General features: G+C 40.1%; 2 protein-coding genes across 7 annotated transcripts; both read right to left on the bottom strand.

The window, feature by feature from the left end:
* Positions 1-874: 874 nt before the first annotated feature.
* LOC134414266 (transient receptor potential cation channel subfamily V member 6-like) lies at positions 875-26,153 on the bottom strand. Its single transcript, XM_063148583.1, has 15 exons — positions 25,525-26,153; positions 16,042-16,139; positions 15,509-15,631; positions 14,478-14,618; positions 13,846-13,944; positions 13,463-13,638; positions 12,449-12,595; positions 9,958-10,170; positions 9,553-9,639; positions 8,405-8,481; positions 8,053-8,218; positions 7,695-7,761; positions 6,841-7,109; positions 5,994-6,100; positions 875-4,465 (listed from the first exon to the last, which is right to left on the bottom strand). Exons 1-15 carry the CDS (start codon positions 25,653-25,655, stop codon positions 4,192-4,194), a joined length of 2,175 nt encoding a protein of 724 aa, XP_063004653.1. The 5' UTR covers positions 25,656-26,153; the 3' UTR covers positions 875-4,191.
* A 23,359-nt stretch (positions 26,154-49,512) lies between these two features.
* On the bottom strand, positions 49,513-71,864 carry KEL (Kell metallo-endopeptidase (Kell blood group)). Of its 6 annotated transcripts, none has more exons than XM_063148576.1 (19): positions 71,665-71,864; positions 71,351-71,504; positions 66,188-66,329; positions 64,631-64,834; positions 63,940-64,064; positions 62,852-62,998; positions 62,566-62,628; positions 61,372-61,560; positions 60,836-60,981; positions 59,465-59,609; positions 58,856-58,966; positions 57,912-58,010; positions 57,307-57,384; positions 56,748-56,851; positions 55,791-55,901; positions 53,698-53,765; positions 53,305-53,462; positions 52,395-52,487; positions 49,517-51,175 (listed from the first exon to the last, which is right to left on the bottom strand). In XM_063148576.1, the coding sequence occupies exons 2-19, from the start codon at positions 71,366-71,368 to the stop codon at positions 50,999-51,001; spliced, it is 2,178 nt and encodes a 725-aa protein (XP_063004646.1). In that variant the 5' UTR covers positions 71,369-71,504; positions 71,665-71,864; the 3' UTR covers positions 49,517-50,998. The 6 variants fall into 6 exon arrangements, with proteins under 6 accessions (XP_063004649.1, XP_063004650.1, XP_063004652.1 ...); XM_063148577.1 differs by having other exon boundaries at positions 49,519-51,175; positions 59,465-59,588; XM_063148580.1 differs by lacking the exon at positions 64,631-64,834 and having other exon boundaries at positions 49,515-51,175.
* Between the last annotated feature and the right edge of the window lie 225 nt (positions 71,865-72,089).

Below are 72,089 nucleotides of genomic sequence, written 5' to 3'. Positions count from 1 at the left end.
TTTCCATGTGTGCAGAGGGTTGACAGTAGAGTGTGCTTCTTTTGGAGCAGCAGAGAGGAAAAAATTTGCAATTATCAACTGAGCATAAAATAGTAGCAAGACCAGAGGGTTTTCATATGGCCCATCTCAGAGATGCTTGCTTACATCTTCACTAGTTTCTTGTCTTGGATTGTGGATTTCTCAGGTCAGGACACAACTCTTGTCAGAGAATTCTCAGTGCACAGTGGAGACCTTGATTTAAATTCTGCCATTTCAGAGATAAAGTTAACCTTATTATTAAAATCAATAGTTAATTGCTCTAAGTACTACCCTAATCCTTTATGAACCAAGTATTTGTGAATTGGTTCATTCCCATTTAGGAAGCTTTCAAAAAATTAACTTGAATCACAGTAATAATTTAAGGAGTGGTGTAAACATCAAATTCAGTGAAACATGATTATACACTGGCACATTATAAAACTGAGTAATCTGCATCTGTTTTGCATGTGCATTCCTGAGAAAACTCTGTATAAATGTGTATTTCACTGGAGTTGTTGTCTCACTGCCCAACACACATCATCCCATGAACATGAAAGGACAACTTCTTCCCTGAAGAAAACTGCCCTGCAGTTTTCACTAAACTCTCATTGACTTTAAAAAACAGGGCTTTGACAGTTAATAGTTTGAACCAGAAATCAGTATTTGGAGCATATACAAACTTTGTATAAAGAAATACCTGAAGTGGATTGTTGTGGAACAACAGATTTAATAAAAAAATTAGTGTAGACCCATATGTGACAATACAAACAATTGGTCAGCTAATGCCTATTATTGCTGCTAGAGAAGCAAGCACAAAAATTGGCTCCTGATAGTTATTTTAGACACAAAGAAGCAATCAAGGCACTCCATATTTTTATTGTCAGCAAAATATATCTCATTTAACTACAAGCAAGTGGATCAAAACATTCATTCATCACATTATCATAAACTTTAGTAACATAGAAGACAGTTTGAGGTTAGCACTTCCAGAGAGGGGAGGAATGTCTGCTTTGAAATCATTGCAATATTGTTAGGAGGGAGAGGAAAGACACCTTGCAACAGCAAGGAGCAGCAATACTGTTTCAGAATTTTAGGATATAGGTACACCAAAAAGCACAAAACTTGAAGCAAATCTTGAAGCAGCACATTCATGCAGAATATTACAGTGAAAGTGCTTTGCCTCTGTGTGACTGCAGTCTCTGCTGTTGCTGAGTCAGACCCAGATTGCATTGAAACAGCTCAAAGGTTATTCCATTGCCTCCTATTACTTCATCACCTGAGATTCACACGGGTGCATTTCATGTATCTATGTCCAAATGCAAGAGGGTAGGTAGTCCACATTTATGTATTAAATTTAATATTCCAAACAACTGGTGTGCCCATTACATCTGCCAATTTTCCCCACCTCTAGTTTTCTTCTGTAGCCATTTATCCTACAGATAAATAAAATCATTCTAAAAATTGTCTGCATCATTGATCATCAACAAAAGACTGGGGAATCAATTTACTATTGGTAAAATATTCTGCCCCCTTTTGCACAAGGGCATCTTTCTCCAGGGTTTTGGTTTTTAAAAATATGTAAGACATTTTAGCAAACTGGAAGTCAAATTCCAATAGGAACCGGTAAGAAATGTTTTTACAATGAAGGTGGTGAAATACTGGAAACGGTTTTCCAGAGAAGTGATGGATGCACCATCTCTGGAAACAGTCAAGGTCTGGTTGGACAGGGCTTTGAGCAACCTGATCCAGTTGAAGATGTGCCTGCTCAGTTTCTGGGCTACATGACCTTTAAAGATCCCTTCCTTCTATGATTCTCTATCCTATTTACATTAGGCAATTCCAAAGTCAGAAAATCAATCACACAGTTCTGATGCTGCTGTTTGCAGAGGTTCTATGCAGGAATTTTGAAATCTAAGGATGACAGGATGCAATTTTATGAAAGAAGGCACTTGGAGAGCAGACCAAAATTTAAAAAAGGCTTACCACTGATAACTATGTTCTGCCTCCTGCCATGTCAAAGTGTTGTTTTAATATCTAAGATCAAATTACTCAATGTTTATAACAATGAAGAAGAATGCAAAATCAGAATCAGGGCTTACACAACTGGTACTTCAAACTACCATTATTATTATCATTATCATTATTATTATCATTATCATTATTTTGTCAAAAGGGGGAGTTCTATCATAGAAATGACTGTATGTGGTTGCATCATAACTGTATTTCAGTGGTTTTCAAACTCCTAAAAATTCTACCATATTTGGGGCCAGGGATAGGATATGGAAATCCTTAGTTCTCCCCTTCTGGCTATTGCCTATCCACCATGAAATAAAATTAATCTACAATCAGAACAACATTTCACAGTTCTGGTTAACATACCACATTGCTCCCATTTCCATAGATCACCAGCGAGAAGAACCAAAGGTTTTTGGAAGGACTGACAGCACTTCAGTGACTGAGACCAGGCAACAGCTTCAATTCAATAACATCAGTCAACTCAAAAGCATACAATCATACAGTTGAATTCCAGAATGACATCCTTCTGTCTGTCTTCCATTGGAGGACAAAGAAAAAAATTATTCAAGTAAGAGAAAGTGGGCATTTAAATAAATACACATGATTGCAAAGGTCATGATACTCATTACAGCACCTGCAAGTGAAAAGGTGTAGGAGAGGTTTGCAGTGATATTCCAATACAATCAGAAATCCACTGGATTCAGTTTTTTCATTGTCTGCTTTGATTATCACAGGATGATTTGGCTCAAAGTCTAGTGCTAGATAATAATCTTTAATTTCTTAAACAACAACGTTGCTGTTACTAGTACCATTGGAAGGAAATGTTAAGACCGTGGATTGCTTTCTGCTTAACTTCTGCTACTGGAATGAAACTCCACACTCCTGAGAATACAAAAAGAAACCCTGAAATGACTGTCCATTTCTCTGAACATTTCTTCATTTTTCTTAAAGTGGCCTGAGGCAGATGATAGACTGGCACACGCCTGGAAGGGAACTGTTGATAGCTGTTCGTTGGACAGTTTTAGACATTCATCCAACTGGTTCACTGTTCAAATCAGTTGTTCATTGGACAGTTTTAGACTTTAAGTTGTTCATTGGATGGTTTTAGATCTCCAGAGAGAGACAGAGTGAGCACCAGTTTCTGAACTGTCTCTGCAATAGCTCTTATTCATCTATCCAACATCTCCTCACCATTTCTTTCAGTGTTAAATAGGAGCTCACTACTCAACCTTGATGGCTCAGTTATAAGTCAGGGAACTCAGAAACCTATTCTTCCACAAAAAACAAAAGACCAGCTTTAGCTTACTTGGGAGATAAATATCTCTGCTGAAATTTCACACTGCTGAAAGTCACCTAACCAGATCATACACTCTCTCAATTGGAAAAGAAGTTTCCACTTCAGAATCCTCCCAGGAATAGCAATCACATCTTTTCAAAAGCTTAAAGTGCATTCATATGACAAAAATTTAAAACAAACAAAAACATCCATCACCAATAAAAAATCCAAACTAGCAAACCAAACCAAAACCAAAACAGTCCTACTAAGCCAGAAATGTTGAAATTGCAGTTAATGGAGACTGCCTTTCTTCAGAGGGCAAAATCTGTCAGGCCCTGAATGCCAGCTGAGTAGTTACAGTCCTTTTCAAACATCACAGGCTCAACAACCACCTTCATTCCTGAGATCCGTTACAGGATTTGTGAGAGTTTGGGGGGTTTTATTCTGTTCTGTATAAAATCATAAATCAGAACTTCAGTCATTCTTTGCTATGAGAGCCTTGCAATTTTGTGAAACTTGGAGGGGAAGATTATACTCTATGTAACAGTCTGGAAGAGGGCTTACTGTGATCACTTCATTGTAAATGGATGAAATCCCATTGCAGGCTTCTTTTGATCATTTGCATCACACAGCTCAACAAGCCCACCAGCTTGGTGCAAATATCAGTGCAATTGCAGGGACGCGTATAAGTAGGAGAGAAAAAATTGCATTCTTTTGTCATAGCACAGGTGTCATGAACTGCTCACAAAATCTTCACCAGCACAGTTCTCCAAGGCTGATGAGTGCGTGTGGCATGATGGGGAGTGCATGAACAGCTGCAGAAGACAACTGTCATGGCAAAAGGGCCACTTCACATATTGCAGAGTGAAAATAGAGGCTTCTTAGACATCATAGACCTCCTCATCCACGGCAGGACCGACCTCCCCACAGAGCTGGCGGAAGGTGTTCCGCCTCAGGATCTCCCAGCCACGGTGAGAACTGGTTCTGGATGTGCTCCGTGACAGTGACAGAGCAGACATTTCCTTCTTGCACAAGGTGTCCCCGTTGGTTTCCAGCTTTTCTGAACCTTTATCATAGTGATCCCTATCCTGAACCTTAAATGCCTCTGTGTACCGCATAATCTTGTGCTTGTTGGGATCAACCCTGTCTTCAATTCTGGAAGAGGATTAGAAAATATAAACTGAATGAAGCAGAAAAGTGCTGGTTCATCAACAAAACCCCTCCGCAAAGCAAGGCTACTGACACAGATATTCCAGAAAAATCTGCACAGGAAATTGATTATAGGCAGGACGCTAGAGGCTGCTAGCACAGTTATCTCCTAGACCTTTGTCCTCATCACTGACTTCAGTACCTTTGTCTGCCCATGGTTTCCTGTCCTTCCACAAATCCATGGTGATTTGCCCTTTCCATTTTCCCAGCTGTAAGCAATTGGAAGACCTTGATATATGCATTTATTCATATATATGCATATATTAATTTATTTTCTCTGTTCTTGTCTTTCCTCCTCTGATACTCTATGGCTGCCAGCCTCAGGATGTCACTTATCTCTTGCTGAACTTTTATTTAACTGCTCCACTTCCACCAATCCTCTACATTACTTACAGATTGTCTTCTGAATTATTATCTCACACATGTATAATGAACACCCATGTGATTTGACAGAACTAAATCACAGCACTCTTTCCTCACAGCATCCAGTGAATAATTGGCATTCCCAATTATACCCCGTGAATTTCTGGGACATTGCTCATGCAATATATTTCTATATTCCATGCCTTGGACTGAAAGTGTTGCATATTGGCACCACTTTAAGTCTGCTCGTTCTGCCCAGTAAATATGAAAATCCACAAGGCTCAGTTTGTCTGCAAAGCCTGCAGAAAGTCCTGTGCCGGGCCAGGAGTTGGAATTTGATGATCTTTGTGGGTGCCTTCCAACTCAGGATATTCTATGAGTCTATGATTCTATGATTCATACAGCCACCACTCCCCCTTCTGGCTTTTTCAGCAAAAGTTTGCACAGTTAGAAAAGATAAATGCCCAAAAGTTATTTCTTTTCTCACCCAGCATAAATATTGATTAAAATCAGAAATAATGAGGAATTTAGTATTATCCAGACTACAGACAGTATTTTAGTTCACTACCTAAACTGAAATCCTGGACCTGTGCCTTTCCCACCTGACACAGTAATTGCAAAGTATAACATATTTACTAAGTTCACTCAAGAAAGGAATTTTAACTTTAATTATTCCTGTTCTGATTTTGAGTCATTCACAGGGCAGCTCATTGCTGTTGAATGTCTGATAGATTGATTCTGCCTTTGCCATTTCATGTATCCAAGGGACAGGGACAGCTGACCAAGCACAGCAGTGAAGTTCAGTGATAGTCATTACAAGAAGTTTGAAAGAAAAATTCAGGTCTTATAATGCATGCAGTTTCTGGGGGTCTCTCCAATGTGACTACTGAAGGCATCAGCTGATTTCACAAGGGAATGTACAGCAGAGCTTTCTGAGGGGGACAGTGCTTGTCTATCTATCAGCCACAGACAGAAAACAGATTGGGGTCTGTATTCTGTAAGCACAGCACTTCCAACACTCTCCAGACCACTGGAAAGGCTTCTTATTAACATCCATACATTGGGTTCTTCTCCCTGGATCCTGACATGCGCCCACTGCAAGGGAACCCACCTGAGATACCATCGGTCCCCCAGCCCGAACTCCCGCCCACAGATTCCCGAGCGGGGCCAGAGGCAGCGCGGCAGCTTCCGCTCCAACATCACAGTAGTGGCAACAACCTTTGGAACGAGAGAAAGGAAAATGCTCAGACAAATTAGAAAAAAAAAAAAAAAGACTCTCTTTCAAAAATATTTGTTTCATCAGCACCGACCCATACTGTACTACATTACAGCTCCTTAAGGGAAAAAAACAATTATAGAGTCTATACTCCATTTCAAATAAGGCAGTCACTAACTTAGATTTAACTGTGACATGTTTTGAAGAAGTAACGGTGGTCTTAAAACTCTATTCCATTTTCTTCCTTTTATACCTCATGGAAACGATGAGGGTAATTAATTGCAAGCTAGAGAAGAGGACAGTATCTATACCCATTTTAATTGTCATCAGAACTTGCCACTGTGGCCACATGACTACATTTTACCATTTGTCTGACTTCTTTCTCACAGAAAAGCAGGGGAAATGGATTTCCTGTTGATTAGCTACAGAACTGTCTGAATTTCTTTGCCTTTTGACCAAGACAGTCAGGCCAGCTTCTTTTAGTGGATCAAAAGACATTTGTGGCCTTCCTGTAATCATTACCTAGTGTTCTATCCCCCTTCATTCAACCCCTATAATTATAATTTGACTCTCAGTTACACAGCAATGTGATTTGCAAAAAAAAAAGAGGCAACTTCAATTCTATTTAACAAGAGATTCCCCGCATAGGGAACAAACTTCTAGGGAGCATGAACAACAAAGGCTGATGAGCTTCTAGCTGCTATTTGAAATAAGGTAGGAATGCCCACCTTAACTAGATTACCTGGGCTCTCCAGAGCTCATCCTGCTCGTGGGCCACTCTCCAGTGGGTGTCACCCATCATGGCAATTAACAAGTTGAGCATAAGGAGGGTGGCAATGATGGCAAAAGCAAAGTACACCACACTGTACATAAAGGGCAGGTCCACATCGTAGTTTGCAGGGCCATCAATGATAGTGAGGAAGAGCTCAAAAGTGGTGAACAAGGACATGGGATAGTTGTAGAACTGCCCCAGGTTTTCAGGGTTCTCTGTCTGGAAGATGATGTAAAAAGCTGGAAGAGGAGAAATCAGGAGAAAAAAAAAATAGAGAGTTTAACAACAGGAATCACATTCCAGGAGGAATAACAGAATCCTATAGGAGATTCTGACCAAAAAAATGGTCTGGGCAGGACCTGCATGTGCTTCTATGCAAGGACAAATCACTGATTCGAATCACTGATCTCCATGATAAAATGACCCAAAATTACTTTCATTATTTATTTATTTCTCAAAGTAGTAATTTTTTTCATCCTCAAGAATATAATAAAGCTATGTGTGCTAATCAAATTTTCCAGAGAAAAATATAATAAATGCAGTATGTTCTTAAATCTTGACTTAAAAATATATGGAATTATATGAATTATCCTAGCTTCTACGATCCTGGAAAGAGCAAGAATTGAAAACCAAACTCATGGTTTGAGAACAGAACTCAGTAGTGGGAAAGTGACCATGCTCAGAGAAATACAAGCTAAACATCATCACCAGTTTTCCCAGCTATTCGGAAGTCAACCAGACATTTAATCAAAACCCACATTCTTAATTCATACCAAAGCAGTTGGCAGAGGTAGCATATGGTTATTTTCTCTTTGTAGACTCACCTGATGCAAAGCCTAATATCACCACAGCCATGAGCCAGCAAAAGCGCATGAGATCTCCAAATATCATCTGTAGAGCAAAGACAGAGCCAACCATGAGGCCCAGCTGCTCCACCAAGGCACAGTGCCACCCCATGAAAACCTTTTTCCAGATTCTAAGTCCATGAGCACACTAAGGGAAACCTTTGCACTAAAGAGAGAATGTGAAAGTTCTAAAACACTCTGTGCAGACAAGAACCTGTCCGTTTGGCATGAATGCAAAATTAAGCAAATAGTCCTGAGGGGGGGAAAAAGTATTCCCGCAGTTCTCCCTATCTGCAAAGAGGTGCCAGGACAGCCCATACTTGTTTGCGTCTCACACCTTCTGGATCATGATGGTGAAAGGTCCGAGCATCTGGAAGCCCCGAGCGAAGTACATGACGTTGCACCACCCCAGCACCAGGGCGAAGGACATGGGCACCACCTCCCCAGTTGTGCTGGTGAGGCGCATCACCATGGTCACCAGGATCATGCAAGCATAGGTGATGCTGCAAGGAAGAGGAGACAGCAAAAAGAAGTTCAGTAAAGGAAATATTAGCCGAGCCATTAAGTGAAATAAATCCAGAGAAAGAATACTCTAAAAAAAATGGAGAAAGTGACTCATCTGGCAAAAGAGAGCAGTGGAGAAAATGATAGACAATATATTTATTAAACTTATCATGTTCTATACTTACACAATTATGTGAAAAGGCCCTCCTAGGATCGTTTGTCCAAAGTATTTTGCTGCTCCAACTCTAAGGATATCTGGAATCTAAGAGAGATGTCCTGTTAACTTAAGGACCCAGACAGTTTCCACAACATTACTAATGTCATAGCAACCACCAATATTCACAGGTTCTTAGGGTCAGCCCCATCTCCTTTGATGGATCAATTTCTATGCTACTTTAAAATCAGAATGGTTGAGCCAGGTGGGCCCTTCTTGGGATGAGACAGAGATTGCTGAAAAATCTAAGAATGCTTGGGCAGATTGAGAGACTTGTCACAGAGAGGTGCCTCAGTAACAAGACAAAAAAGACCTTCTTGGAGAATCAAAGGAGTTTGTTATAATTCACACTGTGCTGGTTCTAGACTTAGCCCCAGAGTCCTGACTAAGCACAGGAAGAAGGACTTGTCCTTCTGGAACATACCATAGAATTACCATAGAATCAAAACCGCACACTGCACTCAAGCTGAGGTCACACCAGTGCAGGGCAGAGAGGGGGCAATCACCTCCTTTGGCCAGCTGGTTACACTGTGCCTGATGCACCCCATATAGGCAGAAAGCTATTTACAGGACCTGTTTTATCTTCAGTTCTTCCTGCCATCATCTTTTGAGCTTTCTCAAAAAAGTTTCAATCTTCTATTTCCTATTATAATAAGATCAAGTGGGGGGTAATTGAGAAAGGCTCCTGTTACAAGCCTGTAGAGTAACTGACCTCCAATTAAATATAAACTTTTCTGTTTATGCGCAGAAGTCACTTTACCCAGGAGCCCTAAACACAGGAATATTTATGGGCGCTGGATGAAGCAACATCTGGGAGTCAGCTGGACCATGGATGGTGCTAACAGGAACTGTAGATTACCCTGCAGACAGTATTTGAGAGTGCAACCAATCCTTCTAATTGCTTCTTCCGCACCTGGAGCCTTACTAGGACATTGCCACAGTCTCTGTCTCATCTAATAGATACTGTTGGCAATGCCTATTGCCATAGACCTATGCTGAAGCACTCAGACTAAGCAAATAAGCCCTACCAAGTAGTGAGCACAAATCCATGTTTGTCTAGTAAATAAAATCTGCCTTGATGAAACTTGAAACTGTTTCTCTTATAGCTGTTTCTCTTACCTCAAGGACCAAAATTACTACAGCTCCAATGACTGTGATCAGCTCCCCCACCAGCCTTAGCTCATCCTCATATGCCACATATGATTCCTGAAGAATAAAGTTAATGAAAAGCAAAATTAAATTTTAAATAAAATGAAAGTAAATTTTAAAAGAGGATGGGGAGGAGAAAGCCTGTTGTTACTTATAATAAACATGAGTAGACCTGGCAATGCCAGAGGAACCAGCCCAGCCACAGCAACGGAGCACAGAGCACACCTCTTATTCCTCCTTGACAAAGGTCAGCTGGCTGAGAGAAGGGAGGAGGACAGCTGCAATAGCTGAGGACTGGGCAAGGATTGGCCTTTCCAGTTAACTAGGTTAGATGGGAATTGCCCAATGGGGCTCTGACCCGTACAGCCACAGTACCTGGAGCATTTTCTGGACATAGACTGTGTTGTCCCTGCTGCTGGTTCTGTTGTCTGTGCGGGGCTTGAGGGGCCGGTAGACGCAGCACATGGTGAAGCAGACCATGTAGAGGATGTAGAACAAGGCCAGGAAACAGAAATAGGGACGACCATACATGTTCCACTTCAGGCTCACCAGCTCCTTCACAGGCGTTAGGTCCAAGATCTGGCGTGCCTGAGGAAGAGAGAAAGGAGGAATTAATTGCCAAAAGCACATTGTTTCATAAACAGCATTTGCAAATTTTCCTGAGAGAGTGTTAACAAACTATTCTCATCTGCCCTATTCAGCATTATGAAACTGAATTTACTTTGCAAAAGTGGAATGATCTAGTGGGCATTGGATTTTCTCAGTCTGACAATAAAGAGCTTTGGAAAAAAGAAATATATTCTGCAGAGAACAGCTGTTGAGTACCAGTGGAAAAGCTCATTAGATACTGGAATAAATTTGTCCTCTGTGTAGGAACATAGAACTGAGGATGACAGAATATTCCTGTTAGCACAATAACACAAGTTTCTGTATCAGGCATTTTAAAATAAGAAAACTGAAACATTCTCCTAAAAGATATTTGTACTTTTCTGATGCTCTATGGCTTATGTAAAAATACTGCCTTTTAAGTTTCTGCCCTATTATCTGGATGATAATTAATTGAGTTGCCTATATCAAGCTTTCAGCTTACACTAGAAGACTGACAGAGCACAAGTAGGAGAGACAGGTGTACTTTACAACTTATGAATTTGAGCCACACACTTTATTAAATATTACTAGACTTACCTTCTGTTGTTTAGGGGACCACTGCAGTAAGTGAGAAGAAAATGTGAGTCAAATTGTTGTGACTGGATTACTTTAAAGAAAAACTACTTAGTGCACTCTGGATGTTTTTCTTCTCTTGCTACAATGCCCTGTTTCCTCTAAGTCAGCCAAAAATTGCTGAGTGCACAAAGTGCAGGGAATGTTTCCATAAATGGACAAGACTCCAGCAAAACTCTTGAATGGCCTATGAAACATCATAAAGGATCAAAACTGCATGACAGAGAATCCACCTATGCGTGTTCTGGTTTCTGCAGAAGTCAGCATTCCAGAATTCTTTGCATAGGAGAGTAGATTTCATTTTCAAAGGAATAATACCAGTTTGAAGCTTAGTATAATCTTCCCATCTATTTTTTTTACTTTTCAACCACTTCAGGATCAGAAAATACAACTTAGTACCAATGTATGCATGCATTCCCCTTAATACAAGAGGAACCTGCTTCTGTCTGGGGTCTAAAGGTGCTTCTCTAGTCCAATATTGAACTGGGAGAGGAAGATGGGATGGGGTCACACGTGGCATTCTTCTAGAGAGACAGCAAACATTTTGGACCAAACATATCAATTGCAAAAAAGAATTACTAGCTATGCATCAAAAATTGCAACTGCATATAAGGAGGAGCATTCTGGAAAATAAATCACTATATCTCTTGATATTTGGGGACATCTTATCCTCTGAAATTAGGATTCTTGGATCTGCATGCACTATATGAATGTTTTGGGATAAGAGAGGCCCAATATTCTGCTTTCTTTTTAGAATTATGGTTTAGTCTTCTAAAGCAGACAACTTCTTAGCCTGCTATATTTTTTGACAAGAACTGCTTTTCCCTGGATTTCCATATGTATTCCCACTCACAGAAATTTAGAATTTCACATAAGAGCAAATGGGAACTCCATAGACATAGCAGCTACATAGCAAAGTTCTCCGGAAGCACAAACTTCAGTCAGAAAGGTTACACTAAAATTTTGATAGGTGGAAATAATACAGGATGGGCAGAACTGTGCTAATTGAAGTGTCTTCTGATTCATTTCCTGTCCTGTTAGGATTATTTAAGGTCATTGCAACTGATGGGGTTGTGTACCTTGAAAATACTAGGGAGATCTGTCAAAGCTTGCCATTACACTCAGCTATTTTTGTCTTATTAATCCCTTTACAAGCTTTTGAGCCTACAGCAAAGATAATTCACCCACTTTGTTTTGAGTCATAACCTGTCATTAAATGAAGGGAATAATAACAGCGAGTGGTTTTTAAATGTATTCCAGTTTAGGATTTCTGAATGTACTCCTTTCTCACAGGGATATTCTGAGAGTTAATCAGTATCACAGGTACAGGAAGATACTTGCTAGAGCTACTCTACAGGTTCTTAGTATATCTTTGAGCCTGCTGAGAGAAAACCCTTTTCTGTAGCTTGTTCATGTCTAGTTCTTTCAATAACCTTCAATTTTCACACCTCAGAAGAAAGTGTATGTAAAGCATCAGACGTAGCCAGACCATTAATAAACCCCCATACTTCATGTGTCCTCTGCAGCTCATGGTACAAAGTCCTTGCTCCATGGATTGCATCAGTGAGCTTGAACCCTCAAACTCATCATTATTCCCCTTCTATAATCACCATGGTCTGCACACAGAGTGCATGCAGCGCAGTACCTCTCTCTTCTTGGTGGATACTATGAGCTCAAGGAAGGACTGATCTTCAGCCCAGGAGTCAATCTCTGTGATATCATACAGCACAGTGCTCAAGGGGCCAAAGGACCAGAGATTCTGCTTCCGCTTCTGCATAAGGTATTGAAACATCTGAGGAGAAAAGAACGGAAGCAAGGATATCAGAAGCTTTCCGGTATATAGTGTATTTGCAATGAGAACAAATAAAGTTGTTCAAAACCCTCAATTAGGACGTGCTTTCCTTGAACTTGGTAGCTGTTGTGGTTCTCATATCTCTTGGGAACAATTACTGCAGGTTAAGAAGTGGAAGAAATTTTTCTGATTCCCATTTGATTATTAGTTCATGCTTGACGTAAAGGATGAGTTATTTTTACTCTATATTCTAATCAAACTACTAAAGTTACTTGACACAGTTATAGTTCCTGACAATAGACTTAAGATGGAATTACATGTTGATTAGGAAAAAAATGTTTTAATACTCTTCTACAAGACATCAGAAAAGAGGTGTGACAAGGGAAATGATCCTGTCCCTTGTGAATCTACAGAAGAAACACTAACTAACTTTGACTTCTCAGTGAGTGGAAGGATGAGGGTTTGCATTAAATGCTAAGATTTTGACTGTGAATAAATGCCTGTGGGTATCCAAAGAGGTTTCTCATGTGTCACTTTTAAAGTAATGATATCTAGACAAACGAGACAATAATTTCTGTGAGCCTTTCAAAAAATTACTTGGGTTAAATGTGTTGGTTAACGCCTGTTTAACTCAAATGCTCTAAAAATTGGGGAAAATATCTATTCTGTAAGCATTCATTTCTTTCATTAGGATAAAGAAATTTCTTATAAGGGTTTTTGGGACCTACATAAGACTTCTAGAAAAAAAAAATCTTGTTACAAGTCTCCTACCCACTAGGAACATGCACAAACACCCTTGCTCTCAATGACATTATTTCAAGGTCTCCATTTCTTTTGCACAGAGGTACCAGTGTCACACAAACTCACCACAGTGTTGCCCTCAACTCCAGCCAGTTTGAATGGACTAAGCCCCTCATTGTTAGGAATCAGTTCAAGTGACCCTGGTCCTTCTTTGTTCCTGTCATAGGAAAGTATCAGGCTGTACATGTGGCAGGCAAACGTCTTATTAGGCTGGAGAACCAGGATGTGAAGAACAGTGTTACCTATGAAGGAAGCAGACTGGATGAAGCATCTGGAATAGCCCAGCCCTGTGCAAAGACTGAGAATGGACTGATGGCTTTTATTTTCCTCATATCCCTTATCCCACAGCTGTTTCTAGTGAAAGAAGAATATTTGCATGCACGGATGACAGCCTGAATTAAAATGTCCAGATCCACTCTGTGCAATTCACTGAGCCCCACAGCACATACCCAGAGAATCTTGAGCCTTAATGTCAGCTCCATTTTCAATGAGCAGCTGCACAATTTCCTCATTTCCCACACAGGCGGCAAATGATAAAACATGTTCTCCTGAAATGAAAGAAATGGGGAGAAACAGCATTAGGGATCCAGGAGGTAGGGGAGGTTGAAGCATGCTGAGGAAAAGCTATCCATGCTATGAAGCCATAGGATATGAAAGGAGGAGTTACTTTAGGTAACTTGTAAATTTCCTGCCCCACTTCTCATCCTAATCAGAAAGGTTAAAGACGACCCATCCAACACAACACTAAAAGGAAGAAATGCTCTTTTCAATGGTTTACCTCCATAAGAAGGTTGACAAGTAATTTGCTGCTAGGAAGACACTAAATTACAATTTTTATACAATATATGTATTTATTTGCAGACATGCCAATCTATAAAATGTGTATTGTTTGTATTCACATAGCATTCACACACTCAGAGGAAGTCTCGCTCTCTGCTAAAGGGTGTATGTCTGATGACACTTGCAGATAGGATCCTCTGCTTATCCACTTTAGATGGGGACTAAAGTAAGGCTCCCCATGTCCCCTCAGCACTCTGCTTGTTCCCTCCTATAGCAGCAAGGGGAGAAGTTAAGGCTGTACCAAAATAGAAAAGGTTCTGGGAGCTGCGCCTGAAGAAGTGCCCCGTGGCCCTTGCTGTGCTGGCATTGGCTCCTCTCTTCAGCAAAGCCTTCACCAGCATGGTGTTCTGGTTGGCTGCTGCAATGTGGAGAGCTGTCTGCCCTGCAAGACACAGAAACAAAACCATGCCTTTCAAGAAAGCAACTTCAGCCTGATCAGCAGCCTGCAGTTCACATGTTAGTCATGGTAAATGGACAGCAGCTACAGGAATTGGCTTTGAGGTTATCCCTGTTGTGTGCAAAGTATTATGCTAGAGATTTTCCAGAGGTTCCGTTCTACTTATATATTTTCATTAATTTATTAAAACTGACTTTAAAATTGCCAAAAAAACCCAACAGGGTGCATTCTCTAGATTTTTTTTTTCTAGGAAAAATCAAGACATGTCACTCTCTCCTGGGAAGCAAACAGAAAGTCATGAGATTGACTGTGCTTTCCTTCATAAGAAATGAAGATAAGGTCAAGATGAAACTCCAGAAGACTTTCTCTTATCTTTCAAATTAGGCTTCAGAGTTTTAAAAATCCCATTATTGTTATTTTATTGTTTTTGAGATTCAGACTGGAATTTCTGTCTAGTCAACCAGAAGCATTCTTTAAAAATCTGGGTAAGAGCCTAGCTTCAAAAGCAGTGGCCACATTTCTCATTTTCTCAACCAAATAACTACTTTTCTCCTTTCAAGGGAGGTCAGGCAGATATCCCTTTTTTACAAACGACTATGTCAGAAAGCAAACTGTATATATCCTTGCAATCCCTTTCCAATCCCTTGCAATTCCCTGGTCAAGGCCTTTGCATGTTTGCACATGTGTACTCATGTTTAATATAATTCCACCTTCCAAGAAAAGTCAGAAGCCATTTGCATGTTGGTTTTGCTGCATAACAGTTCAGCAACATACTGAACCAGGGACCGTATAAGCCATTTTCCCAAATGTACAAGTAGTACTTCCTCTCCCCTCCTGCAGGGAATCCTGCCCATCCTCATTCCCAGTGACATTACCTTCATAAAGTTCTGATGTCATCCTCTCATTGATAAGCTCAGGAGCTGCTTCCATCAGAGCCACTGCTGCCTCCAAGTTATCATACATGGCAGCGACATGAAGGGCAGTCTCTCCCACCGCACCTAGAAACGGTAGGAAAAGCATGAGAATCATCAAAACGTTCAACTGTACAGAAAGCAGGAAAAAAAAAAGGCAGAAATAGATTCACTGAGATGGAGTATTACAGGAGGGCTATGTCCTCCCCTGAGTAGTGCCTGGTACAGCCACACAACTGCACAGTCTCTGTCCTTCACTTCAACAAAATCTGAAAACTGAGCAGAAACTTCAGGTGTCTGTAAGGGACAGCTGACCTCAGGCATGAAGTGAATAAGCACAACCAAGTCAGAAAACTCACTTTGTTGCAAAGCTGCTGACATAGAGTTAAGTCATCTGAGTCTGCTGAAGCAAATGTTTTAGCAAACTAACAAACTTCTCACTGTAGGAAGTTCTTGCCTTTCACAGAAAACCATTTTTTTCAAGTAATCCCAGTTACCTCTCTGATAGATATCACATGTTCCGTCAGTGAGAAGCTTCCTAATGGCAGCAAGGTTGTTCTCTTTGGCAGCCTGGAGGAGTGGGGATTCCCAGATCCTGGAGTCAAGAAAAAAGGGGCTGATAAGGAACAAAGTCAAACACACAGTGCCTCTCTCCAGAGCTAGCATGGCCTTTGCTTGAGACAGTTTGTATCCTGAACATTTTCACTGAAAAATCAGCAATGCACATCTACCATCTGAGGTATGCTTTGAATGCATCAAAAGAGGAAAAACAAAACAAAACAAAACAAAACCAAAAAAAAACCAACAAAAAACCCCAGGAAAAAGCAGAGCAGTGCAATTCTAAAAACACACTGAAGTTCATCATCTCTAGGCTTACTGGTGCTGAGCCATATGGTGGCAGCAGAGGGAAAGCTGCCTAAACCAAAATGTTTATTGTTTTTATATCCCACTTTTTGAGGCACAGAAATAGTGAATGATGGGTCATTGAAGCCCTTCTGCAAGGAATTATCTCAGGAGCCAGAAAAAGCCAGTTGCTTCCTCACACAGCACAATAAATTAAGAAGAGATTGCTGTCTGATTTGCTCCCATAGTGGATAGAAAAGGGAAAACAGGAATTCCATCTGTATCCTGGCAGCACTTCCTGTAATTAAGAGACTGAGTTCTGAAATGTATTTCTTCCACATACAAAGTTATGGAGAAAAATTTGATAGCTTAGCTATACTACTTTATTCTCTTTTTTCTCTGAGAGAACTGAGGAAATTGTTGAGAACTGAAATATGTTCATGTCCTGGGAAAGAGCATGTGCTCAAACAAGTTCCAGACAGAGTGGTTCACTTGTAGCTGAAGCATGCCCTCGAGTCTTCCATGAGGATCTGCATTATTTGAGTATATCTTTTGGGCTTGATGAAGAATTTATAAGTACAGCCACCAAACCTCACTGCAGCAAGGGCTTTGGAAGCAAACAACAGGTGAAGGGAGGTGATCCTCCCCCTCTACTCAGCTCTGGTAATGCCATACCTAGAGCCCTGTATCCAGGTCTTAGGATCTTCAGTACAAAACACAGATGGAGCTACTGGAGAGAGTTCAGCAAAAGGCAAAAAATGATAATGGAATAGAACATCTCTCAGATGAGGAAAGGCTGAGAGAACTGTGACTGTTTAGCCTGGAAAAGAGAAGGCTCCGGGTAGTGTTCCTATCCATTTGTGTAAGTACCTGAACAGAGCTTGCAGTGTTTGTTCAGCATCCAAAAAAAGTTTGCCAATGTTCGAAATCATGAATTGACCACACAAAATTTTAAAAAGAACAAAAACTACAAAATTGAGGTAAATATTTCTGTTGTCCTTGAGTATTTTCAGGTCCATCTTTTAAATCATAAATTGAAAAATGATTTGAAGTGGGCTTTTAGATTTCTTGATTTTATACAAATAAAGAATTACAAGTATCCATATTCAGGAGATAAATATTAAAAGGGAAGAAGCCTCTCAAACCAAAGGAAAAAATTTATGTCTCATGAGTTTTCAGTATGAAAGAGATTCCTTTCTCCCAAAAAGACAAGGTCAGTTTTAGATCTCTGTTCAAATTAAAATTTTGTGCTTTTATCTCACCTCTGCTGTTTTCTAGTACAGATGTTTAATTTGATCTTAATTATCTAGCGTGGCCCAGGTCAGGCTGCAATGTGTGATGTGGAATAAGTCTAAGGATTACAGTAGAAAATGACAAATTCAAGCTGATATGAACCAGCCCTTGTTTTTCTACCAGCCTCTATCTGGTATCCAGTCCCTTTACTACAGCCTAACAACTGGCAATAATTGTCTTAAGGACTCCTCCCAAAAAGCCACGTGGAACAAATACATTAGTCAAACCATACACCTGCAGATACACTAAATGCTTCCTCCTGGTGATGTTCCATGTATTCTGGCATTATTTAGTTACAAGATTTTGGGGATAAATCCTACATAAAGCAATAGGTGCCTTGCATCAAGTGGTAACACTGAAGTGAGAGTACATTACCTGTGAATATAACTCTGTTATAAGCCACAATTAAACCCACATCAGAGACACAGAGAATATGAATGGCCATTGCAAAAAATGTCTTCCTGCAGCTCAGACATCTTAAGTACAGGACAGTTTAACAATAAAACAACAGGAAAGCAGGTAACATGAATTCTGTGGCTCACAGGAATATGTATTTCTTGCTTTAAATTATCTTATGAACAACAAGATATTGAATCTAAAAGAAATTTGTATGCTATTATCTCTGACTTAATCCACTTGAAATGTGACAGTTCTGCTCTCCTTTATAGTGGAAAGAAACTGGAGATACTTGAGAAAATTTGGGGGATAAAGCAAAACAAAAAATATCAGAATTATACAGATAAATAGAAATCATTTGAGTAAGTGTAAATTAAGGGACATGGGCTACAAGTAATCGAAGCATACCTCAACATCATGTTTACCATTACACAAAATGAGCACTTCCTGTCACCAAAAACACCGCATTATCCAACTCACTAAAAACTAAACTAGAAAACCCCTGAAAAGCAGAGGAGAAATAAAAGCACTCCCAATAAAAAGAACCGTCCTCAACAAATCAGGAAGCCATTCTGAGATATTTTTATATGTCCTTCACACTCTTAGTTAGGGAAGTCTTCCTTCTATAGCTTACTCATGCGTCAGTTTGATTACTAACTAATGACAAGATGATTTGATGAGGAGATTGCCTCTAGGATCAAACAAACAGGAACTAAATGAAGAGGCACTCTAAGCAAAAGTCTTAAGATTCGGTGTTAGTGAAGTCAGCTTGCCACCTCTGCCACTATTTTGGCTAAGAAAAACTCTGTGGTTCTGGAAAAGACAAGTTTCAGAGGCAGGAAGTGGGAACGAGGTGGGGTTTCAATAGTATAAACAATGCTACAATTAATATGTTGATACTTTACTGGGTAAGCCTTTATCCCTCAAATGACCTCAGAGAGAAGGAAGGATTGGGCAAGAGACGACACGGGAGGACACAAACACAATATCTTTCTCTCAAAAATTACCAAAGTTCTTGTAAACAACTAATTCAATCCCGATACTGCTATGAGGAAGGCATAAAAAATACTATCCTCAGCTATTGTAAACTGAGGGCAAAATTGTCAAACATTTCTTCTTATTGCAGCAACCTCCAACTGGGCTTAAAATGCCAGACAACTCAGGCCAAAGAGAAAACCAGAAGAAGAACTCAGAAATGCTGGCAAATGTCATGGCACACTGCTTGTGAAGTCTCAAAGGTTTGTGAGTTACATGTTCCTGGCATATGCTTTTACTCTCATTTAATTTTCTGTCTCAGAATTGGGGAAACATTTTAACCTCATTTAAAACATACCATTCTAATTATCAACTAATTTTTAATACATTGCAGCAATGTACTGGGCATATAAATGTCAAAAACTAGGGGAAGCAAATTTGCTAATATAAAAAATTAAATGAAGTCACCTGAATTTAGAACCTTCAAAACATTTTCAATTATTTAACTTCTGCATATTTAACCAACTGTCTTTCTGACAGATCAAACACAGCACTGAGTTTTGCATTTTACTACTTGGGCCCCTTTGAGTATCAAAGCAGCAACTGGCAAAATCTGTAACTTAAGTCTCTTAACAGAGCTGCCTACAGTAGATGCTTAGCTTCCTGAAAGTACCATTATGTCATTGAACAGTGAGGCTGGCTTTCAGAAAATGATTCAGCAGACATTTCCAGGCACCTTAAGAAGACAGTTCAGCACACATCTAAGTTAAGCTCCTCTTCTAATGCTGTTCATCCCCTTCAACAGCTATGGAATCAAGGAACACTAAGCCCCTGATTTACCCAGCTAAGTGAAGTTTGTAACACTAGGCAGACTGGATGTTGCCTTACAGGATCAGTTTAGGCTAAGCACAGCTCGATAGCAAACCAGTAATTCTGAGGGGCAAGGAGAACCACAAGAGCATCCACCTGGATGTGCTCCTGGGTTCTTCGTGCTGAGCTAAGGAATGTGTCAGTGTGGAGGCATTAGTGAGCCTTGGTCATGCCTTACTATCAGCCAGTTTTCTTCACAGGTGATTCCATGAGGTGCTCAGGAAGCCGTGAGCTGTTTTTCCAATACAGGTGAGGGCAAAATCAGGAGCACCCGAAAATACATTGTGAAACAAAGAGAAGATAAAATGTAGGTCAGATTCTGACTGAGGGAGTCATGTAAAACAGTTCTAAACAAGGTTAAAGATTTCACAAGCACTTTCTGCTGGTAATATGTACTCTTTTAGCTTCTTAAGCACTTCTTTTGGAGTGCAGCCTGCTCATTTCACTTATGGAGAGATAGAGAATGCAAAGACTAGTAAATAAGTCCTAATTTCATTATAAAAAGAAGAATTTGGGTTGCTATGATTATTCTTTCAGAACAGGGAAATATGTTAAATATGTGAACTGTCTGGACAACAACCAATCTGAAGATTCTATTTCACGACTGAACTCACCAGAAATGCAATGAAGCATCTCTTTCTGTTCTTCCCTTATCAGATTCTACAACTTCAATCATTTACTATATGGAATTTCCCCATTCTTTGCTCTAATTTAAGTTTGGTTCCAGCTTCAAGCTTTATGCCCATAGAGAGTCAGTTCCTGGGGTTCTCAAGTGGTTATTTTAACCTAAGCTATAAATTCATCATCAGAATATTATATTAGCTTTCTCTTCTTTCCCTGTTGTGCTCAGAATACCCATGCCCCAGAATGAATCATGAAAATGCCAGAGGAGATTCATCTTCTCCCTCCCTTCTGCTAGCATGTGCATGTAAATGTGAGAAAGCCTTCAGGAGCACACAGGGCTGCTCAGAGGAAGCCAACCAGCTGAAAGAGGATCAAAGCAATCACCTAGCAAGATGCCAAAGGAGGAGTTAGGGAATAATTGCCCCGAGTGAAAAGGAGCCAGATAACAGGGGCTTGGACAATCGACAGGGTCAGCAAACTTCTTCAGCACCAGCAACAAGACTCAGCAACTGGGACCTCTTGCTCATGTATGTCAAAGCCCCTTCAGCTGAGAGTAAACAGAGCTTCTCTGGAAATAAATTAAACAGGTTAATAATTGCCAATGTTACTAGACAAGAAACTGATAGGGAATTCTTATCCTGTCAGATATTTAACTATCTGCCACACAAAGCAATAGAAATCTTGATCTGTCATTTCCAGCAGGGCATTCTGCTTGCATTAACATATTGTTTTATTCTAATTCTGCATCTGAGAGCATTGTAAGAATAATCTCATGCTAGAACTGTTTTAACGGTTCAGAAGTTGTTAGTTGTTATTTATTATCACTGAAGCAGTCATAAAAGAAATTTTTTCTCTGATGTATAACTTCATTTTGCATCAAAACTTCCAGCCCTTCTCAAGAGGGATTTTCTTGCAGTTTTATTCCAGGTTGTGTTCCTCACCCAGTGTTTAATAAATTTTTTTCTAACAGCTTTTTAATTTGGGGGCTGGAGGGGTGGTTCAGGGCAAAAATTTCATGTTTTCTTCTTTATGTGGAAACCTATGGCCAAGTTTAGGAAATCAAATAACTTCCTAAGTCTATGAGCCTGAGATGCATCTTAGGCTGAGATTGGGTGTGTGTACGTCTGTGCATTGCTGGGGAAACATGACTTCTGGAGGATCTTTACACTTGTGAAATTAGGGAGACTGTTTTCCATTATTAGTCTCAAAACTTTCATTAGGATGAAGGTGTATCAGTAGAATAAAAGACCAGAAATCCTGCTATTGATGCTTTTGATTTTATTTCATGCACAGCAGCCAATTGTTCTTTGCATCTTGACTACTCAGAAGCACTGTTGTTGAAACGAGCTATAAATGAAGTGCTGGAACTGAAAGCTGGCATCTTTATTTGACTGTCACTTTTGGGAGCAAACAAACCAATTAATACTGACAGGTATTGCGGATTTTAAGACAGGACAATCCTACGTTAAATTGTGGGATGACAACTCAGTAATGTTGTTTAGACAAATGAACAGCCAAACTATGGGAACATCTTATTCACTGCCAGCTTTTGGTAGTGAATGATTTGTGTGGAAGCTGCAGGCTCTCTGTGTCCCTGCACAGCTCTTAAACAAACCAGCTCACCTGCATTAGGCTGAGCTGCTTCCTTATTTGTGCCACATTTGTTTCCGGGGTGAGCAAAGCACCTTGCTAATATGTCTGGGACACTAAAGAGCCACTAAAGAATGTGGAAACCAAAGGTTTTGTTGTGACATCTTTGGAATGACCATTGCTCTCTGCAAGTTATGCAAGTTGTGCTTTGCTTGCTATTAACCAATCAAAGTTATAATACAGACAACAGAAGAGGAAAAATACTACATCATTGTTATACATTAACAAGTACTGTTACCATGTACTCACGTGTTCTAATTTATATATTGCTCATACAGTGCAATGCTCATTGGGTGGATTTTCTACAGTCACATTGTAGGAGGAATTTGTTCACATTTCCTTGGAAACTCTTGCACTGAAAATAATTTCTAGAGGATCTATTGCACTGTGACAGACATGTGATCCTTCTTCACCTCTATCAGGCTCATAAGCATTCATCTTTCTGTTCTCCATCATTATCAATTATGTTGAGGGATTATGCTCATATGCTTCAGGCTCTGCAGATCCCAGAGTTTGCTTCCAGAGGATTCTAGAGGGCACATATGAGATGTGACCACTGTCCCTGGGACTCCACATTGAGCTACAGGCTGTTTAAAAAGGAGAGTCTTCAAGAGAGAGAAACCAGAAGATTAAGGCCAAATAAACTCTAAGTCCTCTTCAGTGTTAGGAGATTGTATTGCATTTTCTGAACCTGGATTCCCCTGGGGGAATATTATAGAGTGCAATATTAACCCCTTTCTGTGAATAATGCTGAGATCTACTGCTAGTAAGATTCAAAGGACTGTTTCATACCAAGAAAGAGAATGAACATCAATGCCAGGGAAGGTGACAACTACCAAAACAATCAGTTTTCAGGTATTATCACCAGCCTCAGACAGGAAAAAAAAAGCCTTGTTCTTCTCTTGCAGACTTTCTGTGTGTGATCCAAGAATGCCAGTTAAACAGTAACATATTTACCACTGGCTTTCAATAAGACAATAGTAGAATTCAATCACTGCTAATTACTGTATTTATTCCAACACCATTTTCACTAAGAAGAACTCAAGCTGAAGCCACAACACTGCAGTTCTGTACCACAAAATGACAGGACATAGTAAAAGCCCTTTTGGCTTACAACAGTTTTTCCACAAAAGCAGAGGTTTCGCAAGAATAGTTCCCACACACCAGTCACCAAAGGTCTTCCTGCTGTGTTTTCTATCTGTACATAAGTAAAAATGTGAAAGCAATAAAACCAATCCTCTGCAAAATGTTCATTTTTTTTCCTCTCCTCAAACTCTGAGCATCCCTGGGGACAAGAAAGGAAAGAGTAGGATAATAGGAGGAAGAGCTGGTCCTGTCCCTCTTCAGCAAAAGATTTTTTCACATATTGGCACCACATAATTTGTGACCAAATAGCAGGAGGCTAATTTGTGTTAGTTAAAAGCTGTGGGAAATATATAGACCTAAAATGGAAGGGAACAATCACATCCCCATGCAACCCTGATTTCACAGGGAATATTATGCACACTGCATGTGCTTTACAGAGAGCTTTATAAAGAAGCACAGAAAAGTTTACTTTGGGGCCAGTGGGATTGCACTGCAGTGATCTAAAATAAGTTTATGCAGAAGAGTTTGTATGACTAACATTTTTTATGTTTTCCTCCATTAACACACAAGACGTTCATGGGCCTGTAGCACATGACTCATGAGGACCAATAAGCAAAGAAAAGTGGCAATCTAACAGGAGCCTGTGAAAGGGAGCAACAAAAAGGAAGGGACCAAACCCCTCTTGGCAACGGCAGATGGTAAACAAGGGACAGGAATATCATCAAAATCAGGTTGAATATTTGGGAAAAAACAAACAAACAAACTCTTTCACTGGGAGGTTACTACAGCACTGCAGCAGGTACCTAAAGATATGGTGGAATCTCTGTCCTGGGAAGCTTTCAAGAGTGAGCTAGACAGAGCTTAAGCAATGTGATCTCTTGCTGGCAAGAGTTCAGCTTCAAGTGGGAGGTTAGATGGAGATCAGCAGAGCTTCCTTCCACATCTCTTTGACTTAAAAATATGAAGATAATGTTCCAATCATAAAAATTAATGTATTATAATTTATTACTAATTAGTATTAATTATTAGTATGTAATCAATATAATTAATTTGATATAGTAATATATTTAAGGTTCTATTTTGTATTCATTTGGATCTTACAGAATCTGCTGAGAACTTATTTTTCAGTTACCTGTGATGCTTTTCATGAACACGTCAAAATGTAAACACTTTAGCATTCCACAGAAACACTGTCGTTCCCATTGTCCCTCCCATTTTAAGTGTATTTAAGTCCCACTGCCCTGAAGTAAACTGGAACAGGCTTTATTACTTGGTCAGAAGCTAGATAACAATACAATTCTTTCCCTAAAGGTGTACTTTTGTCCCTCTTGATCTGCTTCTTTGCATATTTCTATACATATATGTACATATACTTATGTATAGATAGATTTTGTCCCACACAGTCACCTTTTTGTCCCCACAGATGTTCAGAGTTATGCATGGAAAGAAAAAACAGATTTTACAAGCAACTGGAAGCAATTTGTTATTTGAGTAGTGCAGCATTTGTGCATGCAGAAATGACAATGAAAAGCAGATCCAGCTGTATTTCCATGAATAGCCCCACATTTCTGTGTGCGGAGGGAGCAGCCCTGCACAGCAGTAACGAAAAGCCTTCAGTGCTCACATGGGAAGACACAGCCAATCTTCTGGACAATCTAAGGTCCAAGAGGAGTCGCTGTACATGCCGACACCAAGGTCAGAGGTCTGAGAAACCACAGTCTGACCCAGGAGCTGACTGACCCCCCAAAACGTTCAACAACATTAAGCCTACTCTATCCCACAGTAAGAGCAACCTATAGAGAGACAGAAGGCAAAATCTTGACAAAAAAAGCGCCACTATTTCAGCTGACTGCAGCCTATGCATCACACACACTCCTAAAAATAATAATAATGTTAATGATAATGATGACAATAATAATAACAATTAAAAACAAACCTTTATGATTTTCCTGTGAGCTTTACCAATGAAGCAGGAAAGACAAGAGAATACATTATTAATTTGTGACTGATGTCCTGCACTCAGGGTAATTCAACTGCAACCTGGTAAATCTACCTGTGAAAGCAGATAAGATTGGAACTCCAGAAGCATTCCACCTTGAAAGAAGAAATCTGATAGAGAAAACTGCTCCAGGGTTGTTTAAAGTTTATCTACTGGCAGAAAAGCCTAAGGGGGAAGAGTGAGAATCAGCTACAGGGAAAGCAGCAGAAGAAAGAGAAGACAAGAAGGCTGAAGTGCACCTTACCTTTTCTGCTGGAGTAAGTAGATTTCATCCAGATGTTTATCCCAGGATTTCTTGCCTTGCAGCTTCTGACTTAGTCCATTCCATATCCGGGAATAGAAGGGATTGTTCTCCCCAAATAAAGGTACCCCCATATCCCGTCCCCTTTCCTCTCTTGCCTGAAAGCCAGCAATCCCCACTTAGGGAAAAAGTTAGGGAGGGCTCACTGCAGGTCACCGCTCCTCCGCCCCCAGTTACTTACAGAGGAGACTGTCAATCAGCTGCATCAGCTGATCACAGTCCCTGTAAAAACACACAATAAAATCACTTGTTCCTAGCAGACCATACCTTGAGCCTCATCAATTACTTAGTTTCCAAAATAGCCCAACCCAAAGGTGTGTCTGATTTGGAAGTAGCTCGCCAGCAGCCTACCCCTCAAAAAGACCCTGCACAGCAACTGAAGAATTCATACAGCATCAAGGTCCTAGGCTTGTACTATTTTGATTCTGAAATCTAGGCTTTAAAAGCCATCATCCTCCTTTTGTATCTCTGAATTCCTCTGGAAAGCAACATGTAAGCAATTTTGAAATAGACTGCTGAGCAAGCCAGGCAAAACACCTTTAAGGTGAGTGAACATGTGGGAACGTGCCCTAAAAGACACAGGGCTCTGGGAAGGTGGCAGAGAGGAGGACACACCTCCCACTTCAGCTGTCTGCAAATCCCATTAAAGAAATTATCCTTACAGACTCCACCTTCTCCACGTAAAACGAAATCACCTCACTCCACAAGCTGGAAGAAGAGTTTATGTAGATTAATGTGTAAAGTTTACATATTTCATTTTCATTTCATGTTCTACAAACTCTCCTTGTTTCTTCTCATTTCTTCCAGAAAAATCTTATTTAGGAAAGGGATGAGAATTTCCATTTAACATAACCTGGTTTTTTGTTGTTTTGGTTTTTTTTGTTGTTGTTGTTGTTTTTTGGTTTGTTTTGTTTTTTGTTTTTGTTTTTTTGGGGGTTTTTTGTTTGGATTTTTTTTTTTAACAAAAACTTGATTTTGGCGCAGAAAAACATATTCAGGATCAGAGAGTATTTGTCTGCAAAGCAGTAGACCAAATATGAAAATGAAGCGATGAGACATCCTTCTTTGTGTGAAGAAACTGAAAGCTATGAGGGAAAAAAAAAAAAACAAAGAGGTAAAAAAAAAAAAAAAAAAAAAAAAAACGAGAAAAGAGAAAAGGAAAGGAGAAAAGGAGAAAGCTTCTAGTTTCTAATCTTCTTTCCCTAAAGACTTGTCCCAATATTTTTGCACCTTGAATGAACAGAAATATCACGCCTGCTGTAGTGGAAAAGAATTCTGTTTAGGGTGCCTGGACCGTGACAGAATCAGAAGGCAAGAGAGACACGTGTATACACAGAAGGACTGAGTCATCTCTTTGAAATTCCTGGTTTATTTAGAGGTTTCTTAGAACCATAAAACTAGGATTGACATCCAGACTTCCGTAAACTCATGATGCATCCTATCCTATAAAATCATAAATTGCCACACAATAAACAATGCTTTAAGGCAAACCTGAGGGATCATACCCTGAAATGTCAAATTCACTGAGTTGACCTGATCTAGGAGGAAGTGTCAGGCTTAGCGGACACTTTATATGAGAAATATATACATGGGAAGAATATATTTATTGCTACTTTGAGAGGTTAGAGTTTATACCAGCCAGATGTGTGGAACAAATGTTGTGGTTTTAATAGGTTTTTTAAGAATGTCAATAATGAGTCCCTCCTAACACTGCGAGAAGTGGGGGAAGCAACTCCTCTTGAAGTTGAGAAAGGTATTTAGACGCTGAGGTATTAATAGCCCCTGACAGACGAATAGAATCTCTGTTTCTCCAAGCAGAGAATACTTCCCACTGTCTCTCCAAGGAAGCCCTAGAAGAGAGGCATCACCAGGGCAGGAGAGCAGAGATTTATTCCTGCCTCCTCTGGGCAGGCAGCTCTGGGGGACAAGAGGCGAGGAGCAGTGGGAGCAGTCAGACAGCAGCTGAGGAAGGTGTGTTCCTAGCTGCCCACGGAGGCACCAGCTGCAGCAGCCAGGGCAGTCCCAGCTGCTGCGAACCTGTGTCTCAGGTGGACTCACCACACGGCCGTGGGTGGCTCATCACAGCTCCCATCACCCCTTCAGACTGCACTGAAGCTGGCTCAATAGCTTTCCTTTGCCCATTTGTATGAACATGAAGTCTAATAGTGCAAAAGAGTTGTTGCAGTGTTTTCTTGTAATTCATGGTAGAGCGCATTTTCAGCAGAAATAAAATGTGGAGATGAAAGGTGGGTGAAGGAGATGAGAGGTGGATGAAGAATGTAAGTGTATGATAGGGACTGAAACCTCTTTAGCACATCATGACCATACCACTTAAGCGCTGGTGGGCTTTCAGTCTAGCAGGCTGTAAATAGCTGTATTCAAAAACTAAGGACCTGATAAGGTCTTGCAGTTGAGACGTGGATTGTAGGTCTATACAGTTATGTTATATGTGGTTTTCCACACACCTGATAGGTGCTTTTAAGTTTCTGAACCCCTTTCCTCAGCTCCCGAGTCATGTTGTGCCTGGCTTCTAGCCCTTTAGCTCTTGACATTATTTTGGCTGTACTTGTTCCTTGTTCCAAGCTCCCGCTGCAAATGGTGTCTTTATCCTGGCTGCCAGTGATGCCCTTTACTGGTGTCTGCCTTGACTTCTCTTGTTTCTGAAATGGGGTAGTTCTGACTGACCCGGTTCCTGGACTCTCTTGATTCCAGCTTCACCCCTTCTAACAAATATGACAGCAGATTTCAACATCTCCTTCCACATAAATTCCCTTCCATATCCATAGGCAATCCATAGCAATGTGAGCATGAAGAAATGCAAAGCAGAACCTGCCCAAATGTGTTTCTCACACCACAGTGTCTCAGAAAACAAATTTAAAACAGATCAGCAATGATGGAACGATGTTGGGTCTGTGCAGTTCAGTCACCCCATGGCTCTGGGGTATCCACTAATATCATATAAGGCACAGTTAGGATGTGCTGCCTTTTGCAGGACTATAGAAACTAAGTGCAAATAAGCCAGTGTGTGGAGATACTTCAGCAACAACCAATTCCTATTTTCCTATACCTGCCATAAATACAATGGAGGAAAAAAACCCATTTTTGTCACTGGGGATTGTTATCTTGCTAGAGACAATACTCTGCACTTTTTTATAGTACAATGCATTCCTTTTAGGTCAGCCTTTAATTTTAATTTTTTTTTAAAAAAAGCAAATCTGAATAGTTGAGTGTGAATGAGGTGACCTTTGATGAACCTGAAATTCAAGCTAGCATTTGCCAGCAACGTGCTTGAAAAGGAAAAAATATAACAGGAGAATTAGAGAAAAACACTACAAGAGAATTTTTCACATAATCTCCAGTTTTGTTTTCCTCCCAGCCACCTTTTCAGTGCCTTCTTTTCAAAATTAAATCAACACAGCTATGACCTGGCCTGCCATAAAAGTAATTTCAGTGTTAATGTAGAGACAGACGTAATTTGCACAGTACATGGATTCCTTTCCTTCTGAATGTTCCTGACCCCTACATTCCATGTTCTTACAAAAGTCCTGTTAACCTTCCTGGAAATTTTGAGTGCTGGAGGTATGTACGATTAAATCCAATGTGCTTGTTTGGTGACAAATCAGGATGGGAGTGCTTTTTTATTTTTAATCTTTCTGTTCTTATCTTACAGGATTTTTAGGGGGGAGGGGGAATTGCAAGAGCTGCATGATATTTCAAAGTTACTATAAAGATGTAAGTGTAATCCACAGTCTTTCACAAAATCCACAGGAATGCAAACTCTGAGCAGCAGGAAATGGAAAAGATAAAAGGCATCGTAAAAGTAAGGAAACCTATTGAATCTAATGGAGAAACCAAATTGGCTGGACATGGTAGATATCCCCCATTTTGATCTTCTGAACATTTTTTAAAGTTTCTGTTAAGCACACAAGATTATGTAATGAGTGGTATCAGGAGAATTTACACAAAGTAATTTTGAAGAGAAAGGAAATAAAGGGAAGTCAACTCATTTATTATGAGACATTGAAAATCTTCATTTACCTTCCAAATTTGCACCTCCCCCCCTTCCCCCAATCCATGTTAAGCATCTGGTAGACAAATAAACTAGCATCATTAGATGCTTAACACATTCAGAGCCACTGAGTAGCCAAGTTATCTTGGTTAGAGCACATTCAAGTTTTACCTGTCAGAGATAAGTATTGCTCCCAAACATCTGCCTGGACAAATTTTCACACAAGGATTTGCCTGTTCTTCCAGAGCAGAGACCACCAAATCAATTCAGAAACTCTTATTCTTCCATGTCTTTTTTGCATATGATCTCTCTATCACATATATGCTCAAACCTTAAAAATAAATATATTTTTTATTTTTTCTCAAATTCACAAAAGAATTTCACTATAAAAATTAGCTCTTAAAAATTCCCAATTTGGAAATCACAAGAAGAATTCTGTCATTTCAGCAACAGCAAAAACAAAGTGCATGGGTTGCATTCCCAAGTTTATACTACCATCTTAAGAGCAAGACTGGAAGTGCAACCTACAACCAGACCAGTCTTTCAACACTTCCCCTCTACATTTCTGATTGTACTGCAATACTTTGTCTGAAATCCCAACATCTAATAAAAGCTCTGGAGATGTAAGTTGCGAGAGAAAAGAATGAGAGCAGCAGAAGTACAGGAAAAAGCAAGGACAGAGAGAGTCAAAGTATGGAGAGAGCACTGAACAGAAAGCCAAGAATTCACCAAGTCAGCAGTAAACAGTGATGTAGTTTCTCCATGTCTGTAATGGATAATCTTCCATCTGAGAGGATTGTAATAATAACTAGGCAGCAACTGATTGATGTATTACAGATATGTCAGGGAATCCTGTTGGACTGTGATATTTCCAGTTGTTCAAGTTATATATCTTACTTGTGTAGCATAGGAAAACAAAGCTGGGGATGATTGTATGGAAATGCACAGCGTTATGTACACTTTGATATCACACAGCTGAGTGGTGATACCTATCAAAAACCAAAACAAAGTAAAAGAGGAAAATAACTAGATATTCCAGAAGCAGAATACTAGTGGTGTTATCTCCACCAGTTCTTGAGAAACTCTTATCTTCACAAAATCTCATCTGTTGTGTAAATATTAATTACTTCACCACGAGTAAATCACAGGTAACTCAGCAACAGACATAACTTAACAATGCATTATAAACTATACCAGGGCATAAGTGTCCTTGAAGGATTTACTCCATATTATGCAAATAATTCTGATGTGTAATTCCATTAATCCATCTCCTGGCCTGGAGGAGTGCAAAATGCTAGAGGGAAGCTGGTTGTAAATAAAATATTACACTGAATTTCCTCAATTAATAGCATGGCCTTGTTGTATGCAACTATCTGTGTTTAGTAAGCCTGATTAAGAAAGTTAAAGGGAAATGGTCTCTACTTCTTGACTCAGATTAGCAGAAGGAAGGGCAGCTCCTCATGTTGAGGAATTGCAGCAGAGGCACAGACTTCCTTGAAAGATGCATTCCTGTGGTCCTGGTCATTTGGGTGAGGGATCAGCAATAGCACCACTGACTGTTACAGAAAAGCAGCACAAAGATCACTGGATTTTGTAAAACCCACCCACCTACCCCCCCCCCCCCCCCCAACATTTGCAGAAGACTTTGTAACATTTCCAGGACAAGCCAAAAGAGAATTGAAGACCTCTGATAACTGCAGTCATATGGGCAATGTGAAGGTGTGAAGGAGATCTGTTAGTGAAATAGGATCACCAAGAGTATTACTAATTCCTAAAAAACCTTGATTGAGGGAGTCAGTGGGATTTGCCTTACTGGGGAAGCCCAGACAAGGATCCTGGATGGTTTCCTACTGTTATGATTTGAAGCACTAGCTCAAGTCAGAAAGCTTTCTCTGAGTGAGTTGGGAAGTTTATTTACTGGTGGTTAATACAGTGAACAATCCCCCAGCCTCCTGTCAAAGGAGTGTGTCCCAGGGACTCGTGTACTCACTAGAAGCAGAAGCATATTCCTTTATAAAGGTGGAGACTAAGTAAATGTGAAAACAGTAATCTACTCCTGCAGACAGGGACCTGGTGTTGGGTCCTAACACAAAAATAGGTAATAAAGAAAAAATGAAAAAAGGGCTTGGATCTCTACCTGGACCTTAGACTGACATTAAAATTGTCAGTGATGCCTTGAGAGGCTACCTGGAATAGAGCTGAACAGTATCAAAGGAATACAGTAGGTATTTATTTAAAGGTCTTCAAAGGATGCAGTGTGGGCAGTACAACAGCCCACCCAAGATGGACGACAGGTCCCACATTTTCACTTTTTTATAAGTTTATTTACATATTGGAGTTAATTGTCGAATTACAGCTTCAGGTTATGGAGTCCCATCCTCCCAGACTGCTCTCGTCCATTCACTGTTGTTTACACTTTTTGGGCCTGAAGCTGCAATGGTGTCCTTGGTTCTTGGGCTGGAAAAGGATTGTTTTGTCTGACTAAACTGTGAAGAGAACTTGCTAACACTTCATATGAAGTTTAGAGTTATATACTAATGCAGTACAGAATCTGGAAAATATGAAAGCTAAAACTTGAGGCATCAACGGTAAGGTTATAAGATACCTTATAACCTTATAAGGTATCAAGTCATGAGAGCCTTCTCATTCAGATTTCCTCAACGGAGGTCTGGGATTGAAAGGTAGCCCAAGATTGTTACCAGACATCTCCAAACCAGCCTATAATAGAGTGGGAAAAACCATTAGCAAAAAAACCCGTCACTAATTAGTTTTATTTTGTGGCCTGGAATGCCACAAGAACAGCTAAGTCTTTCATTCAGCCATTGTAAAGTTCTGTGCATGAGTGAGTAGATCCTGCTTTTTCAGTAGAGACTCTCCTTGATCCTAAAGATACACAAAAACATGAAAGTATAGCTTTGGGATACATCTATGGCAATGCTAACCCTCAAATCTGTGGCCAGCAACATTTTTGCAGTTTGGAGAAAGGAAGAAGTTGATGTAACAGCTGCTTTGTTTTCATGCCTTATAGCATTCATCTGAGACTGGGTGTGAGTAAATTGACTCCCAATTTCATAGCTGGCGTCAGACTTAAAAGATTCTCTGAAACCTCTGAAGTATGAATACATCCTGATTTAATTGAGGTTTTTTGGGGTCTTAGCCCATAGCAACTGTACTACTAAGTCAAGATAGCAAACAGGAAATAAAATTTGGATTGTGACTGGGTTTTTTTGTGACAACAGGTTACACCATTTGGAATGCACAGCTCAGAGTTGTCCAAAACACCATTAGGGGAACTCCTGAATATATTCTTTGCTGTAAGAGGAAGAATTTTGAGGGCAAGTTCTGATGACAGAGTTTAAAGTTTGGTGCCGACAAACAGGGGAAATCTGGGCCCTGTTAAATGTTTGTCTTTAGGAATATCCTGAGAGCAATTCCTGGTAGAGCCATTCAACTGTACATCTTAGATTACAGGGCTTCCTGCAAATAATGCTACAAATTTCACTGGTTGCTTGCTGCAACCTATGAAATCTCAGAGCAGACTGAAAATCCTTGGTTTCATTTCTCTGCCCCACCTTGGTCAGGTCCCTGAGTTGTGCTAAAAGGCTTTAATGGTCCTGACCACCCTCATCTGTTATTTCCAGCCTCATACTCATCACCTTAAAGTCTGTGTGGTCTCTCACATAGCTGAGGTTTCCAGGTTTCCTCCCTTGCTCCCTAGGGTTTCCTTCCCCTGCTTCCTCTGCCTTGCCCCATCCCCAAATCTTGTCAAGGATGGAGTGAATTTTCTGACCCATCCCCTACTGTCTCTCAAGCCCACCTAGCCTTTAGGAGCCTCCTAGGCACTCTGAGTTCTGCTGCCCAGCCCAAATTTTCCCATGCTTTTTTCTCTTTCTCAATAGTCTGTCCTTGGCATTGTGTCCCCTGAAAAAGTCCTGTGGAAACTCACAACAACTTATCCACTCTGCTTACAGTCCTTTCTGACTCCAGTACCCTGAGAGATGTGAGGACATTTCTGCTGGGAGGAGACTCTTACTGTCGTGCTCCTGAGTATACTAATGGGTTTTCAGTCAAACCAAGAGCCTTCAAAAAAGCTACACACACCCACACTCATATGATTGCCCAGAAGCTTAGAAGCCCTGTTTAAGGTCTGTCTTGTGTCTTCAGTTCCTGCCTGCAGCTTGTGTTTGTGTTTGGCCATGGGCTCCATGACTTCTAGCTTGACTTCACGCTTGCCTTGTCAACATGGATATGTAGTTTGTGATAAGCAGGCCTTTTCACCATCACTGGAGGTCATTCTGATCAATGGATTAATCTCCTGGCTTGAGCTTGGACCTGCCTCACCACCATGAAATTGCTTGAAAGTCTAGGCTCTTGCTTGAGTGACCATCTCCAGGTCTGTCTGCCTACTCACCTTGCTCAGGTGCCCCACATGGGAGGCCCCTGTCCTGTTTGGTGTAAAGTCAGGCTCTGTCCCATCTGTTAGGGCGCAGCCAGCCCTTGCCACTTCCTAACATTTCCCTCACAATTTAAGAAGTCCTATAAATATCTTTGCACTTATTACTCTTCAAAGTACAATCTTAAAGATTGTCCCAGTGAAGTCTTGACCTGTTCTGAAAGTTTTGGCAGTAGCAGAAGGTCATGGGCAGATGTCAGATCTGACTGGTTGTTCTGCAAAATTAGCTTAGAGGATCCATTGGTCCTAAAGTAGAAACAAATGTCTCTGCCTATGTGAACTTGTTGCTTTCAACACCAGAAAAGGAATAATCAATGAAAACAGTAGATTCCACTTATAGTATCTGAAGAGCTGCTTACAGAATTTTTATGGTAGAGAAGTGACAAAGAAGACAGTGGTTTATTGCATTAACCATTGGAACTACTTTGATTAACTGAGTTTATCAGAGCTAGAACCCAAGTCAACAGAGTTTAAAATGGTCTCCTCTGAGACAAAGCACAGAAGCCAGATATGTTCCTCTCAAAGGGAATATCCTGAAGGATATTCTTCAACATACTTGTTGCTGGGAAGGAACACTCACTGCTAGGTAATGGCCCGTTCAGAAGTATTTGTCTATAAGTCAGCTTTGGTTATCTAAACCAGGCAAGGTTCAGGTTGCTGTGTTACTGTGTGAGTAATTCTGCTCGTTTTGTGCAGATATGGTATTGCAGTAGTTAAGAAAGATACTCAAGGGCTGCAGAACTCGTTGCCCTGAGCTTCTGGGAAAAGGACTGTTATACACCTCATGGAAAATTTTATGGCAGAAACTGGAGTGCTGTACGCAAAGGGAAACTGATCCAGGGAGATGGCAATGAACTAAACTTAAAATAAAATTTTATAAGCACTGAGAAAGGAAATAACTAATCTCCTCTAAGATGGAATTAGTTGCATTTTATTTAATGCATTTATTAAAGTAACTACTAGAACAAAAATATTTGTTTATTTGTTCACTTAGTAATTTGTTCATAATTTGTTTAGTTATTAATAAGTTGCTATACTTCTGGTGGAAAACTTGATGCTTGGGATCTTTTTGTTTGAATTTTTGTTTTTCCTCAGATTCTGTTGTATTCACCTTGTTGAATAATGCAGGATTTTTCTTCAGATTCATGTTATCTGATTAGATTTTATCAGCTAATGAATTTTGAGCCTGATATAACACATCCAAAGAGCTACGTGAGCTGTATTTGCATTAGTGAATTTTTGCTCTCATCTCCACCAAGAACTTGAGAGAAATTGTACTTCACCGCAGAAAGAGGTATGTTCTAACCACACAATTAAAGACATATGAATGATCAAAATTAATCATCACACACTTCCCCCTGAGAATGTTGGAAATACCAGAAAGCTGTCCCCTGAAACAGATGTGCACTGATTAAAACTGAATACAGAACAAAATTATCCTGAGAAGTCAGGTCTTTGGCCACTTGTAAGTACTCCAGGCACAGCTGAATTTTTCTGTTGTGAAGACTGTCCTGGAGATTTTGAAGTGCACATTTGCAGTGACAACTAACTACTTTCTTAAGTGGAAAGAAGTTGCATTGACTTACATAACCCTGAATAGGACTGACATTTAGAAAACAAACTATTAGAGCAAGTGTTCTATCTTCAGGAGAGACTCTGAGAATAAGATTTAAAACAAAAAGTTACCATTCCCTTTGCAAGTATGATTCATGAATTTTCCCAGGCAGAGGCTCATTTATAGCCTCCCTAAAGTCTCTTACTGTCATTGGCCATGGACCAAGCAATTAAATATGTTTAAATACTCCTTCAACTGCCTCTTAAGCAAGGAATTTTTTTGTTTGTTTTGATGATTCAAAATGACACCTGTCCCTTGAACAACCAACAAAAATATCCCTCATGCTGCTGAAGGGAGTATAGGTGATGTGACACAAAGATCACAACAAGGAGCCACAAATTTGGTGTCATAAAACAGCATCAGGAGGTGACTCAGTACTAACATTCTCCTTGATTCAGCCCTAGTGTCCCAGTGTGAAAGTGTGTTCAGTGTGGATCTACTACCACTAAACACAAACTCAGGTCTCAGTCTAACACTCAACAATTGAATAGCAAACAAAAACACATTTTATCTTAGTTATTCCAACAGTCTCCATAGTGACTTCCCTACTTTTTAACCTATTTATCTGTGAAACACAACAAGAGCTGGTGGTGTGGAAGCTTTGACATGTCTCTGTGCCCTGTGTGTTAATTAGGACAGACTGACTGACCTCTACTGGAATAATCAGGGCTGGTTCACGCTGTTGATGGCATCACAAATGTATTCAAATACAGAGGGCACCTTCAGTGAATTGATAACCCCAAAGTGTGGGGAATGCTCACTATACTGGAAGGCAGGGCTGCCATTCAGAGACTGCTTGATCAAATGAAGTAGAGTCCAACAGTGATCTCATGGGGCTCAACAAAGACAAAAACTCAGTCTTGGATCTCGGGTAGGAAAACTACAGGCCAGGGAAAGACTGGCTGGGACCATCTCTGCAGAAAAGAGTCTGCAAGTTGAACATAAGCCAGCAGGGTGTCCTTGCAGCAATGAAGGTCAACGACATGCTAAACTGCATTAGCAATACTGTAGGCAGAACTTCAAGAGAAATTATTTTCCCCTTCCATTTCAGAGGGGTTAAGCTGTGTTTAATAAGAGACTGAATCCAGGGTTGGGCTCCCCACACTGGCAAACGGGAGCACATCAAAGAGAGGGTCAAAACACTGTTCAAGGGGACACTGAGGGGGCTGCTTTTGGAAGGGAAGGGAAGGGAAGGGAAGGGAAGGGAAGGGAAGGGAAGGGAAGGGAAGGGAAGGGAAGGGAAGGGAAGGGAAGGGAAGGGAAGGGAAGGGAAGGGAAGGGAAGGGAAGGGAAGGGAAGGGAAGGGAAGGGAAGGGAGGGGAGGGGAGGGGAGGGGAGGGGAGGGGAGGGGAGGGGAGGGGAGGGGAGGGGAGGGGAGGGAAGGGAAGGGGAGGGGAGGGGAGGGGAGGGGAGGGGAGGGGAGGGGAGGGGAGGGGAGGGGAGGGGAGGGGAGGGGAGGGGAGGGGAGGGGAGGGGAGGGGAGGGGAGGGGAGGGGAGGGGAGGGGAGGGGAGGGGAGGGGAGGGGAGGAGAGGGGAGGGGAGGGAAGGGAAGGGAAGGGAAGGGAAGGGAAGGGAAGGGAAGGGAAGGGAAGGGAAGGGAAGGGAAGGGAAGGGAAGGGAAGGGAAGGGAAGGGAAGGGAAGGGAAGGGGAGGGGAGGGGAGGGGAGGGGAGGGGAGGGGAGGGGAGGGGAGGGGAGGGGAGGGGAGGGGAGGGGAGGGGAGGGGAGGGGAGGGGAGGTCCAGGACTAATTGCTGTGTCCAGCAGGGTCACAGAGGTGACAGAACCAGACTCTTCTAAGAGGTACCAAGGAAAAAAACAACAACTTTCAAACACTGCAGTGAAGGAAATTCTGCAATAGAATATGTTGTCAAGAGAGGCTGTGATGTCTCCGTTCTTTGAGCTTTTCAAAACTTAGTTGAAGAAGACTCTGAGCGAGCTGATCCAGTTTTTATGTCAGCATTGCTTTGAGCAAGGAGAGACTACAGCCTTTCTAAAGGCTATGAATGTATAGAAGTGCTTCTAAAACCTAAAAATTTGGCAACTCTTTAAAACGTATTTTATGAAGATATGAATGTTCTGTATCTAATCATTACTTATTCACTGATGTTAATGCATGCTAGACCCATACAGTCATCAAAATTACAATGTTGTCATCTCCTACAAACACTAGCCAAAGCAGTTACTGGAGGTGAGCAACTATCCAAAAAATGTGACTGTGACCTGCAGGGGTTTTTGTGTGAACCAGCTCTGCACAGCAGAGTCCTCTGTGAACCAGCTTGCTTCTTAACCTGACTTCTCCTGAAACCTCTACAATCTTTGTGTTTATAGTTGGGAAGAATCTATGTCTCATCTCCCCCTCCTGATTTCAATGTCAAGTTCCTGGATGTTCAAGGCAATCAATCTCCAAATAAATGAAATGGTGGCATCACTTAGAGTGGGGCTTGCACAAACACTGACTGAAGCCCTTAAGAAAGCCATTTCCTACTCATACAGCAGAGTAACAAGCATTAGTGCCCAAGTCCTTTGTCCATCTTCTGATTTGAAGCCTGCAAGATCAGAGGTCACGTCTCTAGGGCTGCTGTAAGAACACTGTATCCGGGTGACCTTCATCCAAACCCTGGGGAAAAGACCACAAAGTATTTTTCCGCCTGAACATCTCCTGTGCACCCACGGCATTTTTCCATAATTTGCCCTTTGGAGTCACCAAGTTTATTGAAAAAGAAAAGGTAACTGAATACACTTATTCCATTTGGCTTCTCCTGTTTTGAATTACCAAGGAAAATAGTTATGCCTTAAAGCCTTCATTGCATCTTAAGTTTTTTCTGACGTCAACTATAAACATTGACTCCCAATCTATTTTCATGTGATGCCATATACAAATTTCAGTTGAAAACTGATTATCCCTATCACAGACCAGATCACAAGTTATGTGTTTTTGTTCAAGTTTTCAAAAAGTGGCATGTAACCTCTTGCTCTTTTCCTATTTGGAAAGCACCTATGTGGTGCTTTAAATCATTCCTCATTTGGAAATTTCATTTTCCTAACTCTTTTGAGACATTTTCATTTCCACCATTCAGTAATAAAACTCTGATATCTGTTTATTTTTCAGGAATAATGTGCTCAGAACTTGGAGTATGGGAAGCACCCACATCAATACCCTAATTCTTACAAAACCTGTCGAACTTACTCTGCCAACCTATATCCAAAGTTTACAAAACTCTGCCGACTTGCAGACTCATGAGTGCTCTACAGCTGTGCAGTTATTTCATGGACACTTTTAACTCCAAAACATTTCTGGCTAAAAGCGCCTTTTAAAAGGTTACAATTTTTGTCAAGGAGAATTTAATATAATAAATTGGAAGAAAAAATCTACTGAAAATACAAATTTCAACTATATTCCTGAATTTCTTCTCAGAACTGGTAATTCTTCCAGGTATGGCAGCTATGTCTGACACTACCTATACTGATGTCTTTGCTATGGTATGATGAACACAAACTCTTGGCTGCATTTTTAGTTTGCATGGTGCCCTACAATGAGTGTTAAAGATATCTTGGTGATGACTTTAAAGTAGGGCAATCATTCAGCTTCTCTTATTTTGTTGCATTACCTGTGGGAGATAAACTTTGTAATAATAAACTGAGATATTATAAGCTGATAATAAATCATAAGGTAATTTAACACTGAATGATTTAAATGGTCAGTTTTTCCACAGCTGTCTACCCTATGTGAGTGATATACATTGAAACCATACCCAAGCAAACAGATGACTTTAAAAGACAAAAGAACTTATCACAGGGCTAATGAAAGATCATTTTGCCATTTTAAGAATGATTCTCACTGCTAGAAAGCAAATGTAATTTCTAATGTTTTATCTTTTGTGTCACTTCTCTAATGTTGCCTACACACAGTATAGTATTATCCTTTCCAATCAAAATAGGAAATATTTCTTATATTAATAGCATATTGGTTTTGTTACATAGAAATAGCACACATTCCAAGCCATGACTAGAGAGTCATGGGGAGAAAACCCTAAGAGTATACTTTTCAGGTTAACTGTGTCATTTCACATGAAAAGAATCTCAAAGGCAGTCACATAAGCTACTAAATATAGGGCATTTGAACTTCTCCACCTTTGGGGTTTCTTCTTCACATAAACCCTCGTGAATCTGCTATATTTGGAAAGAAGGAGGAACACCAACATAAAAATCTTCAAAACAACTCCTGCTATTTGTTTCCTAGGGCCAGGCTGCCAGACATGCACAAAGGAACCCAGGAAGAACCTGAGCTCAGGTGCTGCAGAAGTGGGCACAGTTCACATTCCAAAAATTACAGATCAGATGGCAGATTGGGCATCACATTATCAAGAGTACGATGGGAAGAATGCACAGTCTGGCAACTCCTGCCCTCTGTTGCAATTCTGAGAAATCATGATAGTATTATCATACTAGGGGATAGTCCTGTCACAGCTATGCTTTCAGAAGGTGTTCACCTGCATTAGAAACAGGAAAAGTCATTTGTTTGCAGTACTAATTTGTGGGCAGTGTTCCCATTTTGGAAGGAATATCTCTAAAAGAGTCACAGGTTTCAAAGAGCTATATCCAATAGAAAAAGAGAAGTTCAAGCACATTACAGAAGGTACAGATAATGCAGTGCATCTAAGACATCTCTGCATCTGCAGCTATTACCTGTCCAATCTGTCCTGTGACACAGTTCTCAGTCCAAATGCTTCACAATGGGACACAAACACTTCTCTCACCCTCTGCAGACAACTCTATTTTACACAATTCAAATAATTTACCAGGAAATAGCATTAAAATATTCAATTTTGGATTGACTGGTTTTGCTTCAGTCAACTGAAAGCAAAAAATCCCCAGACACTCTAAAATTTTGGAGTGTTTATTGTGCAACTGCCAGGTGTCAGACACCTTGAAGACTATTTGTCTTGCTCCCACTTAGCTAGCAATCATGCAGGTACTACTGATCGAGATCTTGGCTCCAATGAAGACGCTGCAGGTTTGCAGCTGACTTCTTTTCAAAATCCAGATGCAGTTACATTTAAAGGGACAATGCAATATCTTTCATTGTTCTATTCCACTACAGCAAGTCAATATTACAGACCCCAGCTTATCAATACTGAAGGAAGAAACAGTGAGACTGGAACAGTAAAATTTCTCTGAGCTGGAGAAAGAGAGAAACTGGAATGATATCTATCCCATGGGAAATTCAGAAGTGAAAGTCACCAAGGTTAACAAGCAGTGTTCAATAGCTATTTAGAAAACACAATTAGAATAATAAGAATGAAAGTACACAAATTTGCTTCATAATCGTATATAATTGTCTAAACATGGAATTATTTTTTTAGTTTTTTTAATACTATGTATTTTTCCTTGCTGGTATGAGTGACTGGGATATACTGCATGACACAGACTGTGCAGCATCAGGGGCAGTTCAGAGCAACACCTCTGATAGCAGTGAACTATCACAGACTTTCTTATCAACTACCTAATTATCTTGGATCTTCATCTTATCATTGTACTGCCCTCATTTACCCCAAACCAAATTACAGCCTGGAAGGAGACTGCAGTGGTGATTTGCACACTTTATCTGATGAACAGTTACATCATGTGGTCAACTCTGGAAAGGGTTCAAGAGAAATTAAGACAGAACCTTGTATAATTGCCCATTCATAAAGAAAGCATGTCAGAACAATGTCACTGATGTTTTGCCTGGGGAGAAAGGGATCCAAGGCCCTGACAATGCACCTAATGACTTTTGCATTCCCACGGTTCTTATACCATTCCTCTTCTTTGTATTTTCAATAAGTAAATGCAGAGTTGCTTCACATTCTCATTTTCAAGAACCCTGGGTATATGTAGACTCCACCCACTTGGAGGCCCCATTCTATTGCCATAATTATATATACATTAATTTATTAAATTATAACTACTAATTATAGTTATTAATTTAATTAGTCATTAAATTGTATCTTTTTCTGAATAGGCATTGAATCATTTCACAAATGAAAAATAATTAGCGTCTATATCATAAAAGGTGAATAAAAAAGAGCGTTATAGATATATGCAGATTCCATGAGAAATGAACATAACTTGCATTGTACAAGCACTGCAATGCCTTCTGCAGAAAGCCTACAGTGCATGTTGGGCTGAGTCCCTGGATTTTTTGAGCTTTTTAAAAATCTGTTCCTTGATTTAATTGCTAAAAAAAGAACTCAGAAAATATTAAGCAACTACATTCAGAACAGAAGGCACAAAATATTGCCATATTGTGTTTCTTATAATCTTAGTTAGTTTATTAATTTTCTTAAGAACTTGCTTTAATAACTGTGATTTTCTGAAATAATAAGAAGCTGAAATGCTTTTCAAGTAATTTATGTCTTACATTCTGTCTACATTTGGTCAGGGTAGCCTGAAGTAAATAAGAGAAAAAAACATAAAAGTGTTTTAAAACGAGCATAGTAAGGCTGTTGTAAAAGATATTTCAATATTTATTGAATGCATATGGAGATGGCTCATGACAGACATAAAGATGTTTGGATAAATGATGTGGGGCTTAACAGGCCACACAGAGCAGTGTCTCAACAATTAAAGCTTCTTCTGATTCCTCCATTGATGATTAAGCAATCAGGTTCTGCAATCTGTGGAGTTGTTCTGATTTAGAAGCTTCCAACTGTGAACTTTCTCCTTTATCTGAATTCACTTTTCTCAAAATTACAGGCAGGGCTGTTTATTTCACTTAAATCTAGATATATTTTTAAAATCAGGTAAGTGTGAGTAAGTGTAAAAAGGAACAGTTCTTTGATCTGGTTTGAAAGGACTGTCTTGTGGAGGTGACTCTTAAAGAATACTAGATTTAATACAGGTTTAATTAATACTGTGTATCTTGCATGTGATTCTACTGTTCATATTTTATCTAAATAAAAGCAGTCCAAATAAGAGCAAATGAAAACAGAAATGGCACAAAAAGAGAATGAGAAGAGAAAGTGTTTGTACAACCCATGCCTCAGTGGAAATCCAGTTTGGACTATTTTCTGAAATAACCATCCATCACTCCCAGCCGAGGAGTTTTCATTTGTCCTTTCTGTGTCATGGTGAGATAGACAAAACTTTGGGGGAAGGATGTTATCCTCATCTCTTGCATGGGATGACACAACCTAGCTGCTGCTATTTGCTCTTAGAAGAAGCAAGATATTTCCATTTCCAGAATCCTGTATTAGTGATGAAAAATGGCCACATTTCAAAACCCTTCTGCTCTTTCTGATCCCTCCTCCTAAGTTTCTTTTTAGTGATGACCTCAGAAGTTGTGAATTCTGCATGAGAAAGCAGAGAGGGAGAGTACCTGCTTTGCGATAGTCACAAGGAACTGGACTCCACAGATTAGTTAGCATTCTGATGATAATACATGGCAGGTAAATGAAAAGCCTGGTTTCCCCGGAAGGGAACTAGTTTCTCGGAATTTGAAGTGCACTTTATGACTCCCTGCAACACCAGATCAGTAGCCATAACACAGAACTGCCTGCAGTCCCTTCACCACAGACCTCTACAGTATCCATCTCAAACACAACACCCATCATTCCTGTCTTGTAGCTGCCGAGTCATTTCCAACCTACAGTCACAAAACTGTCTGCCAGGTCCCTCTGTCCTGTCCTGCATCTCTCCACTTGTTTCTGTTCTGGAATCTTCACAAAGTTCTGCTTGTGCCATTCCCATTACACTGTTGCCTGGCCTTTGTAGGCCTGGGCACTCCCACGGATATCTGCTCTCAGTCATGTTCTGGGGTTCCCCATTACAGACTGCAGTATCCCCAAATTCTCCATCAGTTTCTGACCCCAGCATCAAAATCAGCCAGTAGGAGTGCCTTTAGTTTCCTGGCACTATCCCGTTCTCTGAGGAATACAGCCTTGGGGTAGGATGCAGAAATTCACTGATTATGATCTTTCGGTCCATTTCCTTTCTTCCCTTCATTGGCTCCTTCTTGCCTCAAGGCCTTCACTGCTCCATCTTGGGAATGACTTTACAGCCTCATCCACCTCCTCATTACAAATCCAATGGGGTTTTGACCTCACACAAGAGAGTCATCTGATGCAGACAGTGATAACCTTCCTGGTGCTGCCAATTGTCCCGAGCTTCACTGGACCGGAGAGCTGCTTTTACTGGATTTCATGCACCAGCTCTTTCACCCTGATGAGGGAGAAAGCATACATTAACTAGTCTGCTTTATCCCCCTCCCTCAGCCCAGCCTGAGAGCAGTGGCCCATGTGCTGTTCTGCCTTGGGTATTTTCATCGTCTTTGCGCCACACTGAGTCGTGTTGCAGAATATGCTAAGGAAGGAATATGTGAAATACTGAGTCACAATCCCTAGAAAGAGAAATTATTGCTCTAACTGGTTTATCCAAGTGTTTCAGTGTATTCATCTTTCTCATATCCTGCTCATTCTCCACCATTGTATGGACAGGGAAATCCATTTCCACTGTTCTTTTCTACCTTGGAGCCTCAGCTTCAAACGAGTCCAAGAGCAGTCCTTTGGACCACACTAAAATCCACACCCTTGCCTACAGAAATGAGCCTGTATCTCTTAGTCTGGCTAGAAAAGCACTGCCTTAGGTAGGAATCAATTTTCCACTGCAGTCAGTGTGACAATCAACAGAAAGGACCATGAGGATTCCAGGGAAGGACCAGGCCACGTTAAGTGAGGTTTTGGAGAGGGGGTCATTCCGCTTCAGAAGTGAGAAGTGAGGTTAGCCTAATAATGTGCAGGCCAGGAGAGCCAAAGCAAAGAAAGAGTTTTAAATACGTCCAACTTAGGCCCAATATCCAACATCATTTAAAGCAAAACAGTTTATTGAGGACAGATTTCAAAAGTGTAGTACAATCAATGGGGTGGTAATGCTGGCAAAGGGTGATTTAATTCTAGAAACAGAGATGAAGCAGGGGAGAAAAAAGTAATTATTAATTTAATTTTTTCAACCTTTTTTTCTCTATTGTGCGAGATGCATACAAATTGAAATTTTCACACATACTTGCATTCACACATGCAAAACAGAGAACAGCCGGAGAAATATGTATACAAGGTCTGAGATGGTCAGATAAATATTCTATTACTGTCAGCCACACAGAGAAAAAAAAACATTAGGCAGACAGTGTGGTTTTCCATATTTATTGTACTTTTTGAAAAAATTTTTGCAGTTTGATTTTAAGAACTCTTCAGGGATGGAGTGGTGTTTAAAGAGTAGTGCTTAAATATTTTTTTTAAACTTGAATCTTTTTTTCAAAGCTTAAATCTTCTCATTTTGCATTTCACACTTTTCCTATTTTAATTATATATACTTTGCTAGGGAACATACATAACCACAAACAAAGCAAAACAGGAGTCAGAACTCTCTGTACTCGGGCAGGGATTGCATAGTCATTGTTTCTTTTCAAGGCCATGGCTTCTTTTGAATTTGGAGTATCTGTCACTCAGTAAAGGGCAGTCCAGCCTTCGTCTGTCACACCCCAATCTTTGTTTCTGCTGGCTCACTGCAGAGTAGCATTTGTGTAACTCCACAGTTAACTGCATCGAAAACTCACTCAGTAGAAAAGTGACCTAATAAAAGCATGCTTAAAATTATTTTGTTACCTAATACACCCCACTAACTGAGCCATACCAGCACTAATGTCAGCAAAGGAAAATATGTAGGAGCAAACATCTAGTGGCAGGAACCCTTGCTGAGGCAGAGTGTGAGCTTATGCCAGAATGAATATGTCATCATGACCTCAGTCATAGTAAGAGTTTTCACATCTAGCATCTATTTACTTACCTACTTCAGTGAAATAAAGAATTTCAGAGGTGCAGGTGAGGACTTGAAAGTATCCCACACTCCCTGTGAGGAATGCAGAACACCTTTGAAGTACAATCTTATGCTGATTTGGGTACAGATTACTTCAGATGCAGAGATCTCTGTAGGGAATATGCTCCTTGAAGCTGCTTTACTAATTGCTCTGCAGGACTGAAAATTCCACTTTCCAGCCCCACTCACTCTTACCCTTTCTGATGCAGATCTGTTGAAGCTTCAGTCCTACTCCTGTGTTAGATTGTATACCTCCTGGCACCCAGTGTATTGGACTGGGGATTATTACACCATTCAGTAGGAGCCAGTAGAGCAGAAATTATTTGACAGCCAAACACATTATTTATTTGTTGAACATAACATTCAACAATTCCACTCAATGGGTATTTCTGAAAAATCGATCTTCTAACTTCCTGAAGTATACTTCTAATGAGTGCTTTCTGGGCTGAATGTAAAATATTCTCAAGAAAAGCAGGAAAAAAGATGGCTGAATGTCTTGGACAGCAAGCTGAAGCTCACCTAAGACCTGGTGTAAAAATCTCTGGTGTAAAAATGCCTATAAATCAGAATATATATATATCCTTGCATGTGCTTAAGTCTGTAGTAGCCATCATAGTCTCAGGCTAATTACTATCTTGATCTGAGGAGCTAATTTCCCCACCTGGCTTTTAGGCATCTAGAAAATAAATGTGAAGAGCTTGAATGTAAGGACCATTGCTAATAGTAGAAAAGGGGGAAAAACCCCACAAGCAAGAAATTACAACCACCCCCCAAGACCACCAAAAAACCCTCCAAACAAATCAACACAAAATCAAACAAAATGAAAGTGAAATCTAAGGGATCTTAACATAAATCTGTACGTAAATTTCAGGAGTATGAAAGAAATTTAGTATAGCAAATAACAGTTGGGTTTAAATGTGAGTTTGAAAATAACTAGAAAATTATCTTTGACACTATGTGGTGAAAAGTCATCATCAGAGTTCTAAAATGCAGTCTGGACAGAGATTTAATTAGAGTGGGCATTTTGGTCTGGCAAAGTCAATGGCAAAGGTTAATAAGACATGAGATGGGTTTTATCCTCTGTAGAATAGGTGCTTTGCAAGATGAGCTGTTTCTACATTAATGTTGTTAGATCACCATCTAGAGGTCATTTAAAACACATGCTTGTCATTCGAACTGGATTTAAAACAAAATTTTATTTCTATTTACTAAGGCTGTTTGAGCCAAACAGCACAAATTACTAATAATTGCTTAAGCACTGAAGTGGGAAATTCATTACATTTTCCACTGCACTTCTACCAGTTTTATGGAACACTTCTTGTTCAGTTTAAGTTAGTTGTCAGATACAGAAATATTGAGGATTAGGTGTGATTTTTTCACATTAGGTAGTGTCCTATTGTTATGATCCTATCCCCTTCATTCTCTTTTTTACCTTTCAGCAGAGACATATTTTTTTTTCAATTATTCCCAAAAGATTTCACATTCTTTCCATGCTTTGGGGTCTTCTTAGCTACACAGGGTGAAAGTCCACAGTGTTTATGCCCAACAAGCACGCAACACCTTTGCATGTCAGATGCTGTCATGATGTCACAATGTGCCCCAAACAAGACCGTGGTGGTAGCTACGTCCAGACTCCATTACCTGAAAAGTGTCTTGCCAGACAGCAAAATAAGATGGGGGTTAATGCCAAGCTGATAATTTTCCTGGGGTTTGCCATCTATCTGATGAGTTTGTTCCCGGGCACTTACTGCTCAGTACCAGTGAAAAGTCAGAGCATGATTCGCACTGCTGAGAATGAACAGGAAGAGGAAAGCAGTCCAACAGCAGGTGAGAGGATGGGCTGAAGAGAGAAGATGAGAAATAAGGGGCTTGGAGAGCAGCTAAGGGCAGGAAATGAGATTAGGTGTGGACATCAAAGAAAAAAAAATTCTTTTTGTAAAAGGAAAACCAGAGGAGGAACAGCAAGATATATGTGAAGGGGAAGTGGAGGTCAGATGATCCCTAAGGAATAGGGAGCCTTCAAAGGAGTGGGATAGCAAGGCCATCCCACAGGCCTAAACAGGACAGGCCTGGGGATGCCAGTCAGGGTCAGATAAGAGGTCACCAGGGAGGTCCATAATGTTGAGACAAGTTCTAGTTCAAGGAGGAATACCAGTTGGTGTGAGGACCAAACCCATGATGATGACCAGGGTCAGACACGGTCCAGTGAGAGCCCAATCCTACTCTCACACGGGGCAGAGGAAATGAGGGACACACAAATTCAGGCCAGTCATAGCTGTTAAAGCTTCCTAGATCCCCTGCAGCCCTGACTGCAGCCTCCTCTTTCAGCTGTCCCCTCACACCCTACTGAGATCTGAAGGGAAAGGTCCAGGACAATCCTAGATACCAGGGTGAAATAATGAAAGAAAATACCGTCAGACACAGTCCCATGACTACCAAGCAAGTCTGTAGTGAAAAGGCACATTCAAGGTCAAAGCAGGAGTCAATTTGCAGGTCAGGATCCACAATAACAGAGTCCAGGCACAGCTGTGATAGAGATGGAGCTGGAGATAAGTATATTTACAGCAGGCCACAAACAGAGATCTGAGACCCAGACCAGAGCTTAAATGCAGACCCATGGAATTCAGGTAAAGGCTCCAGCCAAGGCTTTTAAGGGCTATTACAGCTTACTGCTCATGGCCCTGAAAAGATAAAAGAATGTATGTGGGGTAACTTTTGTAATGGAAAATACAGGAAAGGAGAAAAACATGAGATGCAAAGAGGAGTGAAGAAAAAGGGATTACTTAAAAGAAAATATTTCAAAATCAGAATCACAGAAACAAAAGGACAAAAGAAACAGAGAGAGGAAAGAGGTACAAATGAAAAGCTGCTTGGGGTGAAGGAGGAAATGAACATACAGTGAAGGTGAAGAGAATTTGAAAGTTCAGAAAGCAGGGAGAATAAAATTGGAGGGACGCAGGGGTAAAAAGCCTTCAAGTATTAAAGAAGTGAGCAAGAAGAAAGCTTATGTTGTTCCATTTTCCCCTCATTTACAGTCTGGGAGGAAATGGAGGAGTCATTTGTGGCCTCATCAACAGGGGAAGGAATGGAGGTGATCGATATGGTGGAGCATGAGGGCTCAGAGATACTGAACAATTCAGCGGTGAAGGATCTGCTCCTGGATCTGGCTCTTCTCCTCAGGATTGTTTTTTGGGTTTTTTTATGCATGAGCTAGAGCTTGAAATAATTTCTGTGATCATGAATGATGACAATTTGAACAGCTACCTGTGTTTCATGATCACCTTCTGGAAAATACAGCTTTTCTTCACCAACCATGTCCCAGGGAACTGAACTAGAACACTGGAGACAAGGGCAAGGACCCTGTGCATATCCTGAAAGTGTTTTTTCTTTTCTTCTTTCTTGCTTCTTGAGAAACAAACAAACAAGTAAATAAATAATAAATTCTCAGTGATTTTTTCTAAGCCAGACGTCCCTTCTTGCACTTCCCATACGTTCTTTGCGTAAAAACATCATAGCTAACAACAAGAATTATTCAACTCACCAATTTCACCAGTGACCCTGTCTTTTAAACAGAATATTATTAAATCCAACATATATTGAAAGAACAAGAAAAAATAAAGCATATTCCAGGGAACTGTACCTCCCCATATACTTAACAAGATAGATACAAGAAAAGTTATACTCCTCAAAATGCATATTGTCAGTACCTTTTGCTTTTTTTAAACACAATAAACACAGAAGCCAAGTAGATTCAGAACACTGAAATAATGCCGATATTATACACTTAGTGTTATGCAATGTTATTTGCTTTGAACATCTTAAAAAAAACCTGTCTGGACATGCTGCTAGGAGAAAATAATTGAATGAGTGAAGGGAAGGAAGACTATACACTGTTTACATGGCAATGATAAGTACAAGCCTAATTTTGTTACTTTTATGATGGTAAATAATTCAAATTATTTTAGTATTTGCATTTATTACTTGTGAAGTTTGACTAAGAGCATCAGACAAGTTGTGAACAGTACAAATACAGAAAAAAGATAAAGGCCTTTAAAGATAAAGATGATAAAGCATTTGCAATCAAAGTAATTTTTTTTTCAGAAGCAAACACTTTATTACTATTTTTGTTAGTTAATGAAAACAATATCTCTGAACAGTCCATTCTTGGGAAACATTTTGCTGTATTTGTCAGTACTTGAAAAGGATTAACACAGTTATTTTTAAAATGCTTACATTGATAAGGGATGTTTCCACTTGCCATCATCTATTCCACAAACAATCCCCGGCTGCCAATATAATGAGTAAAATAAAAATGTTCCCATAAACAAGAACAGTTTGAAGAGTATGCAAAAGGTGTAAGTATTTTGTATACTTATTAACATCAGTAAAGTTTAGAACATTGGTATAAATTTTCTAATTATGAGAGCCTGAAATAGATGTAATTATTACATTGCTCTAAAGAATGTACTTTAGGCACTTCTGCTACCCCAAATCATGTTGTTTCTTACTCTGTTTTTGCTCTAAAGCAAATTAAAAAAAATACCTAACATTCAATTTCAAGTAGAAAGTAAAACCCTGCAACAATTCTATTCCTCTCCTTGGATGGTAAATATTTACAAATGTAGGAAGAGAACCAGGTTCAGGATGCAGAGAAGCTCTTAGAATTCTAGTTGTTCAACCTTCAGAAACTTCTAGAAACCTTTGTGACTCTCTCATACTGCATCCTCTACCATATGCTCAACCCTAGACACTTTAAAAAAGAGGATTTTGTTGGAAAATAAATATAATCTGTTCCCAGCTCCCCAGTTACTCTCCCATTAATGGGGGAGCCTTCCTCTTTCCTCTTATGTCTGAGTTTTGCTGATGAAACAAAAACAGAGCAGAGAAGGCCTCCAGTAAACTTCATTATTAAGTTACTTACCTTTCAGCCTACAAGCTGTAGCCACTGAGTCTTTCCTAGCACCTGTCTCCATTTATTAGCAAGAGAAGAGAAGAGGATTCTTCCCTCTCTTGTAAGTTACATGTGGTTTGCACAGTAACCCACAGGATTTCCCCAAGAGCTATTGTAAGATACGAACAAGTCTTACAGCTCCTGTTTATTGACTTGCCCTTTCTATAGGACTGTGAGGCTGCTGGAGCAGACAGGTAAATGCACTAAACAGAGGGCCTACTAATGTAGCAGTCTTTCTGTTCACAGCTCCTCACAAGCTCTTGCCTACTGGAAACTGCCCAGTCACCTTGCTGCCCTGGGACTTGTCACACATCTGGGACAGAGCACTGAGAGCCTTGGAGGAGATCCCTTCCTTGTGAGATCAGTTTAAGAATTTCCCTGCCATCAAATGCTGAGGAAAGGATAACAAGAAAAGGAAGGCAAAGGAGTGAATAAAGCACCATGCCACCCTAGAGGCCCTGAGAAGATGGTCATATTTCCATGTGTCAGGCCTTCCTCTCCCTGGGATCACATCTCTCTTCCTCCTCTTCCATGCATGCTACCAGATGCGGCATTTGTTGTCTGGGTTCATTGGGGTTCCACTGGGACACTGGAAGCTCTTGGAAAAGTCCTGGCTATTGCTGACAGGCCCAGAGACACGAAGTGGCAAGGGACTATGTGGATCTGTGTTCAGGGAAGACTGGAGCTTCTCTGGATCCTGGTGTCCACACATTGCCTGAAAGGAAGCAAAATCGAAAAGTCAGTTTGGCTGAAAGTCCTCATGTGAACAAGACTTAGGGTTCCTCATGCCTCTGCATGTGTCAGAGGGCACTAGAGAAAACAAGGAAATGTGCATTCATGGCTGACAACAAGATTTTCTTCGGATTGTTTTCTCTTTCCTTAAACTTCTCTGTCCCCATTTCACTCTCTGACAAGTCATCTGCACTTTTTCTATACTGCATAGTCCAGAAAACAGAAAATTTAGACCACCCTGGCTAGGCTCATGCAACCTTGGACTCTATCTTAAAAGTGGTAAAGATGTCTCAGTATCTAGATTCAGCTTCTTAAGTGAAATCAGTGAGTGCTCATCCACAAAGGAGTGCACTTACACAAAATCCCATTATTACTCTAGAGACTTGGGGAGGATTATGTGACTTTATTGGTGTTAAACTAGCAATCCAAGTATTCGTTCTCAGGATTTCCGTCATTTTTTATCAACAAATGATGCAGCTGCCATTTAGACTCTAAAAGACCCAATAAGCTGTTTTTTCCATGCACTGCTCTGACTTAATAAATACACAAAACTTCTCCCTTTGCACAAATAGAGTGACTTATAAGGATGTGATTTTCTGAGCACAGAAATCCCACCCTCTTATCATGGGGAACTTGGCAGCACAGCTGTGCATAGCTGCGCAATTTACTGCAGCTTCCCACAGAAACAGTGAACTATGGGTGCATGTACTTCTAGTTCTTTGTCTCTAAATAACATTTGAAACATTTTTTTCACTATCAGTCAATCAGAGTGACATGACATACAGCTATGCACCATGACAGAGAAGTGAATGAAGGATGGGAGGGACAGAAACATTACTTTTACAGTTAGATTTTACTGTCCATGCAAAAGATTGCTCACAACAGCAAAAAAGTACTCAGAGGCTGGCAAAGAAGCTTGCTTTCCTTGACACGGTTCTCTGCTACAACTTAATTTTGGTGGATTTCAGTGCTTTGTAAAAGATATATTTGCAGACAGGCCTTTTGTTAGCTTGAGATCCGTAACAGGTTAGGAGCTGTAAATATGATTTTTAGCTTCTAAATAAGATTCTGGATCTCACAGAATCATTGGTCATTCTCAGTTCTGTGAAGAGGAGGGAAAGTGATTGAATATTGAGAAAGACAAACTGTAAGGGTGTGGAAGAAATGAAGAGTGAAAAAGACACATGACTAGAATTCATTACATGAGCAAAACTGAGGTAGAAAAGTTGATCGTGTGAAAGTCCAATCTTAGGTAAATCCTCTTCTTTGTGCTTTTTCAGCCAATTCTTATAGGCCTGTGGAGAGATAAAATGGATAATTATAAATCTTTCTTAGACAGTATCACAGGCTCACGTCTTCTGTCAGTGAAATCTATCAATCTAATATATATTTAATAAATTAGCAAGTTTGTATCTCTCTCCTGATTCTGAGGCTCTCTGCTGCTGCCCATGCCCTTAACAAATCTAAACTGGGAGAATACTACATAATTACTTTCCTTACCATTTCAGATGTTGCTACACAGATACCAATATACACATTGTCATAGGATGTGGTAATTATAATATGAGAGAATGAAAATTATTAAAAAACAATCACAAGTATTTGATTATGAATTAAAGACTTTCTGCTTCCCAATGTTCTTCATGAAAGAAAGTAATAAGTACTATTTTAGACCTAGGTATCTCACACCACCCTCAGCAGGTAAACGGAAGTACTGCATGAAGAAACAAAAAATTCTCTCTAAGGTACTGCTGAAAACCTTGCTATGGAGTCATTTCACCATCACACAAAATTCTGTTTCATATCTCAGCCTGTTTCCTCAAGTATAACATAAACATATATACAATAGCATGCTTTTGTATGCATGATTTAAACAGGGAATTAAAGGTGGTGAAGGGAACAAGTTGTCTTACATGGACATATTGAGACTATGAGCAAAGCTTTGTGAGGAACCTTTCTCTGAAATAACAGAGGACATGCTGGGCTCATGCTCCACTGGCACAGGTGTGCAAGAAATCTGGAACTGGAGGGGAACATGGGAGAAAGGAGTAGCAGGGTAATCTTGTGTGTTATGTAGTCAGACCATGAGATTGCAGAAGGAAATCACAATACCTGGTAAGCGACGGCGAGCCCTCCAGTGTCAGCTGTATTCTCCAACAGTGTGAAGGTGCCATTGACATTAGAGCTGTAGCTTTCATACTGCTCAACCAAGCAGTCTATAGAGCTTTGTAGAGCACTCCTGTTGCACGCAGGACAGCCCTCAGGCAACACTGTGGGGGAAAAAAGTCCTAGAAGTAAAGCTATTTATGGCATTCACCTGTGTTCCTCATTCTAATCACTGATTATTCCTAGTAGCCAGCATGGACTGAAATATGTTTTCCTTAAGTTCATCTACCTTAATAATATATGTATATATTGATGTAAGGACTAGGAGTTCAGATCCTCTAAGGGGAAGTACCAGTGGGACCTAGAAGAGTAAATGAAGACACCACAGCCAGTACCCACCATAACCATAGAATGAGTGAAGAATTTCATGTGCCATGAAGACCCCGATGGCTCCAAAATTCACAGCGCTGAAAAATAAAGATAAAGAGTGCTTTTGGAAAGAAAAAAGAGGGCAGAGGAGCATTCTTATACTGAGCACAACTGTGTGCTCCACAGGAGTGTTCTACTCTGGGACCACAGAGAAACACTTTCTATGTATTGTCACTCAGGCATGTAAAAGTGCAAAGACCAGGGCGAATTATCCTACCTATGCTTAAAATTGTACTATTGCCTTACTTTAAAGTATTTGTTGCTAATAAGCCATCATAACAATGAAGAGTCTATGAATGAGATTCTGCCTTTATTAGCTCATTAATAATGGCAGGTGTTGTTGTTGTTGATATATGTCCTTATTGAACCTCTACTGTCTGAACTGCTGCACAAACAGCAACTACAACGGTAACTATACAAAAGCAGGATGTTTGGAGAAGCAATCTTGCAACTTTTGTCCAGTGAGAAAGGATACATAAAACTGGCAAAGGCAAATTGAAATCATGATGTTTTGACTGCAATTATTCTGGTCTAGCATGGGCAATCTTGCTACAACCAAGAAGTTGTCCTAGAAACCTCCAAATGGAATTTCTATGGTTCTATGCAATGAATTTACCAATACTATCACAAGGTAGAGAACACTCAAAATGCATTTCCATTATATGAAGTTGTGGGCTTATTCTTTCTTCCCATGCACTGGTTAACACTGCTGAAGCATGAAATTTTTGTACTAGATCATTATTCCATCACTGGGAACTAATAGTAGCTCTATAGGTGATAACTTATAAATTTTACCCAGAGAAGCTGTGAATGCCCCACCCCCAGAAGTGTTCAGGGCCAGGCTGGATGGAGCTCTGAGCAACCTGGTCTAGTGGAAGATGTCCCTGCCCATGGCAGGGGGGAGGAACTAGACAATCTTTAAAGGTTCCTTCCAACCCAAACCTTTTTACGATTCTATAATAATTGTACTGCTTTGCTGAGTTCTTATTTTAAAAATTATCTTCACAGTCACCTGAATTGGCTTTTTCCAGCGAAGTTTAAACTCTGGAGCATCATTTGAGAAAATGCTATTGTACCAACTCACCAAAAGTTGATAAAGTTTTATTTATCAGTCCACTCAACTGAGGTGACAGTGAGAAAAATGTACTTTACTAACCTGAATTCAAAAGGAATAAGAAGGCATAGACACTTTTTCACAGAGAAATATAGTGACAGCCCATGCCACTGGAAAAAAATTTCTTTTCTACTATTCTTTTGAGATGTCCTTTTCTTCATACTATAATAAATTAATTAAATACTCCAAGCACTAGAAGATCACCATCGAGAAAATAATTAGTTTTAACTGAAACATGTTTCTTTTGAACTTCAGCCTCTTGCCACAATGTGAGCTTATTTTTCATACAATGGTACTAGAACAAGTATCTATGCACTATAGGCAAAAAGAACATAGAATTATATGTTTACAGTCAACTGTTTGGAGTGCTTTAATTATCAGAAAAAATATTGCTTAAGAGATCTGTTCCATATGATGAAAGAACAGAACCAGAGGAGTATGGTCTTGAGAAGTGTTGTTATGGCAGGGGAAGACTCAGAGTTAAAAGTCTATTTGCTTACTAGAAAGGGTTTCTTTAAGACAAAGATAGAAGAACTGTGACACATTTGAAAAAGACTTCTGACAAGAAGTTGCTCTATGAGGCTGCTATTTTCTCTGGATCAGATTGCAGGAATCCTTGGAATTTAGAAAATGAGAGGCAAATATCTTTGCAGTTAACCTACATGTGACTTCTGCCTCTTTGCTCTGGAGTAATATCTTTGTGTCAGTTGAGTTTCACCTAGATTCTGATTTTGCTTCAGCAGAGTCAATGAATCACTCTCTCTCTCAGAATGTATCAAGCAGTATCCATGTGGCTTTAGAAAAAGCTGGGCTTCCCCCCTTTCCTGTGTCTTTCTAGGATGCAGTGAGAGAAAGAAATTAGGGACAGACCACCTGCTAAGATTCCTCCTAGAAGCATGGCGCAGCCCAGGGACTACATTCAACTTGCACCTCTGAAGCCCCTCCATACCTGGGAAACTCCATGTGGAAAAAAGGACTGCGGAACATTCCAGCCGGAAAGACCACCATGTGGTGGCTTATAGAATAGTATGAATGCACACTCCAGGGGTGCACATGCCAGCTAGAAGCAAAATAAAAAGAGAAATTAGAGAATGTACTAACGCCTTATCTCACACTTTGATCCTTTCCTTCACTGAGCTTGCAAAAAAAGCTCAACTGTTCACACAGCACCAGCAAATGATGAAATTCATATTCTCTAGAGTTTATTTGTTTGAAATAAATCTTCAGTTGTTTACAGATGATCAGAACTAATAGCTTAGTTTTCATAGACATTCTCCCTCATAATTTCTCTGTCAAGTAAATTAGGATTAGTAGCCTCCTGTGAAGTCATGCATGGAATACTGTGCAGGAGGTGTAAGGCCTAAGCCCATCTGTCAATGCTGCCTTCCTTCTAAAGCATCCTATGTCCTGCCTTTGAGGTCACTCCACCAGCATTCCTGTCATCATGGTGCCTTGCTGTTGGCTTTGTTAAGAAGTCCAGGAGAACCAGCTATCCCCCTTAATTAAGGGAGCATGGTCAAAAAAGTGAGTTTTTTTCAGAGGTGCTCTCTTCACAATGATGGGTACTTTGGTAGCATTGCTCAGGCTCAATGAAGAACAGCCTGCCAGATTCAAGGTTTCTTTAAAGCAGGATGCAGCAAGGCAGACTTGCAGCAACATTCAGAACTGGTGAAACCACTTTCAGAGGTATTGAATCCAATTCTGCCCACTGGCTCCCACCTGCCCTTCCTCCTCTTCCACAGTAAAAGAGAGATATACAGTTATCACAGTTCTGAGTGACCTACTCTAACTAATCCTGCTTTGAGCAGGAGGATTGAATTAGGTGATCTCCACAGGTCCCTTCCAACCTCAGCTGGTTCACAAGTATGTGGTTTTGTTATATTTTTCAGATCACTATCTGACTTACTTTTTCTGTGGGTTATGCTGAAGGAGCTTCAGGTAGGAATTTTCCCTCAGTACTTTCAAGCAAGCCACCACATTGAGGAAAAACGTGTCTTCATTTATCTCCAGCTGAGGGAAGAGACAGGGAATGTGATTGTCATAGGGTGTAAGTGAGGAATGAATTGAACAATTGAGAAAAAGAAAAATGAAGAAAAAGAAAAGTCCCATGGATCAAAAAAGGCTTAATCCGAACAGAAACCAATGGGATACTTGTAGTTTTTTTCTCTCCCATTTCTAAAGACCTTCAATTTAAAATATGACAGGAATGTTATCTGAAGGTCAAACAGAACATACAAACAGGTAAAAAATTACTTTTATCAGGCCAACAGGTCTAAATAGGAAACAGTATAGGCAACAATATAGAAGCAACAGATAATGATTCTGTGGTCCCATGTGTTCCCAAAAAATGAACTGTAGGAAATGTGCTCCAGAGGTCATAACCTCTTTTGTAAGCAGACAAGACAGCAGTTGATACAGGTAAACTGCCAATAATGAGGCAGGCATGTTTACATTATATAGCTCACTTTCTGGTATTCCAGGTTCACTTTGTCAGTCTGGAGTATGTGAGCTGGATAACCAATCTCCACATGTAGTTTGGATACCTAAAATAATAACAAACAAAGAAACATAAAGAAACTTGATCAATAGGAGGCTTCACATTCTGCAAGTCCTTTTAAAGGCTATTTCTAACCAACGTGAGCATGATCTGTGAGTCAGCCCTTCAAAAGGACAGCTTGTTTCAAGAAGACATCTTGATCTGCTGCTCTGCTTTCTCAGCTCTACAACCTGAGACCTAATGTTGTTCTATTCTTTTTCTTTGTATTGTCTTTTGCCATCCAGCTTTTTAGCTTTTAACCTTACTAGATGTATAAAATTTAATTATATCTCAATAAAATTATTCAGAGTATTCATGGACAGACAAAAATGGAGCCACTCAATCAGCATATGTTCCCATGCATGCTGTCACTTATAAAACCACCTTCAGTTTTTAATATGAATAAGACATCTGTTTAAGACTGTGTGCCTGTAGAAGCAGGTAGGAATACATAAAGGTGTAGGTCTCTTCCATTCCTTCTCCAGAGGCTTCAAGGAAAGGAAGGCCTCAGTAATTTCTGCCTTCTGCACGCACCAAGGCTTTAGCGTTTCGGCGAGTCTGTTCATCCATCCACTCCACCTGATCCAGGCGGTCACAGAGGGCATCTTGGATCACAGAGAACATCTGCTCAGCCTGCCATGGAGAAAAGAAGGCATGGTCACAATTGCACGAAGACATTGCTCACTCTTAGTTACCATCTTCCCATGTTCTAGCAATTCAACCACAGAATAACTGGGGGAAAATTCCATTTTGTGTGTGTGTGTGATGAAAGAGATTTCATTTTCTACAGTGATTTAGCCTTAAGTTATCTGGCATCCAGTTTTTCCTCACAGGGCTCACCATTCTCTCCCACACACCTTTTCATCTGGCCTCTCACAGTAACTAAGAGGGAGACAACTCCTTCTCATTCCATTTTGAATAATTGCCTCCCCTCTTGAGCAAAATGAAAATTCAGTATCCACAAGTATTTCTTGCTGGTGTCTCCCTTTCCAAAATTACGGCAATCTGATTCAACCCTTCTCAAACAGGAAATCTTTTCTACACTGCAGGCAAGTGTTCTTTTTACCGTGGATCCACTCAGAATACTTTCAAATGACTGCTTAATATCTTTGCAATTGAAAATCTTATTGAGATATATCACATTGGTGATGAATACTGTTAATACTCTTATTCTAGGGAGTTTACAGAGATTGCATGCATTTGTAGGGCTATCATAGCTATTGGTGCTGCACACAGGACTTTTCTAACAGTTGAGACAAAGATAATAGCGGGTATTTAGCACTGATTATTTTAAAATGACACCAATGTCTTGTTCTGACATATTCCCAAAATAGGAAGGGAAGTGCATAAGCAGAGGGTTAAAAGGTAGGAAACCTACACATGATTTTACTGCCTTAATGTGGTGTTAAGGTGGTATGTCAAAAAAAGAAAGAGGCGAAGCTGAACTCTGCTTAGGGGTGAAGATGATGAATACCTACAAATTTCTTGGTCTGCTCAGGGAAAATTTCTTGCACAATCATCTTCCCTAGAACTGGCTCAAAGAAAGAGCTGGTATCAGTCAAGCACTTCCTCCAGCGCTCAGCTGGGATCTGTAGGAATAAAGAAGTAGAGACATGTGAGAGTGAGGACTAAGAACTAGGAAATCACTAAAATTATATGTAGATATGTGGACAGTAGCACTGTCTAAAATTGAAAGCAGTGAATAAGTAATGTAGTTCTATTTACGGTACCACAATAAAAATTTCTAGTAAAATACTTATTTCCTTACGATTTACTCCACTTACTTTCCTTCAAGATGCAGATTTGTACATTAGCAGAGAAAAAGCCATAGAAGAAAGGTGACCATCTATATATTTTTCCCTACTCTATGATACAGTACACTGAGCTCTCTAAACTTTTGAGGGTTATATCTACTCACACATTTCTTTTGAGGAAAAAAGAAGCTCTTAATGACCATGAGAGAGTAGTTTTTCTCCCCAGAGCTAAGAACTCCATCTGTCTAAGGTATCAAGAGAACATTCAGAAGGCATGAGCTACAGTGTTCAGCTGTTGGGGAGGCTGAAGAAACTGATGAAAGGCTAACTCACCATTCTAGACCCCATTTTTCCATAAAGGATCTTATACAGCTCCAGGCGTGCATCTTGGAATTGACTGTCAAGGGCTGGGGAGAGATTCCCAACCAGACAAACAATCATATAAATGTGAAGGACCCTGTAGACAGAAGATTGAAGGCTGGTAACCATAAACACAGAAGAGAGGTAAGTGTCAGAGGAGTAACTTGAGGCAGAGAAATCCTAGGAACCTGAACAATGACAACAAAGAACTCTGAATGGAATACACCTGGGGCTATCAAAGAGGGATGACTGACATGAGTTGAATACAGAAACTCCCCAAAACACTGTGGAGACTTAAGGGGTAACTCCCTGCTGGGGCACAGAATTCTTTATGGGAAGTTGGAGAAGGATACTTTTTAGGACTGGTTGAAACATATAGAATATTATGAGAGGTCTGTGGGATTATGTAAGATTTATGATGGCATGTTTATGGGAAGGACCAAAGGCAGGGAAAGGGAAGGATCATGGTGGACTGGGAGAATATATGTGGGAAAATGGAGAGGAAAGCCAATGAGAAGGAATGGTTGAGTGTAATCTGCTTGCCGGGGTGTCTGCCCGACTGAGCTCTGCACATGGAAACCAGGATTTGTCCTCCTATCTTATTAAATGCTATTGTTAAGTAACATTCTAGTCACTGTGTGTGAAGATGGAACTGAATGCTGGGGAGATGACAAGTCTGAGAGTTGACTATTGGAGGGACTTTGGATCCAGCTAGCTTCTGGAGAGAGCAGCAGTCTGAGAGCTGGCTATTGGGAATACTAGTGGTTGGGAGCAGGTACTGAAGAGACCTGATAGTATAAGTGTGCTTGTAACAGGAAGGCACCAAAGTATCAGCAACCAAAGTAGGGCTGCAAGACTCAGGGAATCATATATTCATGTGATATACCCAAGTGAACACCAGGAGATCTTGGCCAGCTTCTCTACAGAAGACTAAATACCCAAGACCTGCTCTTGGAGTGAGCCACATCATGTGTGTGCACACATATTTCACTAGTACTGACCAATCCCGATCAGCTGGAGCTGCGGAATAGAATCAATTCTGTGCTCATGTTGGTATGAGTGCTTTGGGTGCCAGTCAAGACACTGTGTTCCCCCTCTGTGTGACACACATTAATATATTATTTTAGATGTGTGTTCATACATGGTGCATGCATATACAAACCTATTGGGAATATATGCTAAGCCATAGCACTGGCCAAATCTGTGGATATAAACCTTGCAATTGTTAGACTACTGGATTCAGCAGCCTCCAACACAGCAGCCTCTAATCTATTAAACCTATGGTATTTGAAGAAAATATTTCTTGGGGCATGAAAAACTGCAACAGTAGATATTGGCTCCTACCTTCCTTTGTGCCATTTCTCGATGAGCTTTGACATGTTGCTTAAGTAATCCATGTCATGCACTGCAATTGGCTGAGAGAGGTCCATTGGCGCAGGATGGAACACAGCCTTGAGACACGCCAGCCAGTCGATAGCAGGTGCCTTCTCCTGCAAGTAAAACAAAGCTTACATGCTGAACTATGAATCTAAACTAGCTCACAAGAAATAATAGGGAAACCAGGATAGTCTTCCCAATAATGTCAAGAGATACTTTCCACAAGTTAAATTGTTTTTATGATGTGCATCTTGAAGATGAGAACTGACTTTTTTTAAAGGGAAATAGCACTGGGGAGGGGAGAGGGTTGTGGGCCTGAAAAAACTCTGTGAGTAAAAGAACATAAGTTACTGGGTTATTTAAAGCTCAACAGGCTCCAAGTGTAATTTGCAAGACAATGGCGTTTAAACAAAGCATCTCATATCTCTTTTGATCTGGATCTTCAGAATGAAGTCATGAAAGTCACATGCAATTGTGTTGCTCAAGCTTTAAGGCACAGATACCTGCAGCTCCCTAATGGTAGTGCGAAAGAACAGCATCCCCCTCTGCTGTCTTTTCTGCAGTGGAGTGACAAAGCGCTGGAGGTTAGAGATGAAGGACAAGGTCAGGGAAAAGGAGTCAGGGGGACCATCCTCTGTCCTTCCAAGTAGGACCCCCACTTTCTTCAAATACGAAAGATACACACGGAGAACCTGCAATACAGAGCATATCTTCAATGGAAGATATGTGACCAAAAATTAGTCACTCCATCCATCCATCCTTCCATCCATCCATCCATCCATCCATGCATCCATCCATCCATCCATCCATCCATCCATCTTGACCATATAAACTTCAATCTTTCAAAACTACTGCAGAGCCACCCCATCCCTAAAACTGCCCTCTTGCTGCAACATCCTTATGTAATTGTTCATGTGGAATACCCTTTGCCAAGTACAGCTCCTCTCTCAGTGAAGAGCAGTGAATTCCCTAATGATTCTTTTTCTGTCAGCTCACAATTACTTCAAATACCAGAATAACTTTAGAGATGTAGGCCTATATCTCTGGAGTCAGAGGAGAGAAATTCAGTGATATAATGAGCCAGTATTTTAATGGACAGAAAATGTCAACTTCTTGTTTCTATTTTCATAAACTTTCAGATATGATAACTCAGGAGGTTTTGGGATGATTTTTCTGAAAGGCTCTGATTGAGAAACTGACATAACTCAGTTTTCATGAAGTTCAGAAACGACAAAGTGCATTTTGTTACAATGTCCCAAGGTCAAAGAACTTGTTCCCCCAAAATATGTTCAAACACTTTAAAATAAGCTGAAAAATGCTAGATATCCCTCCCTGCAATACACAAATTTTGTTATAAAGCCGTATTTTGGACAAAAACATTTTTTAAAAAACATTCGTTCAAGGCAAACACTAAAAGGAAGCCCAGGTTCAGAAAAAATTGTAACTATAAAAGCTATAAAAAATTGTAACTATAGCATTCTAAACTAGAAGTTTTAAACCTGGTGGCTAAAATGGGTTACATTTTACAATCTATCCTTTGGAAAAGTTGAGTTTTGTAAAGAATTCTTTCTGGAGGCATTTTCAGAGGTCACTGACCGTAACCCATGGAAACAGACCACTCTGAACCAGGAGGCAATTCAAGGAGATCCCTACATCAAATAGCTATTTTTACCTTTCTTCAGCCTCTGATATGTTACCTCAAGATAATTTTTCTCTTTGAATTCACTCTCAAGTGGAATATCAAACTCAGGATGGTCAATCTGCAAGAAGGAGTAAAGAAAAAACATTTTCAGAAATGCAAATGTGAGGATATTTTGGTATTTTCTGTATCATGGAATTTGAGATGCTATTAACTTCCTTTTACTTTTGGAAAATGCTTGCTTAGTTCTTCAAAGAAGGACACAGGCTTAACTTGAGCAAGTCTTGGTCTGACTTTTTACTCACAATGCTTCCTTAATAATGCTCTTTCTTTAGCATGCTCACCTGGATAATATTGGTCTTGGGGTCAAAAGGAGTGGGTCCCACATGTACTCTAAAAAATGGAAAGGTGCTGTATCTGCTCATGAGAATCTGAAGAGTTTCATTAAAATCTTTTGTTTCCCCCACACCTGTGTTATGCCATCCACCAACCTAGAAAAAGACAGAAATGCTACAAGTGAGAAAAACTGGTTGGATCTGTACTTACAATTTTTTTCCTTTTACACCTATAAGCTTAGTCATTCTGATAACTAAGAAGCAACAGAGCAAAAGCACCAGGGAAAACTCATGAGGTGTTCTACATATCCTGCTGGCTTTAGAATGACCTGACACTTTCCCTTAAGCAAAGCAATGAACTGCAAAATCACAAGGAAAAGGAATCGTAATTAATAACAGAGTAAGGTGTGCAGGAAAAAAATGCTGGATGAGCAGGAGACAGGAAATAGGTATCATTTTTCTGAAGACATCTGGAAGGACAAACAGGGATCAGTGATTACAGGTCCCACCTCCCTGACAAGCAGATTCACAGGTGGGCCTGTAGTCTCTGTTTCTTTTGCTGGAAGGTTCTGCATCCTCTTTGGACACAGGGCATAAGTACTCTTTGCTGGAAGGAAGATGCTCAGCCCTCCCTGGCACCAAGAGGAATCTCTCAGAATGGAAAGAGAAGATTTTCTCCTTTAAACAAGCTCTCCTGGCAGCCTGGATTACTGAATGATCATCTTGTTTTAGACAGAAAAATTTCATCCATTTGCAAGATGCTCCCCAATCTGTGAGTCAGATCCTACTGAACCAAACTTTTGAGATGAAACATAACCCCTCTCTGTAGACTTGATTTTTTTACCATCCTTCAGTAATATATAAGGTTATGAGGAGAGATTCAGGTACCTGATGTCAGAAAATCAGTTCTTAAAAAGTTCTTAAAACAGCATTTAAAGCTAGAAGATTTATCACTTGGAAGTTGGGCTGTGAACCATGACTAGGGCCAGATTCTATGAAAGTTACATCATACAGGACTGTATGACCACACCTGCCCACTTTCCTTCTCCCTGCTGGAATTCTCTTCCTGAGGGAGAGGAAACAGCGCAAACATTCACCTCATTTAGGAGGTCCTTCAGTGGCTGAGCTCCTTGGGATTCTATTCGTTCAGTATCCATGCAGGAACGATAAAATCGTATTGCTTTCTCCTTGGCTGAGCCTCTTATCCCAAACTGTGGACTTTCTGAAGAAAAAAGCAGATTTAAAATTTTACAAAGCAATTTAGAAAGAAAGTGAGACAGCATTGGAGCAGAGAACAGTTTTAAGAACATTTTACAAATGCATCCACATTTCCCACAGTGACCCAAAGCAAGGGACCTTCTGGCACCATGACTCTTCCTGAGGCCAAATATGTGAGGTTTTTTGCATGGAAACAGGAGCATAACAGGAAGTTGGTGCATATCTAGGCTTCAGTCCCCCATGGAGGCAGGACACATCACCAGAGTGCACATTCAGACTAGCACAGCAACAATGGCCTACTTTGACAAGGTAACAGGAAAATGGCTTGGGTTGCTGTCAGAATTTAAAGCGTGACTTTCATCTGTTACACTTGGCAAGAGGAACTAAAATGTTTAAAATGCAGCTACTGTAACATGACATGCTCAAAAAATAAATCTGTACCTGTAATGATAGAAGAACGAAGAGAGGGGACTCAGTCCCTGTTAGGAATGATTTTGCTCTCAGTCACTACTATTGTCAGATCTGACCAAGGCAGATGCTGAAGGTAACACACCAATCATCTGACCCTACCTAAAAGCCTTTTCAGGATCAACAGGTTTTCTTCCAACAACACATCAAATACATTTAGTGATTCTTCTCTGGTTCTACTTGACTGTTTGCCTTCCCATCTGCCACAGGCATATTTGTAGAAGTTCTCACAGGGGTTAACAGTGTCATTCCTAGAATTCAGAAGTCTTTCCAACAGAGCAGGATCTGACTCAGCATCACAGGATCCTGAAGAGGAAGTAAATAAGACAGAACTGAGAAGTAACGGTAGAGAGTGAGAATAACTCCAAACAAAAATCTTTTAGGGGACATTTACCCCAAAAACTTATTTTTGGTACAAGCTCCTTTGCATGCTGTGTTGAATTCTTTGTAAGATATTGCTGAATGGAAAGGAAGTGTGTTCTCTCTTTCACATCCCAGGAAGACTGTCCTCTGTTTGTACTATCTAGGCAGCCACAGGTTGGATTATTCTGCCTTCTCAAAGTCTTTCCTCTGAATCAGCCAAATTTGGCCACATGATAAACAAGAAAGCAACTCATGGTGTCAATATATGATGTAAGTGAAGGACATAGCACAGAGAAAGAAATGAGATCAGATTAAAAATGTGTTTTTTCAAGTATGGGAAATATTTTTCAGCATGACATTTGTCAAAAGAGGACAAGGATATTTCTAGAATATCTTGCTTTGATCTATAATTTTCTTTTTCTAAACTGCTTCAAATTTCTGGTTATGCATAGTCATTTTAGTTCAGTATCTTATATCAACAACAGATCAGATCAATTATTTACTGAAATAATCCACCTGTAAATCAAAGTAAGTCTTAAGTCTTCCCATACTATGGTTTCAAAGTTGACATGGGAGAAGGTAGGCAGAGTGGAAAAGGACTAGATCTAAACAGATTTTCCTTGGTCTCTGCAGTCTTTAACATATGACAAGAGCTAAAGAAAAAAGCTAGGTAAAGATTCAACAGTGCTTATTTTGGAGCAGGGAATGTCTGTATCCATCAATATAAATGCACCTTCTGTATTGAGCTTTCTATATGCAGAGATATTCACATGAACCACTCTGCAGATAGTTCTTTAGCAAATTTGGAAGGCAAATTAATGTTTCTGATCTATACTCCCAGTTTCTCCATTAGCAAGAAACTCTGACTTTTGCTTTTACTCTATGACTGCACTGATCTAGGCTAGAAAACCAGGACTGGACTTCAGTCAGAGATAGAAAGGCAAAAGAGGAGCTCCAAGTCTCAGATTCAGTTCAGTTTCTTGACTGCAGAGAGAGCAGAACAGACTGATGAGGTGCAATACAATATAATGCTGTTCTCCCTCAAAACTGGGCTCAGGCATATTAAATAGCAGGCAGAGGAGGATAGACATGGAGGATCTCTTCTCACTGTGACTCAAGGAAGAGGTAGAAAAATGTACCTTTTTAACAAAAGATGCTATGATTCCTGGAGATTCTGAAAGTGTGGTTCTTAATACTGATGTTAACCTTAAAACTCAGTGGAGGCAGGTAAGAGAGAAAGGGATCTTAAAAATGGGGTGGATGAGGAAGAATGGAAAAGGATATCTCATATTATACCTAGAGCACAAGTCATCACGAGGTAGGTGATAAGCAATGTAAAGCCAAGGAGAGTACTGACAAGAAGTGCACACAGAAGTAGGCTTTTCCCCTGAAGGCATCGTTCTTTCTTTGCACCTGTTCTCAGCTCCTGGTCACAGGTCTGAAGAGACAGAAAAAATCAAGAAAGAAAAATTCATATTAAGGTTAGCACTAATAACATACTCCATCTCCCACCTAATCTACTAGGAAATCATTCACACGACTAGTGCCAAAATACCAATAGTCATCCAAGTCATCTACATGTTGTACTCCCATAGGCTTTCTCTCTTCACTTCCCCATTTTTTCAAGCTATAACTGTTGCACAGTATTATGAATTACTCATTGACAATCCAGCTTGCTATGAGGAGACTTCTCCCTCCATGGTTCATTCTGGTTTATGGAATCACCTTGCATATACTTCCTGAAGATATCAAAGCCTTTTTGAGTCTATAAAGCTAATAATAAGATGGCTATGACTGGTGGTTCTTTATTCTGCTAGAGTCTGGTAATCTGAGCACTAATTTCAGATCTCTCTTCAAGAAATAAAGTACTGCATCTGAAGCCCTGTAGTCCAATTCAAGTGAGAGAAAAGATTTGTTCTATTCTAGAAACTGAAGTAAACTGTAAATTGCTTAGATCTTATATAGAGACAGGTTTTAAGTCACTTAAATTTAGTTTTCTTCATAATCTAGATGTCTCATTTTGTCTATGGAACAGGCTAGAGACATAATGAGTACACCTTCTGTTTTAGATATCTGTTTTAGGATGAGCTGAAACATTCTCCAGAGTTATTTGTCCTTTTCTCTGTTGGCTGCAAAGGAAGCTAGATGACTATCATAAGATATATCCCTAACATCTACCTACCTATAGTTAGATAGTATGACATTTTTGCTCCTTCTGCATACTTTGATGCACATAGCACTGGAGAGCAGCAGTTTATGAAAGAACAGACACTGGAATGCATACTAGTGATGCATACAAGGAAAGGGAAAGAACTGAAAAAAATGAAAAGTGAAATGACTGAATAGGAGTATACAATGATAAAAGGGAGGCAGAAGGGGGGAAAAACCAGAAGATAATGGAAAACCTCAGCTGTAGCAAACAAGGAGAAAATCTCACAGCTGTGAAAGCTGATGGAAGTGCTATTGGGAGAGTCCTACATGTCACTGTCAGGGCCTGGCTTGTACTGTCCCTACAGGCTCAAGTTTAGCTCCCTGTTCTATCCTGATTCTTTGATAAAAGAAATCTGTTTGAGAAACCTTATCAGGCCTCGGAACTCTTTGAGGAAAGCCAAAAGGCAGCCTTAGTGCACATGCCCACGTCTTCACTTGGCTGTCTGCAGCTCTCCTGTGTGGTCTCCATCTGAGCTCTGCTGCAATGGCAGCCATGCCTTTGTCTGGACAGGCATGCCATCGATCTGGATCCTGACCATCACCTACAGACTTGATTCTGCAGGTTTTCCCTTGGACCTGTCTCCTCACAAGGTACTTGCCTGGCAATCTGCACTCTTGGTTGACCCCGGGCCCTGTCACCAGTCCTACCTTACACCCCTCATGCCCATACTGAGGGGGGCAACCCTTGCTTTTTAAGTCATTGCTTCTTGCCTGCCTTGTCATGACTCTCAGGTTTCAGATTGTTACCTCTCTTCTGCCTTTGCTGCTCCCTTACATGCAGCAGCTAAACTGCATTCGTCACCACTCTCGGTATCTATGTTCTTTGCCACAAAAGCAGGAAACATGGATCTTGACAAAAATCACAAGAAATGGAGCAAAATCTTTACAGGAATGTAAGTGTGTCACAGTATATGACCCTTCTCCTAAGGGAACATTAAGGAAATGAATGAGTCTGCTGTTAATCATCTGTACTAATATATGATTTATGACTTCTGCACAAAAACATTAATAGAAGGGAAAACAAAAATAAGCAATAGAAAAACAGACCTCATCATTTTCTAATCTTTCAAATGTGAATTTTATTCAATCTTGAATAAAAACCTTTCAAAGGCTTTCAACTCCTGAAAATTACTAACAAGAGTTGAGTGCCTAATGCTTTTCTCCTTTAAAATCCTATTCTTCTGACTTCTTCAGGAAAGATACAGAATAATCAAATGGAGAGCAAGTACACACAAGTGACATTAGAAGTTGCTAGATACAGAACATGATCATACTGGCAAAGTACAGAGTACAAACTACAAAGGATGAAATCCAAATTCCTTTCATAAGTCCCTGTAGCAAAACACTTGTTTTACTCCTGGAGTAAGAGAGTAACCGTACGGCAACTGAGTGAAAGAAAACTAGCTTAGCTGATAAAGGAAATACAAAAACCACTCTTTGGCATGCAAGCCTTCATCTTTCACCCTTTAGGAAAGATTGAATGATTTACATTCACAATTCTCTTGACTTCTCAGCTGCAATAAACTTCTTGTTTTTAACATAGAAAATCTGGCCTATTCCTATAATGAAATAGTAACAATTTTGCAATTATTTGGTTTCATGCTATCAGAAGACATCTGTTTCTCTCTTTTGAGTCATAAATGGCATGACTGTGGAGATACTAGCAAGAAACTGGAATTTCAAGACTCTCTGTTGAATTTCTTATGAATTTTTGGTTAACAGTTGGCCTATTTCAGGCCTATGCATGATGTTTATTTTGAAATCTAAAATGCATCAAATAAGAGAGTTTTAAAAATGTCTAAGAGAAACAGCACTGCCCCCCTCAAATCTCCATTGTGAAACAACTAGAGAAGTACCTGGCTGAGAGCAGCATGCCCAAAATAATTACACAGCACAAAACAAATGACAGGGTAGTGGAAATTGGTTGTGGACCTCTATGTAGAAACTGGATTATGGTCTGTGTTATGTGAACCATAAACATAAAAATTGTTCTTGAACACCTTCACCTTCCTAATAAATTCCTTTCTAATCTTGCCTCTCTAACTGGGATGGGATTTGAGAGAAATTGTGGACCTACATAAACAGAGAAAAAAGAGGAAGGCAGTCATATTTAGTCCTCCTTTATGTCTTTTTCATGTCAAAAGCTTAAACAAATCTAGACAAACAAATACCTGCTTTTTCAGTACTCTTAGACAGATACTGACCAGAGCAAAATCCCTGTCAGATGCTTGATCTAGAATGAATTTCACTTTTATGCCACAATGGATTAAGTGGTTCACAGGCACTAAAATACAGACCTAAGGCAGTGATTCTTGGCCAAGGCAGAGGTGTGAATTTAACTAGATAGACCCAGAGGTGGCATAGCAACACTTCCAGGGCACAGGATACAGGAACATTACATAGCTTATAGGAAGCAGCAGCACTTTATTGTGGTATGTTTTGAGACCCGATTGCTTCATCCAGCAAGCAACATATAAAGATACAAGTGAATGGTTTGAACAAGCCAGTGGAAAAGGATAAAAAGACTTCAACCTCTGACAGAGTTTTTCTTCATAGGCCTACTTATGGGTGAGAAGAATAACCAGTATTAGCATAAAGATGAATGCAATTTCCACTACAGTTTCAGTCCTTTCATGTTTTTAAGCATGTGCAAATTCTCAAATGTAAATGTGTTCACTATGGCTAAGTGAGAACAAACGCACGTAAAATCATTAAAAGATTAAGTCTAATAGCTGTAAATTATCAAAATGTATGACTTAAAATTAATGTACTATATTTATCATCTGACTCAAACACAAGCATGACTTGGGATAGCATGACAAGTACTGTTATCACTAAAGCAAGAACTGTTTGATACAATTAAATCAGCCAAAGAATTTGATTTTCCTTGAGCATCTCCTTCTTTTTGTTTGTGAGCTGTTCCTGAATTCTGAAGGGAGTTGAAGTTACTCTCCCTAATTCTTTCTCACCTTGCATTTTCACAGTGTTTAGTGCTATTACAGAAAGATAAGCATCTAGCTTTCATGAAAAGAAAGTAAATTTTAAAAAAGAGATCAAAGGAAGAGAGAAATGAAGTTATTTTTCATAACTGTTTACCAGATAATGTAGCAGTATTGTTTTTCAGCCAGTAGATTATTCATGAATTACTGACTTTGGCTGTTACCCAAATCTTGTTTATCACATTACTCACATGGATGGCATATTTTCAGACTAATACCCCAATATCACAAAAACCTTCATTTTCTAAATTCATCTTTTGTCAGCAAATTATTTAAGTACATAAATTGAGCCCATTAAATGCCATTTGAGAAATATTTTAGCCTGTGTTTCAAACCGCTCAAATTAAATATGAAACAGAAAGGTTGCTGAATTGTATTCTGGAGTACTAAAACTGTGAAGCAAAACCATGGCCAACAACTGAAATTATGATTATGGTTTGATCTTCATCACACAGAAATTTTGGAACGGATATACAAAACAAACATTTCTGCAAATTCTTCAACTATAAAAACTCAGACAAGATAAATATAAGTGACTGTTTGCATTACAGCCACAGTCACACTGAACAGATCTCAATGTAAGAACACACGCACATTTCAGTGTTTGTATTATTTAGTAACACAGAACACTTCATTTATCTCTGTTGCCCTTGAATGTTTTGTACTTTTTCAGCAATCTTGAGCTAACAGTTCAGTTCAATGTAATTTGTCTGTAAATATGCAATTAAGACTTTGCTAGTTATTTATACAAGACATCAAAGCAGAAAAAGGACACCACGCTACATGGGAAGCAATTAGGCTCACCATGTCATTCTCACATTCCAAAAACTATGCCTTGCTTATCCACAACTATTTATAGGGGGGAAACTGCACATTTCTATGTAAGTACTTTCTTATAAAACCTTGCTGGAAAAAATGGAGATAGAATAAAATATGCCATTATAATTTCCATTATTATTGTTGTTGTTGTTATTATTACTATTATTACTTTTTGGTCAGTACTTCAATCAGCGCTCAGAACGGCCATTAGGGTAACTAACAGGAAGGGCAAGAACCCCTAAATCATCACATCATATCCCAAATCATTAATTCTGAGACCCGGACAAGACCTTTCTGGATACAAACTGTGAAAAACTCAACTACCTCAGTCTCCCAAGGCAATAAGCAGTGTAGCTATGAAAGGGGAAGGAAAAGAGAAGTGTGCAATGAAGCTCCCTCAGCAGATTACAAGACAGACCCATTTCCTTACCTGTGGAACAGTGCTCATGCTTGTCACCCCAGCAGGCTTTGCTCCTGTGGCTACCACAGTTGTGAACTCTGTTTACTTGGTTGCTATCAGTCTTCTGTGCCCACACGCTCTGCTGAGTCCAGAGACAATCTCTTCTTCCCAGCTTGGCTGTTTGCTGTGGGGAGGAGAAGTGAGAAGAAAAGCTCAGAGACAAACACCCTTAGAGAAAATGGGAGGGAGGGAAATGGTGTTTCTGCAACTCTCCACCCACCTTCTTAACACCTCTACTTCTCATAAAAGGATTTTTCCCCCCCTTCTGTGTCTCTGTGACCCACCTGCCTTTCTGTCTCTTGGAGCTCCACCGAAATCTTTTTGAACAGAAGTATGTGATTCTCTATCTCCCTCAGCCTCTTCTCAGCTAGTCGCTGTTTCTTTTCTCTCCAGCAGCCTCACTATCCTGCCCACCCAACAAGCCTGTTTCGGTCTGATATTCTCCCTGCCACTAGCCTGTTTCAACCTGCTGTTGCCTTGGGGCCCGCAGGCTTCTGCCTATTGCTAGATAGTGTGGGCTAGGGATCCTAGTGCTCCTCCTCCCACGAGGAAAAGCCAAGGTGCTGACTTGCTTCTTGCTCTCCCTCTCTCATCTGCGCCCTAGTGTCCATTCAAGGAGTGAACACATCTGACTTTTTCTCTTTCCCATTAAGAGTCATAGAAAAAGAAAATCATTAATTACTGATTCTATTTACAGTTGTTCATTGCT

The sequence above is a fragment of the Melospiza melodia genome, chromosome 2, assembly GCF_035770615.1.
Source record: "Melospiza melodia melodia isolate bMelMel2 chromosome 2, bMelMel2.pri, whole genome shotgun sequence".
NCBI lineage: Eukaryota > Metazoa > Chordata > Aves > Passeriformes > Passerellidae > Melospiza > Melospiza melodia.
Note: the sequence above shows the minus strand (reverse complement) of the source record. Positions and strands in the feature narration are given on the sequence as shown.

What these genes read in the sequence shown, in the direction of transcription:
- LOC134414266 (XM_063148583.1), bottom strand. Translation starts at nt 25,655, where the DNA reads ATGGGGGTACCTTTATTTGGGGAGAACAATCCCTTCTATTCCCGGATA. An exon ending in GGGCCTTTTCACATAATTGT is followed by an intron (nt 8,219 to 8,404) that starts GTAAGTATAGAA and finishes TCTTCCTTGCAG; the next exon opens with CATCACCTATGCTTGCATGA. An exon ending in TCACCATCATGATCCAGAAG is followed by an intron (nt 7,762 to 8,052) that starts GTGTGAGACGCA and finishes TTTGCTCTACAG; the next exon opens with ATGATATTTGGAGATCTCAT.
- KEL (XM_063148576.1), bottom strand. An exon ending in GCCGAAACGCTAAAGCCTTG is followed by an intron (nt 57,385 to 57,911) that starts GTGCGTGCAGAA and finishes TTATTATTTTAG; the next exon opens with GTATCCAAACTACATGTGGA. An exon ending in TCACTCATTCTATGGTTATG is followed by an intron (nt 53,463 to 53,697) that starts GTGGGTACTGGC and finishes TTTCCCCCACAG; the next exon opens with TGTTGCCTGAGGGCTGTCCT.